The sequence below is a fragment of the Chenopodium album genome, chromosome 7 (assembly GCF_948465745.1).
Source record: "Chenopodium album chromosome 7, dcCheAlbu1.1, whole genome shotgun sequence".
Classification (NCBI taxonomy): Eukaryota; Viridiplantae; Streptophyta; class Magnoliopsida; order Caryophyllales; family Amaranthaceae; genus Chenopodium; species Chenopodium album.
In genome coordinates, this window is record NC_137840.1 from 55,467,794 (window position 1) to 55,539,882 (window position 72,089).

Genomic DNA, 72,089 nt, shown 5'->3' on the forward strand with positions numbered 1-72,089 from the left:
ATTATTGTTGCTTGATATTTATTGTTATTGCTTTATCATACCTTTATTGCATGTTTAAAGGGAATTTGTACTTGTCATCACGCTTAATAATATAATTAATAATCTTGTTAGGGTTAATATGATTATAATTCAAGTGATCGCCAATAATAGATTTATTTGTGCATTAAATTCAACCAACATAGATTAAACAGGTTTAGGGGTAATCCTATTGATTGCATGTTAATCAGAAAGCGCACATGAATACGAGCAGAATAAAGTAGAGGCCTATTATTAGGGCAGGTTCAATCTCTTTTAGGTTGGATTTGTACCATCATCCCCGAACCCTTATTTGGTTCATGACCTTATGGAGTTGACGATCTCTTGGATCGTTAAGGGGTGTAACCTTCACCTCGTGAATGGTTTACAAGTTCCTTAAAAAACTTGTTGGCGACTCTTTTGCTCTATCTTCTTCCCTTTTGGACGCCACCGTACTTTAGTGTATGATCACAGTGGGGTTCAAGCTAGTGGGATTAAAGCTTGAAATTATTCCCTACAGTTTTTGGCGACTCCACTTGGGAGGATTTCTATTTTAATTCCTGAATTTGTTTCGGCAATGATTTAGAATGAGTGGATGAGACTCGAAAAGTTCTAAGTATTTCTTGTGCGTAATTTTGATTAACATTATTGTCATATGCATAAAAAAGATCTCATTGGAAAGACCATCCGTAATGAGTTAAAAACATAGGATTTTACACGTAGGAAATTTGAGGAATGTCTTTCACAACTAGGACTGAAATAACACCGCGCGAAACTGGAAAACTTTATCGAGCACAAAAAGCTGCTGAGGCATGTGGGAAGTAGCGTCAGGGGCCAGAGCTTGGCGCCAGCAATTTAATCGTAGCGCTAGACGCCAGTATTGGCGCCAGGCGCTACAGTTAAAAGCTAGCGCCAGTCTCTGTTTGCTGGCGCCAATTTCCCCCAATACCGAGCCAGAAATATGCGTTCTAATTTTGACCGGTTTTTCGTATTGTTTGCTCGATCCTACTTCCTGATTGAATTTTTTCTCACTTTTCTGAAACCCATATGTGTTCTACATATGGACATAACCCTCTGGGAATTCATGCTCCATCTACCCGATTAAACGCTCCGTGCAACAAAGGGTACATCCGAGATGTTGAATTCACCAAACCATGGAAGCGAGTTTTTTCTAAATCTTGCGGTGTCCCATCCACTCGCGTTAACCCTTCACGGTTAGGCTTCTACGCGGTGCATCTGAACAATTAACCATGGACCCTGTTTGACTAAACCATACCCCGAACTTTAGAGAACTAGAGCCATGGTTAGGTTGTGAACGCATTGCATCATATTGTGCCTACTTGACTAATTGTGCATCGTTTGTTGTGCATATATATTATATGTTTCTCTTAACCGTTTGTTGATTTGTGTTAAGACTAAATAAATAAATTAATGACTTAAGGAACTTTGCCTAATTAATTATTTAATTTGAGTCAATAAAGTCTAATATTTTAATCGGAATTAACCTAGTACGACTTTAGGCATACCCCAGTTGACTAATAACACCGAAAACAGTCCCAGACCGAAGCTCCACTGTTGGCGCCAAAGTCTGAGCTGTAGCGCCACACTTTGGTGTGTAGCGCCTGACGACAGCTATGTTGTCTGGCGCCAAGCTCCACAGTGTGACGCCAGTCCTGTCGCTTGGCCGACAGTTCGGATTATTTGTCGAGTCATCACCTAGGGTCTAATTAATCAATTTTCTGTTTAATTCGGTTAATTTTGCTGTCAATAATATTTAATTGAATCAATGATCAAGTTTAGGCACTAAGTCCCATGGTCTTACACAAGAGTCCAAGCATGTCACTTACACTCAACGCACACACCAATACACATACTTTGACCATGATTAAGAGAGTCTTGTGTGCGCGTTTTTCCGTCATTTTTTTTAGGGGGGTAAGTCGGATATTAATCCTCCAATATAAAAATAATAATACTTAGTTCCCTAAAAATATGCACATTATTTTTGCCAAAAATATGCCCCTTTTTTCTTTTTTCTTAAAATAAACCATAAAGTCAAGTTGATTCGAGTCAAGTAATTAAAACGCAAAATGGTTTAATTTACAGCGCGTGGTCAAGAAAGGAAGGACGATTAATCAAAGATAACCTCTTCGTACAAGTCCAACTTTTCGACAAACCTATAGCTCGCAAGAGGAAAGCTAGGGTTATAATGGCAACTCAAGAAGAAGTCAATGATCTTAAGAACCAACTGGCTACTGTGACTGAGACACTGAAGCTTCTCGCACTTAGGATCGACGATCCCGTGAAGCAACAACAAATGGACCTCATGCAAGAGAGCCTAAGAAAGTTGTCTAGCGACTACAAGTTTCAAGAGCTTACATCACAAGGGGTCTCGGTGGACAAAGATCTTCTTCCGCAGAAGTTCAACGCCAACGACATCCCAAAATTCAGAGCAATTGACAACCCTTACTTCCATTTAAGAGCATTTGAAACAATAATGAGTATCAAGGGTATTGATAAGAAGGTCTTCCCTTCTCTGTTCTCGCTATCTCTCGAGACCGTTTGCCAACAATGCTTCTTTTCTCTCGAGAAAGAAAAGACCTCTACCAAGGAGTCTATAGCAAACGCTTTCGTTGATAGGTACAAGTGCAACATTCAAGTCGAGACTGACCATAGAGAACTTGAAATCCTCAAACAGAAAGAGAATGAAGGCTTCACCTTTTTCTTTAACAAGTGGAGAGAAACCTCAGCTAAGATGATTGAGGTGCCAAGCGAAAAAGAGTCTGTGAGACTGTTTATCAAGAATCTCCAAGAAAAATATTCCAAGCATCTTAAATATCAAAATAATCTCCATACCTTTAAGGCTGTTTATGACATTGGGATCAATATTGAAGATGACTTGGCTAAGTCAAAAGCTGCCAACACTAACTCCAACAGTGGCTAGAAAGGAAAGAAGAATGACAATCCTTCTTCTTCCAAAACCGCCCACTCAAATAATGTTAGCACCTTTAATTTAGGAGAAGTTCTTGCCATGAACAACCAAGGACAGAAGAAACCATTTAGGAGGAACTTCACTCCTATTGGCATGAGTTATGACACCGCATTTGATCGATTAAATGCAAAAGGTCTTATAACTCCCATTGGACCATTCGGGGACCCACCAGTTGAGAAGAGGTCGGTTAACTGGAACCTTAATGCACACTGCAAGTATCACCAAGGTAGGGGCCATTCCACTGAAAGCTGTTGGAAGCTTAAGGAAGCTATCCAAGACCTAATCGACAATAACAAACTGCCATTGTCCCCTACCAGTAAGAAGCCAAGCATCGACAATGCACCTCTAGCTCATACCCTAGCCATCGACAATGCACCTAAAATACTACGTGAAGCTCTCAAAGTTATGAACGAACTCCATAAGAAATATGATGAGCTTCCACTACCAAAATAAGAACCTAAAAGAGAATTCACACTAGTGAGAACGACTTATGACGCAAAGTATTTTCCCTTACAAGTCACTGAAAAACCCAAGAAGAGCAATAGAATCTACACTCCAATTGGGATCCCATATGCGCAAATGTTCGAAATGCTCTCCGAGAGTGGCGAGGTCAAACCTCTCGAACCGAGACCATTTGAGTCATTAAAAAGGACAGATAGATATTATTGCCAATATCATCAATCAGGGGGTCACACCATAGAAAACTGTTTCAAATTCAAGGATTTGGTACAGAAAATGATTGATGAAAAGAAACTAGTCCAAGTCCAACAAGAAAAGGACACAACATTAATGGAGTTTGGGACAGTGATGAAGAAGATGTCTATCTAAAGGACATATTAGGACCTTCACCTTCTGTGTCATACACCATGGATGACATTTGGGCTGATGAAGATTCATCAATAGATGTCCTCACAAGATCCGGGAGAATGCAACCTCCCGTTTCAACACAACCTATGCCCACCATACATCAAGTTCCCATACCTATCATCGAAGACAATGACATTGTTAAACATTTTAAGAAGACAAAAGTCGAGATGAATGTGTGGAAACTTCTGGCAACATCTGGCTGTAATGAATGCCTTGGATAAAATCGGGATAGATTCCGACACTACTCCTGAGGGACTAGCCAACTTCCTCACAAGTGACCTTCCTAGTCCGATTAATTTGATCACCTTTTCTGACAAAGATTTACCCCCAGAAGGTGACAAACATTACAAGGCATTAAACCTCACGGTAGTCTGCAAAAGGATGAATGTTCCCATGACTCTTGTAGACAATGGATCGGCTATCAATGTCTGCCCACTTAGAACTGCGAGGATGCTCGGCATAAGGGATGAAGACTTAACTCCATCCACACAAGGAATAAGAGCCTACGATAATACTCGTCGTCAAGCTCTTGGAAAAATAATCCTAAATCTGACGGCATGAGCAATAGAACATGCTACTACTTTTCAAGTAGTGGACATCAAAGCCTCCTTCTACTTGTTGTTGGGACGCCCTTGGCTTCATGATCTAAAGGTCGTCTCTTCGTCTCTCCACCAACAAGTAAAAGCCATAGTTGGAGGAATTCCAATCACTATAGATGCTTCGCCTATGAGAATCAAATCCATAGAGAATCCAATTATTAATGTGGAGCACGACGAAGATGACGAAGACCTATGGGGCTTTAATGAAGAAGTCTCCTTAATCCAGGAGGATGAAAGGACATCTCTTTACCATGACCCCCATTCCAACATGATTGTCAACACCATGCTGAAGAAACAAGGACACTTCCCTGGGATGACCCTAGGAAAGAAGAAAGGGATAGCAAAATCGCTGGAGTCACCTGGCCTCCCTAAGTTAGATACTTTCGGACTTGGTTTCGAACCGACTCGGAAAGATCTCAAGCGAGCCCAGGAAAAGTTGAAAGCACGTAGGGATGCTCGCATTCAAAAGAAAGAAATTCCAATGGATCAGTACCCTCTTACGCTTAATGGTCAGTTTATAAAAGAAGGAGAGGACTATCCATGCCATGAATTTCCCGAGCCATTTGTTGTAAACGGCATAAGACAACCAGGATTCGAGATTTTATTGGATTGCTACTTCACTGATGAAATCCCAACTCCCGTCCATAAGGAGAAAGCACCCCCATGCTTTGACTTTAACGTCATGGGATTACTGTTTGGGCGAGAAAAGAATGAGCCAACTTATGAAGAAGATAACTCCTCACTCATTCAAACGGTCCTACAAAGTTAAAGCTTCGACCCCTCGAAGCTAATTACTCCAGTTGAAGGATCACTACAGAGATGGCGCAAGACTGTCAAAGTGACTACTCTAAGCGGAAGGAAGATATCAATCACGACGGGGCAAGGACCGATGTTTGAAGAGTCGTCTGAGTTAGAGTCCGAGTCAGAGTCTTCCCCTTTAGAGTCTTCTAAGTCTTTAATAGTAACACCTCCCCCTCTTATTTCTTCTCCTAGGATAGTTAGTGATCCAGTCCCTGAAGACATATCACTCTTTGATGTAATGATCTCAGAGTATAATAATATTTCTCATTCTCCTTACTTCTCGTGTTCTTCTCTAACCCAAGATGACGAGCATTGCTTAGCTAACGATGAAAAAGACAAAGAAATTATTAAAGAAATGGAAACACTCGAAAAGAAAACACCGGTAATTGAAGAAATAGAAACAGTTGACATCTCGAATGATTCAACTCATAAAAAAGAAGTTAAAATCGGACTAACATTGAATAAACAAGAAAGAACCAATTTAATTAACTTACTTAAAGAATTTCTCGATGTATTTGCTTGGTCATATGAAGATATGCCAAGCATTAATATAGAGATAGCTCAACACACTATACCACTAATTCCAGGAATGAAACCTGTAAAACAAAAGTTGCGTCGAATGAAACCCGACGTAGCACTTAAAATAAAAGAAGAAGTTCAAAAACAAATAACTGCAGGTTTCATCAAGGTATCCAAATACCCCGAATGGGTCGCCAACGTCGTCCCAGTTCCAAAGAAAGACGGAAGGGTAAGGATGTGTGTCGACTATCGAGATCTAAATAAGGCAAGTCCAAAGGACGACTTCCCTTTGCCACACATCGATATTCTGGTAGATAACACGGCAAATCACGCGCTTCTCTCATTCATGGATGGATACGCAGGGTACAATCAGATTCTCATGGCAGAAGAAGACATGGAGAAAACAACCTTTATAATACCATGGGGCACTTACTGCTACACGGTAATGTCATTCGGGTTGAAAAACGCGGGTGCTACTTCCCAACGTGCAGCAACTACCTTACTCCATGACATGATGCACAAAGAAGTTGAGGTATATGTCGACGACATGATTGTGAAATCAAAATACCGTCCAGGCCATCAAGTAGCCTTAAGGAAATTTTTCGAAAGGCTAAGAAAATATAACATGAGGTTGAATCCATCAAAATGTGCTTTTGGAGTCACCTCAGGCAAGCTCTTGGGATATGTCATAAGCTCTAGAGGAATAGAGGTAGACCCAACCAAAATTAAAGCAATCATGTCAATGCCACCGCCCAAGACTGAGGAGCAGATTCGAGGATTTATTGGCCGGTTGCAATACATAAGTAGGTTCATATCAAAACTGACAACAATATGTGAACCAATCTTCAAGAAGCTCAAGAAAAATGTACCAGTAATATGGGATGACGAGTGTCAAAAAGCCTTTGAAAAGATCAAAGCCTATCTCGCAAATCCTCCCGTATTAGCGCCAGCACTTCCCGGAATACCTCTTAGGTTATATTTGACGGTTACCAAAGAGACAATGGGAGCCATGCTAGCACAAGAAGTAAAAGGCAAAGAGAACGCAATCTATTACCTAAGTAAAAAGATGCTCAAATAAGAAACACGCTATACACCGCTCGAGAAATTGTGTCTCGCCTTAGTGTGGGCCACAACTAAGTTAAGACATTACATGTTGGTGCACACCGTTTTTCGTAGTCTCCCGATTAGATCCACTCAAGTATCTGTTCGAGAAATCTACACTCAATGGACGCATATCAAGATGGATAGTCAATCTAGCCCAGTTTGATGTACGGTTTATGCCACAAAAAGCTATTAAAGGATCCGTGGTGTCAGACTTTCTAGCAGATTTTCCAATAGAGGACTCGACGCCAATACAGGACAATGAATTTCCAGATGAAGACCTAATGGTCACTGAAGACGATACTTGGACCTTGTATTTCGACGGAGCCTCAAACCAAAAGGGATGTGGCGTCGGAGTGCTACTAGTATCACCAAAAGAAGAGCACGTTCCAATCTCAATAAAGCTTGATTTCGACGTTACCAACAATGCTGCTGAATATGAAGCATGCGTGGTAGGCCTTGAAACAGCTTTGGCATTGGGAGTAAAGAAGTTAAGGATATTCGAAGACTCTTCTTTGATCATTAATCAAATATCTAAAAGGTGGAAAGTAAGGAGCGAAAGCCTAGCCCCTTACCAAACCTATCTGGAAACTCTTACCGATCAGTTAGAGAAGGTAGAATACACATATCTACCTAGAGAAGAAAACCAATTTGCTGATGCCTTGGCAAGATTAGCCTCAATGGTTAGGATTCCCACAGAGATCGAGCAAATGCCTCTAACTATCGAAAAAAGGCACAAACCAGCATATATCCAAGCTTTAGAAGACGACGACTTAGTCCAAGAAGAAGAAGAAGAAGAAGAAGAAGAAGAAGAAGAACCGTGGTACACGGACATACTCAATTATTTCACCAATGGAGAATACCCTCCTCATGCTGACAAAAGAGCAAAGCGAGCGTTGAGACTTTTGGCTTCTCAATATGTACTCATAGACAACGAGCTACATAAAAGGGTACCTAAAGGTCGAGCTCTCCTATGTGTAGGAAAGAAGGATGCACAAAGAGTAATGAGAATAGTTCACGAAGGGATCTGTGGCACTCATGTAAATGGCAAAATGTTAGTCCAGAAAATAATGCGAGAAGGATATTATTGGACTACAATGAATAGGGATTGCCATCAATACGTAAAAAGATGTCCTAAGTGCCAAATTTATGCCAATTTACAACATGTCCCTCCATCTTTGCTCTACACCTACACATCGCCATGGCCATTCTCTACATGGGGAATTGACATAATTGGCAAGATCACTCCCCCAGGAACAAAAGGCCACGAATTTATTCTAGTAGCAATTGATTACTTTACAAAGTGGGTCGAAGCGCAATCATACGCTAAACTCACTGCAAAACATGTAGCACTCTTTATCGAGAGAAATATTATTTGTCGATACGGAGTCCCACGTGAAATGATAAGTGACAATGGAACTCACTTTCAAACCGAATGTGAAGAATTGCTACAAAAATACGGCATTCAACATTATCATTCTTCCCCTTATAGACCTCAAGCAAACGGAGCAGTCGAGGCAGCTAATAAAAATCTAAAGACTATCATCGAGAAAATGACATAAAACTATAAGGGTTGGCCTGACAAGCTTCACTTTGCATTGTGGGGTTATCGCACGTCAATCCGTACATCAACAGGAAATACACCATTCTCCTTGGTATATGGAATGGATGTCGTACAACCTGTCGAATTAGAAATACCATCTCTACGCATTGCGCTAGAGAGTAAACTCGATGAAGTTGAATGGACTAGGGAAAGATATGAAGAATTGATTCTACTCGACGAAAAACGACTAGAAGCTCTACATCACACTCAGTGTTACCAAACTCGTATGGCTAGGCATTTTAATAAGAAGGTCGAGACAAGAAATATCAAAGTAGGAGATTTGGTATTAAAAGCACTAAGGAAAAATGTTTTAGACCCAAGGGGAAAATTTAGACCTAACTGGTCTGGTCCCTACATTGTCAAAACAATCCTGTCAGGAGGTGCAGCAAAACTAACTGACATGGATGGCAATGAATTCTCAAACATGACCAATCTTGACCAACTTAAAAAATACTACCCTTTATTACTTGAGTAGGATACTCAAGAGAGCTACGTTCGGCCTGATTCCTTAAGAAAGGATACGTAGGCAACCCTTTACGGGTGCGGCCACTTTATTTTTCGACATCTCCGCGTTCTAGAATTAATTAAAAATTCAACAGAAAATCGGCGAATTGTTGGCGTCGCAGAACAGAGCCTAGCGCCAGCCATAAGTCATCAGCGCCAGCCGATGGCATTGGCGCCTGGTGCCAGACTTCAATAGCTGGCGCCAAATGCCAATGACTGGCGCCAATTCAGGAATAAAATCTGGGCGAATTTCGGTGTTTTTCGGAAAATTTTCGACTTCCGTACTCGAAGAATTTCTGGAAAATTAATTTTTCGATTTTCATTGCTTTAATAAAATAAATTTAAAGTAAATAATTTAATTGAAAGCTAAAATTTCATTAATAAAATAAAATTACATTGTTGATGGAATTTAAATAAGGCTGAAATAAATTAACTTTAAATAAAAATAACAATCTAAGTCTAATAAATCTAAAGCTAAGCAATGCTCTTAATCTTTCTTTTCCTTTCTAGCTCTTTTCCAATTCTTGTCTGTCTCCTCCTCTTCATCCATAACTTTAGCTAGTAGGCATCCTTTAGAGGACCTACATTCAATTTTGGAGTAGATAGTCTCCCCTTCAGCTAGCACTCCATGCTTCTTTTCCACCCAAGCTTTTTTGTCTGTGGTGTTAGCTTTCCTTTTTCCTTTGTCCTTGGTAGTATTTTTCTTCCTAGGAATTATAGGTGTTTTGAATTCAATTCTTGCACCTAAGCGTTCTTTGGCAGGAGTCACCCTGTCACCTAGACGATTCTTCACATCGGATCTACCCTGATCAATCGAAGATTTCTTCAGCAACCACTTCTTTACATCATTAGGCAAAGAAGGAGGAACCTTTTGGGTAATCACTTCCCATAAAGGTCTAGCGCTCCAGTAAGCATCGAATCTATCTACTTCTTGAGATACAGGGTACTCATAGGGAGGACGAAGATCCCCGGAAGGAATATTCTGAAGCAAGTCGTATTGTCTTTTTACCCTGCAGGGATAATAATATGTTACACGAGACAAGCTTGGAAGACGGCAGAAAGGTTTCTTGTTAACACCAACCATCCTTTCTATTTTCCACCATGGGATGACCCACTTGATAGCAAAATCACGTGATTCAAAGACTTTTCTCCACCCATGGCGCCCAATTTTAGGGATGCGCTTCTTCCTTCTTACGAAGCAATTGGGAGTATATTTTTCAATGTCGTCCGGAGGGCTAATTAATCCTAGCCTCTCCATTAGCCACATCTGTAAAAAATTGCAATGAAATAAATTATTATTACAATACAAAAATATATTTTTTGATTTCTGCAATTAAAAATATTATTTTTCTACCTGTAATAAAATTGGAGAGCCGCGAAGAGGCGCTTTTGGGTCCCTTTTCCATTCATCTAGACTAATCATAGTCTCTCCAACTATTAATGGCATTGGATTCCTCCCTGATTCAATTTGTTCTAAAATAGTGGTTATAATTGATTGACCCTCGTTACTTTTACCACTACTAAGAAAAAATTGATTAAGCATGCAAAATAAGAACGCCCTTCTTCTATATATATGAAAAGATTCAGAAGGAGGTTTATCAAAATAATGGCGTGCGAATTCTTTCAAATTAACTATGTTGCCATCCACTATTTTTGATAAATCCCTTTCTTTTAAATTAAAGAAGCGCTCAAAATCCTTATAAGAGTATGCATCTACTCTAGGGATTACTACGAGGTCTATTGCAGGGAAGCCTAAGATAGCACCAAATTCCTCCGGCAAAGGGCTAATCTCATCATACCCTATTCTGAAACAATGAGTATCAACATTCCAAAATTCTAAAGCAGTATGTATGAAGTCTAGGTCTAGATCTACCCCTTTGATGCCATAAATTCCCCCCAGGTGAAATAAATCTAATTCTTTTCTCTCCCTCACATTAAGAGACCAACACCATTCATGAGTGTATTGGGTGAAGGTCTTGGTGACTAAAGACATGATTATTGTTTTTGTTTTTCTAAAGAAGAGAATTATTTTATTCGTTGGAATTATGAGAAGAATCGGCTGGGCAGGGGGCTATTTATACACAAATTGCGAAGAATTTTAATCAGAATGAAACATGGAGTCAGTTTGCGTTTTTAATATTAAACTCGAGTCGGTTAATGACTTTATGGCTCCGTTTAGTTTTCCTAAACATACTTTCTTATCATTTTTCTTAATTAATTAAATATAGCTATTATTTTTAATTTATATTATTCCTTTTGGACTTTATTTTAAATTCCAAACACCCGACATTTTATTCGATTTTTCCCTTTTTTTTATTTTTTCTTTTTGGGAGAGAGAGTCGGATACCCTCCATCAATAATAAAAAATGACGGAATTTGCGCAAAATTGTTTGTCACGTTTGTTCTTGCACACACTAACATACACATAACAGTAAATAAATTCATAATAGCATAAATATACAAAATGTGTCTATAAATAATGAGTCTAAGGCAAAGTTGTATAAAAAAAGTCAAAATAAAATATACACAGGAACAAACTACGGCGCCGGAGGACGTAGGCCCATCATGTTATAAAATTGCGTCGTACGAGGAGTCACCTCTCCACCGGCTCCAGCTTCAGCACTAGCTCCAGTCTCCGTAGGAGGAGGAAGACTCAATATAGGACCACTCCAGCCAGGATCAACCTGAGGTTGAGGCCGCAGAGGCTGCTGCGATGACGAGCCTACCTCGTACATCCCACCACCTCTGAAAGCCGAGGTAGCCTCTCCTACCGGTGCAGTGTGACCACCCTCAGAAGAAGATCCCGAGCCCTCAGCAACGTCGGCTCGAGCAGCCTCCGAGCGACCGCCTCTACCCCCTGACGAAGTGCGACGATGTCTCGAGCTAGACCTCGTTGGATCCCTCCGCCCCTCAGGTCTCGTGCGGGTGTGAGAATGCTGGCCCTGCAAAAAGAGTTAAATCAGAAACAAGGTAAAACTGAAGCAGCAATGCAAAAGAATAATGAGAAAAGCTACCTCTCGGACGACGTCATCCCGACGGCAAGTGGCCGCGTTCCTCATCCGGACGAGCTGGCTCCGGAAGGCATCTATGCATCGTGCCATAGCCGAAACCACCTCACGTGAAAACTGTCAGAAAAATAAGTCAGTAAATATACATGATATACATGAACACAAAAATTCTGAATTAAAACTAGGCTTACTCTAGTCTGGTGGCGAGGAATCGACCGCTCTACGAAGCGCTCGCCCTCGGGAGCCGGAGGAATCATCTCCTCGATCGGCCCGTACATCCCCTGGTAGTGGATGGACATACGGGGCGGCACGAACTCAGCAGCACCGTCCTGGTAGAACAGAAAAAATCAGTAAAGTATTACTTGGGGGCTACTTGGTGAAAAATAAAAGCTAAGAATCTTACCCTCACATCCTCAGCCGGAACAGGGGCTGGAGCTAATAAAGGCAGTAGCTCCTCAGCATAACACCGCCCGAGGATCACATGGGACCGCCAAGAGGTACCAGCTTCCTCAGACATGCTTGACAACCGCGCCTCGTCGAACATATGACGTGGTGGAGCGGCAGGAACGACGAAGACATCAAAAGAGTGCTGTCTCGCGACCCTCTCTCCTAAGTACGCGACCGCTCCATAAGTCCCCAGAAAATAGCGACGCTTAGTAGAGTACTGTGCAGCTAATCCAGGGATTGTCCAACCGCCCCACGGTCGGTATGCCACCTCAGGTCCCTATGAAAAGCATCAATCAGGCAAGAATATATCTAAAGCACCGCGAAAAGCAAGATAAACAATAAAAGTCGTACCGAGATAATCCAGTTCCGGACACGTGCAGTAGACATGTCCACGTGGTGGCCGCCCCAAGAGGCGCTCACTAGAAATCCCCTCGGCGATGGTCTCGCCGGCGTAACGGAAGGAAAGTACTCGTAGAACCAGATCTACAAGGAGTTAAAAGTGTGAGCAAATGCTAACTAATATGTGGGGCTAAACTTTATAGGGAGTAAATGTTTACCTCTACGACCTTCCAAAAAGCAGACAAAGCGACGTTCGCCCCAAAGGACCGGTGACGACACGAGTCCCTCAGCGCACGAACGAAGTCAGCATAGGCCAAGCTGGCCCAGTCATAAGTCCCGATCCGCTGGAGATCGCGAACAGTAGAGAGGTAGTAAAGCAATGCCCTACTACCCTTGTCAGGGGAGAATGTCCCTGACAACAACATCAGCACAAAGATGCGCACCCGCTGCTCTCGGGTGGTCGCATCGTCATCAAGAGGCGCTGCCAGTGTCGAGCGGCGAATTCCTCTAGCACTGAACTGAGTCGTCTCGACCTCAGCTCGGGCCCGAATAGTAATCGGCCCCAACAACTCCTCGACCTCCGAAGAGAAAACGTCGATTCCACTGTCGAACGGCAGTGGCACAGAGGTGAACTCCAGTCTTGTGATGAGACTGAAGTCCGTAGGGGTGACCATCATCTCGCCCCAAGGGAAATGGAAGGTGTTGGTGGTGTCCCAGAAGAACTCCACCAAAGCGCGCACTACGTGATGACCCCCGCTGGAGGCGACCATAGCCTCGGAGGTCTCGAACAAAGTAGCAAGCCCGCAAGACTCCCATAGGAGCCTCGTCTCAAGATCCCTGGCGATGTGCATCCTGTACAAATCGCCTAAACCGTCACAGCCAGAGCCGTGATGCCGTGTCCTCTCGGGCTCGGTGCCCTGCCTCACCCTCTCAGAAATGTGGTGGACAGGGGCGAAGAACAGAGTCCGCTCATCCCACTCCGGAAGCCGACCAAGCGAAGTGGACGGCGTGGCGTCGTCCTCCACGGGCTCATGCTCCCGTCTAGTGTTTCAGGACCGTGAACCCGAGCCTCGTTGTCTAGCCATGCTACATTGTGCAGAATCATCATAAATTAAGGTTCTATAGTATCTGAGGTTCGCCTAGCCGCATGATACTATGTTCGCAAAAACAGAGTACGTAGTACTAAAGCAGAGCACAAATTCAATTTGAGCATGACAGCATTTTTCAAGCAATCAAACAATTTCTTGCAACACTATAGTGATTATTGTGACAAATTGAACAAGGATTGCTAGCAAAAACATCAAGAACGAGCCACATTGTTCTTCACGACCTTAAGAGGTCCAACAATGGCAAATTGCTCATTTCTTTGCCAAATTGAGTCAAACAAGTCTCAAATTACTCCCAAGGCAATATACAAACATAATCAAGCAATTTCATGGCATAAAACTTGACAAACAAAGCAAATTGAGCATTATAAATTTCGAATTTTCATGAAATTCGTGAATAAACATGCCAAGAATTCATAAAAACCGATGTTAGTTTGAAGAAAACTTACATAGATCAGGAAAATAGATGAAAAGAGCTTTGATTTGCAACAAATTTGAGCGAATTCGGTTGAAAAACGAGCAAGCAATGAGCAATTGAAGTTTCGGACTTCTTTCGAGCAGTTCGCGACGAACAGAGCAGCAAAATGAAGAGAAAGGGGTATTTAAGGAAGTCCCCACGCTGGCGCCAGGCCCTATGCATTGGCGTCACAAATTAGGCTTGGCGCCTGGCGCTAACGCTAAATAGGTAGCGCTGATGGTTTTTCAGCGACGCCAAAGCACCCAGCCACCTGATGAGGTTGTGCTAGTCTTCTGCAACATATTTTCGGGTTCCTTGGTACGCCAGTTAGCCCCTCTAAGAAATTTGACATGATTTAGTAAACGGCTTGATTACATAAAGTGATCGACCTGATAAGAGATCGTCTCACTTAGCTTAAAGCGCCTAAGCATTGGCTCATTAGCAAAAAGGCACCGACATATAGGTTCAAAGAGCAAAAGAGCACCGACATACAGGTTCAAAGCAACAGAAGCGCCGACGTGCAGGCATAGTAGAAGCAAAGTTCAGGCAAAATTTTAAAGATCGACAGGCGTGGATCTTCGGTAATTTCTTTTGGAAAGTTATCGCATCAAATGAGGATGACTTCAAGAGAAGATATCTTCGACAACGTTCCCTAGCTTGCGGAGAGTTGTCACAAACAACTGGAGGTAATTTCGGGCAAAGTTATCTTCGATAGTATTCCCTAGGATGTGGAATATTATCAATGCGGATGAGGATTATTTCAAGAGAAATAATCTTCGATAGTATTCCCTAGGATGTGGAATATTATCATTGCGGGGAGGATCGTTTCAGGCGAAGCAATCTTCCAAATTGGAAGCAGTTACGGGCGTAGCGGTTTTCGAGCGGGATGGCATTCTCTAGCATGTAGGAGGTCATCAAAACAATCGGTTACTTTCAGAGACGTGTGCTCGACGGTGCAAGATACGCATTTCTTGACTCTTTTATCTGTTTAACTAACGCTAGTTTTGCAGGTATCGGCGTTACAAGATTGATTTAGGATCGCAGAACGTTCTGAATCATTCTCCGTCCCTATCGATACTTTGACTTTTGTTTTCGAAACTTTCGTTTCTCCAAACTCAGTCAAAGTGGGGCCTTCTGTAGACACCCATTTGTGTCTCCCCAAAACCAAACCCAGTGATCATTCATCTCTTTCTTACTTTGTGTTTTAATACAAAATTCCGCATTCACAAGATCTAGAAACACCTAGCCATATTCAAAGTTGCCTTCGCGCTAGACGTGAAAGGTTTAATTTCTGAGGGTTTGGTCCCAAATCTCTATTTCAATTATTTAATTTAATTGTTTTGATTATTATTTTCCTTGAAGTTACTAACGTGTGTATTTTGTTATTAGAAAGAGGTACGAGGCATCAAAGTAAGTGCTTTATTGATTTATTGATATTATGATGTAGAAATCATGTTTACATTGTTATTATGATATTCCTAGTATCATGTCTAGGGTATTTTTAATATTAAATATGATTGCTATGATGCTTCCTATGTTCTTCCTAATGTTTATGATTGTTAGTATCATGTTAGGGTTAAAGATTTGATTTTTATTGCTTAGTGACATGCTAGGATTTGTTATTAATCTTGTTAGTATCATGCCTAGGATCTTGCTTTTATTATACTTTAATATTAACATGAATATGATTATTATTATAACTGTTATAATTTATGATGATATTATTATCATTATTATTATTATTGTTGCTTGATATTTATTGTTATTGCTTGATCATACCTTTATTGCATGTTTAAAGGGAATTTGTACTTGTCATCACGCTTAATAATATAATTAATAATCTTGTTAGGGTTAATATGATTATAATTCAAGTGATCGCCAATAATAGATTTATTTGTGCATTAAATTCAACCAACATAGATTAAACAGGTTTAGGGGTAATCCTATTGATTGCATGTTAATCAGAAAGCGCACATGAATACGAGCAGAATAAAGTAGAGGCCTATTATTAGGGCAGGTTCAATCTCTTTTAGGTTGGATTTGTACCATCATCCCCGAACCCTTATTTGGTTCATGACCTTATGGAGTTGACGATCTCTTGGATCGTTAAGGGGTGTAACCTTCACCTCGTGAATGGTTTACAAGTTCCTTAAAAAACTTGGTGGCGACTCTTTTGCTCTATTTTCTTCCCTTTTGGACGCCATCGTACTTTAGTGTATGATCACAGTGGGGTTCAAGCTAGTGGGATTAAAGCTTGAAATTATTCCCTACAGTAGCCCAAGACCAATTTGTATCGGTGATTAAGGGCTTGGTTCATGAAATTGGTCTGAGCAATGGACCAAGAAGAGGTGTTGGGCCTCGATTTTTAAAGCCCAAAATGATTTAGAAAAGGAGCTCAAGGACAGCCAAGGCAAAGCCGGGCTCGATTGGGCAGCCATTGGTTCGATTGGGCGGCTACCCATAAAGCAGCATTCGAGGAAAAAGGCGGGCCCGATTGGGCGGCCCTTCGCCCGATCGGGCGTGAGTAAATTTAGGCAGTTTAGCAGTTTGTTTTGGCTAATCTTCGAGCTTAGTTTTAATATACTCTTTTTGTAATCTTTCTTAGTACGCTTTTCATTATTCTCTTTTCTCGTACTCAAACTTTTAGAGAGCTTTTAGTTGGAGATTATTGTAAAACTCAAGTTCTTCCCTTTTTAGTGCAATTCCATATTTTTCCTTCTTTCGATATTCCTTCTTCTCTCGTCCTTTATTGTTTATTTTCTTGTTTTAATCTTAATAATGTCTTTTTATATGCTTTGGTTTGTTTAGTATTATTATGTTTGAGTAGTTTAATTCTAAGGTTCTTGGGGACCATAATTAATATGAAGGGATAACTTGTTATTGTTGATTATTGATATTGCAATATAATTTCTTATTGAATTGTATAATTCTTTACAATTGGATTATGAATCGAGCAAATGTTATTTGATTGTAAAAGCATAGCAATATTAATTTGATAAATCAAGCAAATGTTAATTTGATATTAAAGGCTATTTTCAATAGAAACTTAGATCTAGTAAATTGCGAGAGCCTGTTAGACCTATGTTGATTAATAAATTGCGAGAGCCTGTTAATCATGTTATATGTGCAATGCTGATTGTTGATTGTCATGTTTTATCCCAGAATATTAATTATTGGTGAACCTATGACCCTAGGCTTCTTTATTATTGAATTCTCCCTACTCTTAATCTCCGTAGTTTAATTCCCCTTTCATGATAACAATTTTGGTTACTTAATAGTTTAGATTATATTAATTAATTAGGAATAAATTGACTTATTTTCCTGTAGTTCGACCCTACTTTCCTATCTACTTAGTTAGAGGACTTAGGAATTACTTTTGATGAGATGATACGACTTAAGCCTATCACAATAGCATGTGGTTCCCAAAAATTTGAACCACATTCTTACATGAGGTGTTGTACCCAAATAGCAAGCGACTTCATACGATATCAAGAAACACACTTTCACCTGAAATACAGGTTCATAAAGTCATCCCTAGCCTCCCCACCAACCCTCTCTGTTTCTAAACATGATAACAATGCTAAATCTAACAATTTTATAGGTTTGAAAAAGCAACTAACCCCATATAATGCTGCAGGACAAGGAAAATCATCAAATGCACCAACACCCACGAACGACCAACACCCATGAAATAGCTACCCGCGAACCACCAACACCCAAAAAATAGCCACCCATGAACCATCAACACTCACACACAAACCACAAAAACCACCCACAAAAAACAAAAACCAACAGATCTACCGAATAACCCACCTACAAACCACACCCCACAAACCACCAACAACCACCCACGAACCAAATGAGAGATGAGAAAGATAATCTAAAGAACAAATTAGGTCAAGGGATGAGAAACGAAGAAGGAGATGAAAGATGAAGAAGGAAGAAGATGATGATGTGAAAGGTGAGCAATGAAGATGGAAAAGAGAGATGGTATTGAGAGATGAATCGGATTCTTGGGGGGTTAAGCTTAGATAATTAAGTTACTATATTATTATATGTTAATAATTTTTAAATGAGAAAATTTTTGTCATTTTATCAGGAAAAAGTTACTATATTAGGCAAGAAATAGATTTGTTACAAATAAGAGTTAGCACCCCTTTTTTTAGTAAATGTTGCAAATAACTATTAACGGGGTAGTATATATTTTTCTATCTATTAACCCTTTCTCAGATGTTCGCCTTTCTAAGTCAAGTAATAGGGACCCGCCGAAGACTTACTTTTGAACTGAGGGTCCGGTTCGGTCACCCGGTGCCCCAAAAGCGTGTAACTGGCATTGACCTTAAATTCGACATTTGGAATTTTTATAGACTGAAAAAAGCGGTGAGGGAAGCTCATTCTGGCAGGTACTCCTAGTTCTATTCGGAAGAAATCCTACGAGAACTCGATAGTGTGAAATTTCACAATTTTTGGACATAATTTACTATTAATCTGGTCGTGTGAAATATAATATACTATTTTGTTCAATTAATACGAAATAGAGTATTCTTTGTAGTATTTTGTCAATTTGTGCAAAATAGAGCATTGATATTTGCTCAAATTGTGTGAAATATAGTATAATATATTATTTTGTTCAATTGGTGCGAAATAAAGTATAAGGAAAAAAAAGTAGACTTGATCAAAGTTGGCCCAACGTGAAAAAATGTCGGGTTTGGGGAGAAATTTAGCCCGGTCTATATTTTGTAAGGTTTTGGGCAGCCTGAAAGTATATTATGAGTTAAAAATTAGACCCGTTCGATTTTTCCAAAAAAATAAACACAATTTTTTTCGGCCCAAAAAAGTAGGTTAATGCACAATTTCTTTTGGCACTAGCCCAAAATGAGCCATTGTGGCCAACTTGCTTGACTCGTGAATTTGTGATTTCCCAAAAAAGAGATTACATCAAATAAACTTAGGTTGCATCACCTTATCAATGTTCTAACTATTCTGTTTTTTCCCTTTCTTTTAAGGGAAAGATAAAATTTCATTAATTGAAAGTCATACGATATCTACAATGAGCATTATAGAAAAGTAAAATACAATTTAAATTAATCAAGTAAAAATCCTCTTTAAAGTAACTATGATAATGAGAAACTAGATTTAACGGTGAAGCATAATCCCCGATTGTTCGCTAAATTGTGAAGCCTACTATGACTTTGTGAGGGAGTCCATCTTCTTGACATTTAGATCACAATATCACATCCTCAATTCCAATTAACGCCAATTGTAAAATTGTACGACTAACCACCCATGAATCCAATCTTTCAGATAAAACCCTAAAAATAAATTCCAATCTTCCATAAGGGAAGATAAGAAAGACACACACCAAACTCTCACAAAAGAAGAGAAGAAACCCACAAATTGGGATGAAAACTCTCATAAAACTCTCTCAAAAGAAGTTAAGGCTCTAACTATCAATAAACCTATCAATTTTATTATTAAAACTCAAGTGCAAGGAGTTATAATCCGCCACGTGTCAGTTTTTCCCCCAAATTAAGTCAAGTCAGCGAAATTACCACATCAACTGCCACATCATCGAACCCTATCACCTTATTCACTCCATTAAAATAGTAATATTTATATTAATTCATCCTATCATTAAAATAGCAATTGATAAATCCCAAATATGTGACACATAGGGTTTAGATTATGAGTAGTTCTAGAGCTCTCAAAAAAAAAAAAAAAATCTTTTAGAAGTACAGTATAATATTGTGAGATCAAATACAATTCTTTTAGTTTCCTAAAAAAAACAATTCTTTTAGAAGTACAGTATAATATTGTGAGATCAAAAACAATTCTTTTAGTTTCCTCAAAAAAAAAGAAAAAAAAACAATTCTTTTAGAAATACAGTATAATATTGTGAGATTAAATACAATTCTTTTAGTTTCCTAAAAAAAAAAAATTCTTTTAGAATAATGATACTATACGAGCTAATTATTAAGTGAGTAAGCGTGCCACAGTTGTTAATAAATAGCAATTTCTTTCTTAAAAAATATTAAAAATAAAATAAAAATCAATGTTGTCTTCTTCCTCTATCATTCCTTTGATGGTAAATACTCATAGTTTTTCACGAAACACAAACAATCCAAATAAAGTCCCAAATCTTTAATTTTGGTATCAAAACAATATGAAATCATCATGGCTCTACCTTAAAAAGCTCCAACAAATATCAGGAACCATGGTTTCGGACAATGGTGGTCGGCATACTAAAAGACGGGAAGGTCATGTCCATCATGGTGGAGGATGGGTCGTCGGCTGCCGACGCCGTCAATGTTTTCAATTGACGGTTTGCAACCCCTCAAAAAGAGGTAACCGATCTATGATTTTTAGAAGTATCCCGAGTGAAATTTGGGTTTTAATTGTCTAGATTGTGAAATAAAATCATTTAAATGCCTTGATTGTATAATCAATTTTATTAAATAGAATAATTGAGATGATTATAAATTAGTTGAATAAGTAATCGTTATGAAGATTGTGACTACAATATTATCAATTTTTGACTCACAAAAGTATTCAATCATTTAAAGAGTAGTAATTAGAATTGCCGAAAAAAAAAGAAATTAGACTAAACTATTGAATTGCCTCAATTATAACAGTTTACAGTTAAATTTTTTCTGGCTAAATTTGTGGAATAAATGAGTGACATTAGTACTACCACCCAACCTTTCACTATAAAACTAACCATATTATGTCGCAAAGTTGTCACAACGTTCTAAAGGTTTACATACTCGTATTTCATTGAATTTTGTTTGTACTTATTGCGGTCGAGTGATCAAACAAAGGTGTTTTTCTTTGAAAGTATCCTCATTTTATTGATTTGTGGTAGTATCTATTGTCGTGGAGTGATTAAAAAACCACCTAATATAATTTAGCACCTGAGAAGCGCCATCTTTCATAGCCACATGACCTTTCTCAGGGCATTTGATTAGTCAAGTTAGTATTGTGTTTTCAAGTGTCTAGAAATTGACTACCCGCAGCTGGTTGTTGAAGAATTGAAGTCTGCAAGTCTAATAAGAGCTATATTACTCTATTGTTATTACTCTTGATGACTTACATAATAGTCAAATTATTGATGTGATAAGTAGTTTCAAAATTATTGCATGTTAAACTTTGTATGAGGAATTTTTAGAGTTGTACTTAATGGGCATAATAGTCAAATTATTGATTTGATAAGTAGTCAAATTATTGCATGTTAAACTTTGTTCTATCATTTTCATTGATTTCATTTTTTAATGTTCGAATTTGCAGGGTCGTTTGAGGCTAATTTCAGTGATCGACACTTGACACTTCATTCCAATAGCCTAAGGTACTTTCTTCTTATTATACAAATCAATTTTTAAGAAATGTAATGCGTAATTCCTTTTGGGTGTTTGTGTATTATGAACAAAGCTCTGTTTACTCTGTATAGTTGGCTAATCTCTCATAATATTGTCACTTTTGATCAAGTGAAATTCTAGCTCAATTATCACCCTTTCATGTATGTGATTACATCAATTTATTTTTATAAAATCAATTTCTGAGGACTTTATAGAAGAACTTAATAATTCTAGCTCATAAGTTACAACTACATAATTCTAGCTCAACATGCGTTGTTTATGAGGACTTTATAGAAGGACTTTCTAAAAATAATTTCATTGCCATGATGGTTGACTAACAATGAGAGGGGAAATTGATTACAACTTTTTAAAGCAAGTCAAATTCTGATTTGATGGTTTAGTTCTGTAACCTTTTTATTAAGGATGTTACATTTTTTTTGGGAGGGGGGGGGGAAGGAAAGCTATGGGCTTCAGACCCTCATGTTAGTGAATAATTTCAAAGTTAACTGTTTTAGCTTAGTACAGAGGCCTTAAACAATGCAGTTTTGTAATTTAGATAGTGTGTTACATTTATTTCCTTAAAAAAGGAATATTAGTCATGGTAATTAGTTGGCATGTAGTTCAGACATTGCTCATAAGTTACAACTACAGGCACCCGGAAAAAGAATACCATAAGTTAGCTACATATAGTCATGGTAATTAGTTGGCATATGTTAGCTACATATTGTTGAACTTTATAAAAAAAATTTACCAACCTTTATAATTTTCAACATGTCACTGAAATTGAATATACCAGGATTCATCACTTATTGGGGGAAATTCTAATATCCTTCATGGAGAACCAAAAGAAAATCTTCAATATAAGTTTCACTGCCCTCTTATCAAACATCATCATGTATTATGGTCTCCCACAACCATTGTATAAACAATACCATAAGGACCTCCGTCAAAAGTATGTAGTTAAAATCAATTTCACTATGAATAGAAAGGCGAGACCAATCAGTATACGGTGCACATCATCAAAGGACTTGCAAACTATAACTGAAAATAAAGCAAGAAAGGCCATTGCAAAGCTTAAAGAGCTATACATGTTTGACATAGTAAATTTCAACTTAGAGGCCATTCGCCTTGAGAGAAAGAGACGACAGATTGCAGACATTAAACGAGCTGAAAAGAGATTGCATTAGAATCTATGAAGATCGAGTATATGGATGTTTGCAACAAAATGATAACCTTATAGAGATACTACGCAAGATCAAGAAGTTAGGCCACCCCATTAATTGGGCGAGCTTGCGGACATGGTGAAGAACCTAAACATGTTTTGGCTATGACTAACATATAAAGCCTAGAAGTTACATTATCTTTTTATTATTTGCAATCCATTATATCTCTCTTTATGGTTTCCCATTTTATTTTGTTGGATTAAATATTTTACAAAAATAAGACAATTAATGAGAAATAAATTTATTTTATTGGGATTTTCTGGGATTGCTATCATTATGTTGTTCTTATATTTAGTTGTGCACTACCTTTTTAAAAATTGTAGTTCTTTTATCATTTGCTAAAATCAATGTCAGTTAGCTAAGTTATCGTTCGTCCTACAACTATCAGAATAGATACTTTTGGGATGTTCCTTTTTTTCAGCTCTATTATTATCTACTTGGCAAACAGAAGTCCAATTTGGTTAAATGGATCCCTTGAATATATATATAAGCATAGTATTATTAAACCTGCCACCCAGATGTTTATATATATATTTTAACAGGTTAAAAATGCTGATGCAGCGATGGTAGACATAGAAAAGGCAAGACAAGGACGACTCTTACGCCAACACATTATTAGGCAAAGAAGGGAAAACCAAGTATGGACCAATACGAAATCAAGGAAATAACATACAAACTCAACAAATAGTAAGGACCATATTGAGTGAAGGTAAACAAACGAAAAATCTCATTATTCAAAATTTTATAGCATAAGAATCACTTAATATGTTCACATTTCATGTTTTTTTGAGATAGACAAGGCAAGGCAAGCAAGACACGCACGACTGTTACGTCGATACATTTTAAGGCAAAGGGAAAACCGAGTAAGGGCCACACTAGCCAGCGACATACCATCTCAACAAAGTGTATCAAGTACATTAAGTGAAGGTATGTACACAAACTAACAATACCAAAAAAAAAAAAATGAAACTGCACAAAGTTAATACACAATTAATGAGTTTGTATATATTGTGTTCTGACATCCAATATACCATCCTTGGTTCCAAAGGGTCCCCTCAAACTTATTGTCGAAAAAGGAGGATTGATAATGATGAATGTTCGAAGTCATCACGCCAAAAACAAAGAGTGGAGTTAGAAGTAAATGAAATGCATGACCAGACCAATTAAATTGACACCCATTTAACAACAGGTATAATCATAATTGGCATAAATCATGTTGTGAAAAGCTTATTAATAGGTATAAAAGAAATAAACCTTGAGTTTTAATATCATGCAGGTACAAAATCAATTGGATGTAGGAGCGAGATCAACATGCATGCACACGTTTCTGGAAGAAAAAAGCGACGAAGTAAGGCCATTATCTTTTAATGCTTTTACAACCATTTAGATGTACAATGCCATATGTAACTATAATCAATATCATGACAGGGAAGTACAAAGAAACATGGAATTTTGGGCAACCAACCAAAAAATGTGTTGACTGCAGTGCAAGGGTTTGGATTGAAGAAAGAGTGACGAGTGTTGGCTCAGTTAACAAACCTAAGCACAACATCTGTTGTCAAAAGGGGAAGATACAACTCCCAAAACTCAAGAATCCACCTTAATTCTTAAGAACCCTTTTAAATCCAGATGGAGGTACTCAAAATAAAAATTTCAAGGAGAACATCAGGCCGTATAACTCTATCTTTGCATTCATATCTATGGGAGGAAGGGTTGACTGAAGTGTTAATAGAGGTCCTGGGCCATATGTCTTCAGATTACACGGACAAAACTATCACAAGATAGGCTCATTACTCCCTCCTGTTGGTGAACAACCAAGATTCACCCAACTTTATATTTATGACACTCAAAATAAGGTAGCCAACAGAATCAAATCCCTCACAAGCAATGTCACCAGTGAGTTGGATCCCGAAATAGGTGTTGGTCTCGCAAACATGCTTTATGAAAACAACGAACTTGCTAAGGTGTTTAAAATGGCAAAGGAACGATTTGCTGTCACTGAAATGCCAAATGTTTGGGTACGCCTGATTGGTGTGCGGTCAAAAGATGGTAGGGAGTACAACCTACCAACTACAGAGGAGCTCGCAGCATTAATTTTTGGTACAGGTGATCCACAACAAAGTACTAGAGATGTCATCATAGAGGAAAGAAGCTATGGCCTTCGAAGGATCTCAAATAAGCACCCCAATTTTATGGCCTTACAATATCCATTGTTGTTTCCTTATGGAGAGGATGGTTACAAAATTGACATCCCCCATAAAGATGTTGAGACCACAACTAGAAAGGAAAAGAAAACAGTCACCATGAGAGAGTATTATGCTTATCAATTGTGCGAAGAAGCAATGACTTTCATATATTGTGGGAGGCTACGCCAACAATTCATAGTAGATGCACTGACATGCATTGAAGAAGTGAGGCTAGATTATGTATGGCTCAATCAATCCACAATAAGAAAGGAAATTTTGCGTGGGTTAACAAATGCAGTTTCTCGAGGGGATACAGCACCCGCCTCAATAGGGCAACGTGTAGTATTACCTTCATAATTCACTAATAGCCCCAGATTTCGAGTGCAGAACTACCACGATGCAATGTCCATATGTAGATGGGTCGGGCCACCAGACTTATTCATCACATTCACATGTAATCCAACATGGAGTGAGATTAGAGAATTTTTAGCATTAAATCCGGGGCAGCGGCCTGAAGATCACCCAATCGTGTGTTTAAACTAAAGCTTGATGAACTAATCAGAGACTTAACAACAAATGAACATTTTGGGAGGGTTCTTGCAGGAATGAAGAGAAATTAACGAGTTTCAAAAACTTTGATATTAATAATAAAACCAGAAATTAATTTTTTTTTTTTTTTTTTTTTTTTTTACAGTTATATACACCATTGAGTTCCAAAAGAGAGGTTTGCCACATGCACACATACTTCTTTTTCTACATCCGGAGGATAAGATTAATAACCTTGAAGACATTGACAGCATAATCTCAGCGGAACTTCCAGACAAAGAAGCCGACCCATATGCATACGAATTAGTTGTCCAGCTAATGGTACATGGGCCTTGTGGGATTATAAATCGAAGCTCCCCTTGCATGCAACATGGGAAATGCTCCAAATACTATCCTAAGGATTTCAATTCTGGAACAACTGTAACTGATGAGGGTTTCCCAATATACAGACGACGTGATGATGGTCGAACAGCTATAAAAAATGGCCACACAATAGATAACAGATTTATCATCCCTCACAATGTTGATTTGTTGGTCAAGTATGCAGCCCATATAAATGTAGAATGGTGTAATAGAGATAAGTCTTTAAAATACCTATTCAAATACATGAATAAAGGACCAGATATGGCTCTTGCAATGATTGAAGAAAGGTACACACCTACAATGGAGAATCAAGATAATGGGTCTAAACAAGTAGTTGATGAAATTGCTTCCTACCTAAACTGCAGGTATTATTCACAAATAGTTATTAGTAAATCAATAAACATCTTTTCCTATATATTTTTAAAATAAAATAACCACTTTAGTGGTGTTCATGAATTGTAGGTATGTCTCGGCCGCGGAAGCAAGCTGGCAAATATTTGGTTTTGAAATGCAATTCAAGGACCCCGCTGTTGAGAGGCTGACCTTCCATCTACAAGATGAACAAGAGGTCATTTTCCATGACCATGAAGCACTTGACACGGTCATTGAAAGAGTAGGGGCTCGAAAAACAAGCTTGACGGAATGGATGGAGATCAACAAGTTGTATCCAGATGCTCGAGAACTCACATATGCCGACTTCCCAACCGAGTGGGTGTGAAAAAAAGATCAAAAATATGGAAAAGGCGAGATAGAGGGTTTAAAATAGGAAGAATATATTTTTCTCATCCTAGCTCCAGTGAAAAATACTATTTGAGGATGCTACTCAACATTGTCAAAGGTCCAACTTGCTTCCAAGACATCCGCACAGTCGATGGAATCATTTGTGCCACATACAAGGAAACATGTTATGTCCTAGGATTACTTGACGGGGACAATGAGTGGAATGAGGTTCTAAAAGAAGCTGCTACATGGTCAAATGCACCACAACTGCGTGAGCTATATGTAACAATTCTACTCTTCTGTGAGGTGTCAGAACCAAAAACTTTATGGGAGGAGCATTGGCAAAACCTTTCCGATGATATACATTATAGACAACGACGTCGTCTCGGTATTGAAGGGTTGTGTCTAGCAGAAGATGTAATCCAAAATTACTCGCTCTATGAGTTTGAACAGATCTTACAAAGAGGAAATAGAAGCCTAAAAGAGTTCCTTGGAATCCCATTTCCTGATATGACCCGTCTTGAAGACATTGGAAATAGGATGATTATGGAGGGGCAAAATTATGACACATGCACATTGACTCGAGAATCAAATCACCTTCAAAGAGGTTTAACTGTTGAACAGAAACAAATTTACGACACTATAATCCAATCTGCTTATCGACAAGAAGGCGGGGTGTTCTTTGTCTATGGAAGTGGAGGCACAGGGAAAACTTATCTATGGAGAGCCTTAATACCAAAGTTAAGATCTGAAAATAGCATAGTCCTTGTGGTGGCATCATCGGGTATTGCATCATTACTTGTGCCAGGTGGACGAACAACACACTCGAGGTTTAAAATACCATTTTCACTAAATGAGTATTCCTGCTGCAACATTGACCAGGGATCTGATCTAGCCCACTTAATAAAAAAGGCAAGCCTCGTTATATGGGATGAGGCACTAATGGCACACACACATGCCTTTGAAGTAGTTGGCCGTACATTCCGAGATATCATGCAACTACGTGACCCATCCTCTATGGAAAAAGTATTTGGTGGCAAGTCAGTTGTCTTAGGTGGAGATTTTAGACAGGTTCTTCCTGTTGTTAAAAAGGTTAATCGAGCAGATGTCATTGATGCGTCCATTAACAAATCCTCAGAAATATGGCCACATTGTATAGTCTTTAAATTAGAGACAAACATGAGATTATTGCAGAGTAGTAATGAAGAAGAGAAGAGACAACTAACTGAGTTCAGCAACTGGGTATTACATGTAGGAGATGGAAAATTACCAGCAATTGCAAAAGAAAGGGAGGATGAACCAATGTGGATCAACATACCTGATGACCTGTTGATAAAGGCCGGAGAAGACTCAATTGATGAAATGGTGGAATGTGTCTACCTAGACCTTCTTCAAGAATACACCAACCCAACATACCTACAACAACGTGCCATACTTGCATCGAAAAATGACTTGGTTGATAAGATCAATGATCAAATACTCAAAATGATACCAGGAGTAGAAAAAGTCTATAAGAGTGCAAATAGAGTATGCCCATTGAGTAGGACGGGGGTGAATGTCGAAGCATTATACCCAACGGAATTCTTGAATACACTGCAGTTACCAGGAATACTAAATCATGAATTAAAACTTAAGGTGGGATGCCTTGTTATTTTGTTGCGGAACATTGACCACAGTCGTGGACTTTGCAATGGTACAAGACGAATTATTGTCACAATATTAGAGAAACGAGTAATCCAAGCCGAAGTTATAACTGGAACACATGTGGGCAAGAAGGTACCAATCAGTAGGGTGGAAATGTCACCATCTGATACAGAGTGGCCATTCACCTTAAAGCGGAGGCAATTTCCTCTAAAACCATGTTTTGCAATGACAATAAATAATAGTCAAGGACAGACATTCGAGCAAGTAGGGGTATACTTACCCGAGCCCGTATTTAGTCATGGCCAACTTTATGTAGCGGTATCACGAGTGACTACCTGTAAAGGCCTCAAAATATGTATCCCCACACCTACATCAACTATAGAGGAGAGCAAGTTCACAATGAATGTAGTGTACAAGGAAATATTCTCTAATGTATAATTATCTTTGGTTCTAAATTTAATATAATAAAATCAGCCATAGTGTTAAACATAGACGTGTTAATCTCAATATTGATAAGGTTTTACAATGTCTTTGCAAATAAGCAGGTTTGTATGCACTTCAAAATTTTAATCCAAACATAGCTTAAAAATGAGTTTTTATTTTTTATTTTTTTTAAAAAGTGAGATCTTAATGATTAGTTACCTTACTTCATAATTTTTAAAATACAAAATAAACAATTAGCTATCAATTTAATAGGAGCTCAGCTGTGACATATTCATACTTTATGAAAATTAGTATATATAAAAAAGGTATGCAAACGTCATAGTATAGAATTTAAATGCAAACCCCTTAAGGATGAAATATATACTCCATACAACCGTTATCTATTAATTTACCAAAGATCATATATATCTATGAATCTATTATACTACTAAATTATAAAATTAAAAAAAAAAAAAAGATCCTACCCCCAAAAAAACACTAATAACTGATGTATTCATACTTTATGAAAATTAGTATATATCACTAAAGGTATGCAAACGTCATAGTATAGAATTTAAATGCAAACCCCTTCAGGATGAAATATATACTCCATACAACCGTTATCTATTAATTTACCAAAGATCATATATATATATATATATATATATATATATATATATATATATATATATATATATATATATATATATATATATATATATATATATATATATATATATATATATATTAATCTATTATACTACTAACTTATATGATTTTTTAAAAAAATATCCTACCCCCAAAAAAACACTAATAACTTAAATAATAAGAAGTGGAGCATCCTATTCAAATATATTGTAGGTTACTAATTACATTAAAAACACACATTCTCAATTACTAAGAGTTAAATTCTATATTGATTATATAGAGTATATTAAAATAATTTAATAATTTAGTAACCTCTGTATAAATTTAAAATTCAAAACTATTAATTAGTAATTAACACACTAAGTATATTTCAAAATCGAAAACACTCCAACAGCAAGAAAAATGACATTGCATTAATGTGTGAAGAAATTTGAAACATATATATGACTATATAATATTGCATCCAAAGTAATCATTCACTCTATTACAAAAAGGAAGGAGAAAAAAAACCAACCACGTACTCCAATAGTTTTTCTTTTTATAAAAAAAAAAAGGATCACAAGTAGAGATGGCAATGGATCTGGACCCGACCCGGATCCGTGGATCCAGATCCGTTTTTCACGGATCTGGGTCTTCAAATTTTGGACCCGACGGATCCGGGTCGGATCTGGGTCCTGCTGATAAAAACGGATCTAGATCTGGGTCTGGGCCCTAGACCCGGATCCAGATCCGTGGACCCGTTTTTTTATTTTTCCTATTAAAAAAAACTAAAATTGTTTGTTTCTTTATTAATAATGTTAGTAATGATAAAGATTAACCCTTTCAAGAGATGAATTTTGGATGCTCATATTATACACATCATCGTTGTTTTTTCACTAGCTCATTTGTAACATCGTATTTTTTTGTTGTTTTTAATTTTAATTCAAAATATGAGTGTATACGTTGGTTAATTTGGGGTTGAACTTAATAACCAACAACGTAAGTTTGAAATAAATTTTTTGACTCGAAAATTACATTTTTTGCAAACAAATAGGCAAAATATATTGGACCCGTTTTTGGACCCGAATCCAGACCCGGATCCGTTGGACCCGACGGATCCGGATCTTCATTTTCTAGACCCGACGGATCCGGGTCGGATCTAGATCCTACATACAAAAACGGATCTGGATCCTACATACAAAAACGGATCTGGATCTGGGTCCATCCGGACCCGGTCCAGATCTGACCCGTTGCCATCCCTAGTCACAAGTTTATTTTGAAGTACCAACAAAGGAGTTCCAATCTAAGAGTCAACATCTGAAATATATAGGTAAGTACCTCTCACAAAAAGATATATACAATTATCAACTACACAAAGTAATTGACTCCATCAACACAACTAACATCTCTATTCATATTGCAGGGCAAAAAAAATGCTGATATCTGACTTGAAGCAAATAAAAAGCGGCAGCCATCTAATAGTTCGAGTATCGAGAATATGGAATGTGATCTATAACACAAGTGCGGAACCAACATCGTTGGATATGATCTTCATAGACAAACAGGTTTGACATTTAATACAAACAATAGTAATGTATGAATGAAAAAATTACAAAGACTAATAATATTTTTCCTTTTAAAAAAAATAGGGAACCTCCATCCAAGCAATAATACGAAAGGCATTGATAAAGGATTTTAAAGGCGATATCATAGAAGGAAAACTGTACACAATCAACAATTACGAAGTTGGTAAACATGACAAGCATTATCGTGCTGTTCGTAGTGATCTCATTATTAGATTCACACACTTGACAACAATAGTTGAAGAATGAGAGAGCGTTGCCGATATTCCAATGCAAAAATTTAACTTGCTAGCCTTACATCGATTGGAAGAAAGAAACAACAAAAAAGACTACCGCATAGGTAACTTTTTCCCTTTTTTTTTTGGAAGGAATATTGCATAGGTAACTTAATTAAACAAAAAACATTTTTTAGAAAAAAAAGAAAACAAAACAAGTAAGATTAATATTGTTTCCTAAATTTGTATAAACAGATGTCATTACTTTTATAACGGGCGTGGAAGATAAAGGCATTGTCAAGGTCAAGGGAGAAGATACACCAATAAGTAGACTACACATTGAAGACCTACAGTAAGAAACCTAACTAATGAATAACATTAGCTTTTGAAATCATATTAAGTGTAAAGAAATCAATGGCATTAACAAATTATCATCAGGTTTAATAAGATCGTGGTGACACTATGGGGATTGGCCACAGACCTCATCACTACATATATTACCAACGACGAAATGAATTCAAAAGTGGCAGTAATCACCTCATTAAAAGTCACACAATACAGAGGTAAGTACTAAACAAAACCAACTACACCTACACAATATATGCATTATAGTTCGATACAAAATAATAAAAAGGCCCAAATCTTATTAAATAGATAAGTATCAATGGGGATCGTCAAGTGCTACAAAGATATACTTGAACCCGGAAATTCCAGAAGCAAAAGACTTCTATCATAGGTAACAACAGTTCACCCTATACACTAATAAATAACTTTCAAAATGATAGATGAATAATTAAAAAATATATGCAGGTCAAAAGAAGAAACTGTATGATACTTGGAGGCAAGGAAACAACAACCAATTGAGGAACAAATGTTCACAAATAGGGAAAAACTGGGGAGGTAATGTACTAAACAAAAAACATAAAAAACACCATACATTATACAAGTTCAAACAAAACACAAGAAGCACCATTATTGTACATTTTCAGATCAATCTAATCAATTAATAACTACACACCCAAAAAAGGGAATATTCACTTGCAGGGGAATAATAATGGATCTTCGCACTGACGGACAATGGAAATATTTATCATGTGACACATGCAAGTGAAAAATAAATGACGATCGGTTTTGTAGGGTTTGTCAACTATGAGTGAAAAGGTAAGAAATTATTTTTTTTTAAAAAATAACACTTACAACAATTTACAAATACAACCCATAAACAGGTACTTACTGAAGGTGGAATTAGACGATGAGAGTAGAAGCTGCCAAATGACATTATTTGATAAAGAAGTTGAGAAGATTGTCGGAATTGAAGTAGAAGAAATGGTTGACCTCTACAATAAGGTAAACACAAAACTCACAAAAAAATAAACCAAAAGAAAAAAAATTGGCAAGACAAAAGAAATTGAAAATCAATTTATATATTCTACTGCATTCATTTAATACTATTATTCAAATAATATGCACAAATTGCAGGCTAACGGGGAGGACAAAGTTATGAGTCGTCTAAAAGAATGCATCGAAAAACAATTTGTATTCCGTGTGAAAGTGAACACAAGAAGTGACACAGTGGAGTTGAATTGTCACAAGACATTTAACATAAACTATAACTTAGAAACAAAATATTTGCTGCAAAAGATTCATGGCATGATGAAAACATCAAAAAAGAACAACAACCAAGGTACACAAGAAGATCTGCAGATGTTGCACAACACAAGTTCCCCAAATGCAAGTGACACAACATCAACTAAATAAGAGGAGAATGAACAGAAAAGAAAAAGAACCACACAGTAAGCATATATTGATACCCCTACCCCCAACCCTCCTTTTCCCAACAAAAAATAACCCAAAGCACTGACATCATCATATGACTTTGTACAGGGAAACTGAACAAACAAAGCTTCTCAACTCTGGAAAGCACCTTATGCAAGGAGAAGATGTAGAAGAAAAACAACTCCGCGCAAATAATCAAGATGCATCACAAAATGAAAAAAAATGAGACAGAGATAGAGTCGATAAATGATTTACTTAATAAATAATATATCCTACTAAATGTAAAAACAAGCAATCAAGTACGATATTGTTAATTACTCTAACTATTACTTATGCATTTACGGGATTCTATTATTTCTATTTAATTTTCAAAATATATCCTATTTTAAAATGAACAAATTTCAAATTATAGGTACAAAATTCTAGCAAGACAACATAGTGCGTGGAATTAAATAAAATAGTCACACACAACAATTGATTAACTAACTTTGTGGAATATGGAGTAATATTTTAACAAAACTATAAGCTTGAAATATCACAATATCTACAAACAATAAAGAAACAAAAAATCCGAGGCATCGCCTGGGTCGCTAACTAGTTCTAAAGGCGAATCTTAAACGACACTTGTTATCGTGAGATTTAAAAACTAAAAAACTTGCCAAAAATAAAATTGGTACACCTTATACAAATAAAAGTTTATCTCAGAGATTAACTTTCCATGTTAGGCCATGTTCACTTCACATTATAAAAATAATATTTAGCAAAAATATAATTACAGTTTAGTAAAATTAATTTTAGTTCAGTAAAAATAATTTAATTTCAGTAAAATTCATTAAACTTAAAGAAGAAATATAATAGAAAATCAGTAAAAATAATTTTAATTTAGCAAAAATAATTTCAGTTCAGTAAAAATACTTTAATTTCAATAAATATAATTTAAATTTAGTAAAAATAATTTCAATTTAACAAAAATAAAGTAGAGTAAACAAGGCCTCGAAAACCAAAACCAGTTAACCAAAAACTGAAAAACTTTCCAAAAAAAAAAAACAAAAAAAAATTAGTTTCCCTTTGCCAAAAATAAAATCGATACACCGCTAGAACCACCTAGCGATTTGGTTTCTGGCACTGAATATTCCTTCCCGGAATTCCACGCTGCTCAATCTCATTCATCTTTTCCCACTTTCTCTCTCCTCTTCACTCCTTTCTTTCTCTTACTTCTACCCTTCTCCCTTATCAATCTTGGGTTTTTCTCCAAATTACTCAATTTCAACTGGGTACTTTTAGTTTCTTCGGAATTCATTCGTCGTATTCATTTTGGAGGCAATTGGATGATGGGTGATGATGGGGTTGCTAAAATTGAACGAAAAGAGTCAATATCAGATGCTAGTGTTGTTGAAGAAGAAGCTGAGACTGATCCTGCTTTGCTCAAGAATACGCCCTCGAATATTCGAAGATTAGCTGATGAAATCGAGCAATTTGAAGGTCGAAGGAAGTATCTTGCCCAAACTAGGAGCCCTTCTGATGGGGGTGATGTTAGGTGGTACTTTTGCAAGGTTCCTTTGGGTCTCAATCGTGAGTATCTACTTTGATCATTTTTATTACAAGTTGTTATTAATCATGTTTTAAGCCTTAATTGTTGTTATTATAAATATAGGATGTGTTGTAGTGTCAAATGATCATATAATTGTTTATATTATGAGAACATATGGTATATCATGTTCATAATCTATTATTCTATTAACTATATGATCAATTTTGTTGCCCAAGTAGTAAACATATTTGTTATTTTAATAATATGTGAAGTGAATGTACATAATGTTATAATGTTTGTAACATATGGATTGATGTTGATGATTTTAAACTTTATGTTCATTAATGGTGATCCCGGGTGTAGAATATGAATTTTACATACCTAAGATCGTGTTATTTTCCATTTTGGTGTAAACTTTTAGACTGGCACATTCTCCCCTGTGTCAAGTTCATGTGGGGAGCGGATGGAGAGGAGAATGTGAGAGGGTGTAATTTTTACACCAGGGTGTCGGATGGACACAATATGATGTGTATAAGATCATAATTTAGTGGTGTTATGTTGTTGTTTGGTAGTTGTGTATGTATTTATGAAATGTATTAGATTCTTAGTTATCGATCACATTATTTCTGTTAAAGCTAGAACTAGTGACTTCGTGTTTAGATTCCAGTTAGCATTTGTATGCTTTTTAAATCCAAGGTTTTGCTCCGGTGACATTGCTTCTGATGGGTAGTGGTTGGACAGAGTTGGCTGCCTCGATTCCACGTGCGGAGGTTGTTGGTAAAGGAGAGTATTTTCGCTTTGGTATGAGAGATTCACTAGCGATAGAGGCTGCTTTCTTGCAGGTAAGGTGCCTGTTAACTTGAGTAGATGATCAAATGCCTTTAAATTATTATCTGATGTCAAATATCAACCTTTTATGTTTGTCAATTGTATTTGATATCATGCATCCCAGGAGCCTTAACTTCTTTTGGGACTCAGGTGAGAAATCCTTTGTGTTAGCAATAATTGTACTTGTGACAGAATGTCAATGAAGGTAGAAAGGCCCATGTGTTGTTAGTTTGTTGTATGGAGTATCGATCGTGATTAGTTGATTACTCCCATCAGTGTTAACTATGAAGATTAGGAGGCATGAATTCACATTTCAGAGTCTTAGGCCAAATAGTCTATAAATTCAAGGAAAAGAAAAGACTATCTCATTATATTTCATGTGGCTCCAATAGCACAGCAACCTTTGAGAGTGAATTTTCTTTCCTGATGTCACAAATCTTTTCATTCAAACTTCTGCTGGGTTACAATGCTGTTTGCATTGCCATACCCTGATGCCATGGTTGCCTTTTCTCTTTTGGCTCTTAACTTTTGCATACAAACTGCTTTTCTAGAATATATCCTTTTTTGTTTTTTTGGCAACAGAGAGAAGAAGAGTTGCTGTCTTATTGGTGGAGGGAATATGCAGAATGCAGTGAAGGCCCGAAAGGACAGACTGGTTCAACTACTGTAGCAGATCTACATAAAAACCCTCTAACATCGGAATTATATGTTGTGGAGGAAGAGAGAGTTGGAGTCCCTGTGAAAGGTGGTCTTTATGAGGTATTAGCTTCTTCAGTTCTATGTGCATAAATGAATCAACTGCAAAGTATACTGTCTGCTATGTAGCTGGTTCTGTGATTTAGGTATTTGATAAGAGTATAATATCTTGAGTTATAAGTCTTATAACCTAAGTATGTTTCATTCTGTTTCCCCATCCAGTGTGTTCTCTACAGCATAGAGGAATTAATAAGTAGTGGCTAATTCTCATAACAAAAAGGTGGAGAAACAGACCTACATGAATTGTTATTAAAGTCTTGCTTGTGGTCGACTTTGTTTGTCACTTTTTCATTATCGACACTAGTTCACCTGGTACAGTGCTTATTTGTTTACTGGTGTATTTCATTGATTGCACTTCTTGTGTTCCCTTGAGATTCTTTATTCTTTATGTTCCCTTGAGATTTTCTATTTCTTATGTCCTTGAGATTCTCTCTCTCTATCTACATCCACATTACTTGTTACCTTGGCATGTCATCTACTAGTAGTTAAGTGTTCATATTCCTGATGAGCTTTTGTAGTTGAACCAAGCAGCTGAGATGGTTTTGGGGTCACATGTGGAGATGGTAATGATCTCTGATATGAATGAAGTGTTACAAATTCTATGGAGCTTTGGAGTTTGGATTGTTTTTTGGGAAGTATCAAGCTGGTCACCTATTATTGACTACCTAATTTGTGTAACAAAGATGCCATAAGGAGATTTTATAGCTTATGAGTGATGGATACAAGAATTATCTAGCTAATTAGTTGTCCTTGAAGTGCAATTCAAAATTTAAGGGGAGGAGAGATTGGGACAGTATTGACGATATTAGATTAATTTTGTTATAAGCCTGTGCCTTGTGGGTTTAAGTTTTTCGAGGGGGCAGTCCACTGGATTTTATCTTTCCGAAAAAAGACCATATATATACACACACGTAGTGAGGTGTGTGTCTGTGTTTTTCTGATATTAACAGGATTAAGGAGTTTTTCATGAAATCTTATCAAATTCCTGTCAGTTTTTGATGAATATTGAGGGATTTCTTTGTGATTGCACACTTTGATTCTTTGGTTATTAAATTTGATTCTTGGTCACCCTTGGATGTGCTAATTACCTCAGGTAGATCTGGTGAAACGGCATAGCTTTCCAGTGTACTGGAATGGTGAGAATCGGCGTGTTCTAAGAGGTCATTGGTTTGCACAAAGTGGAGGACTTGATTGGCTTCCTCTTCGGGAAGATGTTGCTGAACAGTTGGAATTTGCATATCGTAGACAGGTAATCTGCCTGTTCTGGCTATACCTGTTTATTTTATTATCTTCTTAAAAGGTTTCTGATTCTTTGACATCCTCTGTTTGCTGTCTTCTAGCTTTGGTAGTAATTTGGAATATAATTTCCTGTCCAGTGATAGATTATTTATCTGAGCAAATTCTGCAATTGGTTGCCAGTTGAAAGTGCATGAAACTTTAAATATTTGGGGAGGACATACATAATATCTAAGTAATATTCATTGCTTACTTGGGTATTTAGATTTATGTCGTACATCAATGCTTACCCTTGTGCTTTATTCTATTTGATGAATGAATTGAATATTTGACACATCCTCCTGCTTTTAGAAAAGTGTTAGGCTGGAGCTGTTTCTTGGAAGTATTTCTGTAGATAACACATAAAATATATTTAAATAGCTATCAGGGCAGTTTAGCATGTCTCATGACCAGTTTCTTGTTTAAAGCTCATAGCTTATTGGTTTATTAAGGCAGATTGCTGATCCTACCAGTATGGAGAAGTCACAAGTTACCAATATAATTTCTGTTTTACAAATTGGCACATTAGGATATGAGTGCATTTTGTTTTAGATAGTGTATTAATGGTTTATTTTTTTTTTTTTTTTTTTTTTTTTTTTTTTTTTTTTTTTGGTTGTTGTTGTTGTTGTTGTTGGAGATTTAACACTATTCACACCTACTCCTTTGACCGTCTTTTGTGTTGTATACGTTAGGAATTACATAGTCAAGTGGAGTATTGTTAGATTCGTCTTGATTTATACTTTCAAAAGAATAACTTTTTTTATAATTTTTTCAAAAGTATAGTTACAGATATTAAAGGTATAAATTGTGTATCACCAAGTGTGAAAACCCCAACGTTGCAATAAAAAAAAGAACTGAGGAAGTATACATATTATTTGTTTCTTTGAAGATTTACTCTTCAATATGTTTATGTCAATAGCTATATTGCTATAAGCATCATGCAAAAGAATAGGTCCACCTGAACCAATCTTCATTAAACAATATAAGCTAGTCAAATCATAACTCAGGGCTAAAGCTATTTTTTTTTTCTCTTCTTCTTTATCTACTCTTTTTTCTTTGGACACTGCCCTCTCTTTATAGAGGTAGGTAGCTTAGTTTTGTTATAAATTTTATTACTGAAATGAGTTGCTTTCTTTCTGAGCTATTGAGGAAATTTCTAGTGATTTCTATTTCTGTGGATATAAAAGGGTGGTATCAAAACCTTTTCTTTTTATTTTATTTTCTTTTATTTTTTATTTTTACATCATCATTCTTTAATACATTTTCAAAAATTCTCTTCAAGATTGGAATGATTGATTGAATTTGTTGTCCTAGTGTTTGGTTAAGTATAGTGATTTGACAATTTTGATATGGTTGATTTTCCTATCTAGGTTTGGCATCGGAGAACATTTCAACCATCTGGACTTTTTGCAGCTCGTGTTGAATTACAAGGCTATACCCCAGTATGATATTGTCATGAGTGGAGAATTGTTTCAAACATCTGAACTCAATTGTAATTATTTCTTGTTGATATGCAGGGACTGCATGCCCTCTTTACTGGAGAGGATGACACTTGGGAGGCGTGGCTGAATGTCGATGCTTCAGGCTTTTCCACTATCATCAATTTTGGAGGAAATGGTGTGAAGCTAAGACGAGGATATGCTGCATCTCCATCTCCAAAACCAACACAGGTTCCATTTTATAGACCCCCACCCCCCCACTGCGTGTTTTATCGTTTAATTTTAGAAAAACCTTATGCTTAGAGTTATCAAAACTCCCTTAACCTAATTATCAATTCACTAGAATCTGGTATGGAGTAATGTAGACAATTGCTGACTTGCATATTGATTTTTGAAACTGTCTTAATCAAATTGCTGAAAATAATGATTATGTAGTCAGGCTTATAACCTAATGTTGGTGATGGAGTGATAACAAATGATTGATGTGTGTATATCAGCTTTGTAAAGGTTTTTTGATCTTACTGTGACTGTTATACTAGGCTACGAGCTGCAAGTCATCTGCATTGCCTGCCAAAGTGGTTTTGATTTTAACTGCTCATTACTGCAATCGTGATCACACCCAAGATATTAAAACCCTAGTTTTGTTTTATGTGTTATTGGGAAGTTGAGTTCAGCTCTCTGTATATGATTATATCAACCTCTTGTTTTTTAAGATTTCATTTTTTTGTAGGATGAGCTGCGTCAGCAAAAAGAGGAAGAGATGGACGACTATTGTTCTGAGGTACATGCTGTTACCCCCCCCCCCCCCCCCCCCAAACCATGAAACAAAAGACAATGTAGAAAGGAGGTCTAACTTGTACTCTATCTTAGAGATGGTACTCTATTATATGGATGCCTTAATGGAGTGTGATGTTTATAATACTATAGCAAGGTAGCAAATGAAGGCTTTATTTGGGGGTGCTCTACAAAAGGCCTGATTGCTTAAGTTTTTCTCTGACTTACAATGTACAAGTTGTTAGATAATTAGATCTTGTAAGGAAATCATTAATGAGTATACAAATTTCTGACACCATCAAAATTCCCCTGCCATTGGGTTACTTTATCTTCTGAATGTAGACTGCCAAGCGGATAGTGCCTCTATCCTCAAACAATGCACTTCTGCTGTCATATTTTCTTTTGTGTCTTATGTAACCTAGGAACAGTTGCTGCCATGTTCTACTCTGTGCCTTTAAAATTAAGCTTATAGGCCATCGTGACTATATTCTGGAATTTTTTTTAGAGTATCTTGTTCTCTTGACCTGGGAAAGCAAGTTTATGCTCTTGCATGTCCAGTAGCCAAGTACTTCTGTTATAGCAGCTATGGAATTAGAAGAAAAAAGGGGTGTAGAGAGGTGAGAGATTGATGTCTTGATCAAGGGTGAAAATTTGTAAGTTGTTTGTGAAAATGAAATTAGAGGGATATGCATGGCCGCGCTACATGATTCATACACGCCATTCATCTTTATTGGGAATACTTATTTATTCATCTGAACATTGTTTCACTACAGTAATTATTTTGAACAGTTTTCCACTCGGTTCTTGATCATTTTTTACTTCCTCCTCCCTCTTTTCTCGCAGCTTGGTGACATGTGGTTTTGGGTATATGGATTTATTTATTTATTTTATTATTATTATTATTAATGTCATTTTTGTATTTTTAGGTTCCGGTTCGCCATCTAGTTTTTATGGTTCATGGCATTGGCCAAAGACTGGAGAAATCTAATCTGGTTGACGATGTGGCAACTTATCGCCATATCACCTCAAGTTTAGCTGAAAAACACCTGACGTCATATCAGCGTGACATTCAGAGAGTCCTTTTTATTCCATGCCAAGTAAGTTTAATCAGCAGGTGTTTGTATGTTCTTATTATGTCTTTCTCATTGTACTTCTCTCTGTTAATCTTTAGTTTTGATTTTTTTGTTATGGACTTGGGGTGGGGAGGATGGCAAGTGATTGAATTATACTTTCTGGAATCGATCTAGGAATTTTCTGGGATGACCTTGTATTTTAGCACTTTAGAAAAAGCCAAGTTATTGTAAGTTTTGCAAGATAATTATTGAGACGGTATCATATATATGTATATATATAGGATGGCAAGTGATTGAATTATACTTTCTGGAATCAATCTAGGAATTTTCTGGGATGACCTTGTATTTTAGCACTTTAGAAAAAGCCAAGTTATTGTAAGTTTTGCAAGATAATTATTGAGACGGTATCATATATATATATATATATATATATATATATATATATATATATATATATATATAATGTCATATGTCACATTAAACAACTCAACTGCCCGTGTAGTTGCCTCTATCTTTCTCGGCCTCTCCCCTCCTCTTTCTATCTTACTCATGGCTGTAGGTCTGAGTCATTCCTCCCCATTCAGGTGGCCTTCCCTTGAATTAGGGCAGAATTGGATCTACAGTGTTTTGCTGATGATCTGCATGTGCATACCCTAAATATTGTTTTTTCCATACCCTAATTTTTCTTTTTTTGTAAGTGTTTTTTTCCTAAATGCAGTTAGAAACTATGCAAATGGCTTTAGCTTCTTAGCAAATGGCTTGTGTTTTGCGTTCAGGTTTTTTTGAACGTATATATCCTTTATTTGTTTGGCTTTTTTCCTCTTGACATCATTTTTTTTTATCATTTATCTTCCCTTTATTGTTTCATTTTCCATCTTCTGCAACTACTCTCTGTCCTTGCTGTCGCAGCACTCATCTGCCCCTATTGCTTCTGGTGCTCCTGCTGGTGTTGCATTTTATGCTGTCGTCACCTGCTGCTCGTTGTTTCTTGCTGTTGTGATGTGGCAGTGACCGCTTGTATTTCCAATTTCTATCTGCTTCTCTTGTCTCTCTCTCCTGTTGTTTGGAACCCAATCAAATAAGTTTTGTGAAGTTTTTTCCGTGAGATTTTCAAAAGCAGTGGCAAGAAGGGAGGCTCAATTAATTACTCCTCCTTTTAAGCAAAACAGTAAGATCTATATATAAAATTTTATAATATTATATAAAAGTTAGTAGGGCAAAAGTACCCCTTAAAAGTTAAATCATACCCTTTTACATTTTTTAGTGCACCATGGTTGTCACAAGCTTTGATGGTTCATGAGTTTGTATCTATAACTCTCATTAACAACTTACCACTGTTTTTGCGTCTAACTCCCCATAAGCTTCAATCCTCTTGTCAAATTTTGACATAAGTTATTTTTGGCCCTAGTTTTTCTCATTTCTCTTCAGTGTCGCAACACAGAAGTGTCAAAATATTGTTTCAACTAGACTAGGAATACATGTAAAAAGAGTATACTTGCAGCTTTGGTTTTTTGGGGATGGAATCAAATTGCTTCTCTTTGTTCAAATAATATCTTGTAGGAAGACCATGGGATGGAATAGTCGAATTACTTCTCTCTTATTATTTGTGATGCAAGCAGCTGTGGTTTCTAATGGGATTTCCTTGTGAGACTTGTGACAAAAACAGCTTAAGCTTTTTAGCTGTGCTCTGTAGTTGCATTGTTTGTTACTTGCATGTTAGTTAGAATACTTTTCTTGCCTGCAAAGATTATAATTTTGATAAGTGAATCTTAGCTAAATGAAATTTGCATACTTGGCTTTTGTCTATTTCAGTGGAGAAAGGGTTTGAAGCTCAGCGGAGAATCTGCTGTGGAGAAAATTACATTAGATGGTGTACGAGGCTTGCGCACTACACTAAGTGCGACTGTTCATGATGTGTTGTACTACATGAGCCCCATCTATTGCCAGGAGATTATTGACTCGGTATTATAGCATTATTCTTTGAGCTCTTTATTGATTCTATGCTTCTTTGGCCAGGGTATTATGATTCACAAGTCAATAAATAAATGTTTGCTCTTGTAAGGAAGAGTATATGTTTAGCATGCGGTTTTCATGTCACAAATGCACTGCCTCCATTTCTTTTGGGATTGTGATAATACATATCCATATTTCAAGTACTTGGTCATGTTGTAAACAAATTTTTAGATACCAATCCAAGTGTTTAGTACTCCATTTCTTGATGTCTCTCTTGTTAATCAGCTACCTCCCAGAAAATAGCAGAGAGGTTAGAGAACTATAGCTATTGTCAAATGTATGTCCTTGTTTTATAAAGGTAATTGAATGATGAGATTGGTAACCAAATGTTATTTTTTAAATTTATTTTTATTTTCCATATTTGAAGTTTGGAGTTGTGCTGCTTTGTAAAATCTGTCTATTATAGCTGACATTATTTTTGTTTTCATGATGGTCTATTCTATAATAATTAGATTTGAATTCCTTGTTGCTGGCTAGTGTATGCTTATAAGTTATACATATTTACAATGCTGCATTGAACTTGCTTTTTGTTTTTTCCTCCTGGAATCAATGTCTCTGTGACCTTATTCCTAACTGTGGGTCTAACTTAGATTAAAGTGGAGTCAGTTTGATGGATTATATAGATGATCTCATAAAGATGGTCCATTGTCCTTTCACAGGTTTCAAACCAACTGAATCGTTTATATCTGAAGTTTCTGAAGAGGAATCCAGGGTACGACGGAAAGGTAGAATTCTGTGAACTTTACTTTCTTTCTCTGGCCTGACTTTGCACTACTTTCCAAAATCAACTTGTTTTGCAAAACGTTTTGCTAAAAATTCATGATAAATTTTGTAGGTTTCCTTGTATGGTCATTCCTTGGGAAGTGTTCTCTCATATGATATTCTCTGCCACCAAGAGAATTTGTCTTCCCCATTTCCAATGGAATTTATGTATACAAAGCGTGATAAAGAAGACGAGACATCGGAAAATATTTCTAAATCACCCACTGAAGTCAACTCAATGAATGATGGTACTAGAACTTTTCAGGAAACTTCAAATGAAGACAAGTCAGGAGGACATCATGTTTCATCTTTGCCTGAAAATGTTAACTCTGAAGACCATCTAGTTGAGGATATTAGTCCAACTTCCTTTTCTATTAGCGATGAAAGTTCTATACTGAAAGTGAGTGAAATGCAAGCTGGCAATAAATCTTCAGCAGAAGATGGTCAGGATCACCTTTGCAGTCCTAGCGATGTGTGTCCTGAAGAAATTGGAACCTCGAGTGAAGCCTGTGATATCAATTGTGACGCCACTGAAAATTTGGAGGAAAATATCAATTTGAATAGTCTTGTGAACCCTGATGCTTCAGAAAATGCAGCCGAACCTCTGCAAACGTCAGATACTAGTGATGAACACAAAAATATTCAAGATCTCAAGTCAGAGGTGTGAGGGAATCTATCTTCTGCCTGAACTTTTCATAATTCATCTTCCATTGTTTATTTTATTTTATTTTAAATTTTTTTAACCTTTTCTCTCTATCACTACAGGTTGAGTTTCTAAAAGCACGTGTTGCACAATTGGAAGCTCAACTTGGTTGTAATACCAGTAGCAGGTCTTTTGAAGGTGATCAGTGATCTTTCTTCATTTCCACCTTATTCAGTCCTCTTCTTATTATACTTCCTCTGCATTGATGTGTCCTAGACTGTTTATTTTATATTATGTTATGCATTATCTCTTTTGCAGGGAGTCACGAAGTTCATTCAGGCATTTCAAATCAAGATGAATCCGAAAAGATTTTGGCTAGTCAAAACGATTTATCCACAAGTTATAAACCTTTTATCAAGTACACCAAGCTTGAATTCAAGGTAATTAAAACTGTTAATACTATTGGTCTATTATATTCTCGTATTCCCATCTGTAAGATCTTTAGTGCAGTCCTTATAAATTAAAATCTGTTTGCTATGCAACAGGTACATACATTCTTTGCAGCTGGATCCCCTCTTGGTGTCTTTCTTTCCATTCGAAATGTCCGCATTGGAATTGGTAAGTCCTAAAAGTCTTTGGATTATTCAGATTTTGTCCTTGTAAACTTATGCTGATGGTGTTTTTTTTTCCATTCATCAGAGAATAGTATTTCCTTTGTTGTTTATCTAGTAGTTGATGCTGTATAGAGTTTGTTGATCTTCTCCCTTATTGTCAACCTTTTCTTTTACTTCTTCATTTTACTATTACAAACTTTTAAAAAGTAGGTAATGGATGCGAATCCTGTCTGATACAGCAATGATTATAGAAATTCCTCTTCGACCAAAAGATTCTTTTAGCTGATTCATGAACACTAAAGACCTATATATTTTGAAAAACAAAGCAATTTTCTATATATTTTGGGTTGCTGTTTAGTTAATGCTATGTTGCACTCCTGTATTTGATTTTCAGTGTGACTTTTTTAGCTAATGTTAATTTAGGACCATTGAGATTGTCTCATGCTATTGTTTTAGAAATTTCTAAGTCAGAATTCTGTACTGTGCAAGTTAAGAATCGTAAAGGCCTTATCGTTCATGTAAGATGAGATAAGGGCTAACAAATAAGTTTAGATAAGATTTAATAAGCTCAAATAAGATAAGGATTGATAACATAAGATATGGGTCAATCATTCCAATAAGGTCTAACAAGACTTAATAATAAGGTCAAATGATAATAAGGTCCAGTAAGATACAGGCTGATTTGTTATGATGGTAAGATAAATGAAGTGATTACTAACCTAACTACACAAAATTTCAACTATCGTATCTTTTTATCCAGTGCTTATTTTGGGTTATTTTATGCTTGACTTTGGGGAGCATCAGCGTTTGTTGTATAGGATAGGGTTGCATACATTTTTATCCTCCTTGGACCTGCAATTGCTTTGAATTACTCTTTCTGTTTTCATTGCATTTGTAGGGTTTCACAGTTTTATGTATGGTGATTTCTGCTCTTGTAGGTGAAGGGAAAGAATACTGGGGGGAAGAGAATATAAATGAAGAGATGCCTGCTTGTCAGCAGATGTTCAACATCTTTCACCCTTTTGATCCTGTGGCATATAGGTAATCTCTACCTTCTTATTATACTTTTAAAATTAGACTGCTACTCAGATATGGTGAAATTCATTGTTTACTGGTTTTGACAAAACACTAATTCGCAGCAAAATCTATTTCAATTCTGGATGCTGCATGATTACCCACTGTAAAAAGGGTTATGGCTTGAATGTGAAAAGGGGGGCAAAGGGACGGGAGAGACAAAAAGAAGGCATAGAGGGGTTGGACTATTGTTTGGATAGGATGTTTATTGTAAGATATTTGTAACCATCGTATGATCTGGTTAGAAATCTGTTGATGTCCATATGTGGCTTTAGGCTGAAAATTCTGTATAGTTCAGTTGTTCATTTTGTGGATGATTCAATTCAGGAAAACTTCTTTGCTTTGTGTCTTATTACATGCCCATCTAAATGGTTCTACTGAAATATAATCTGATCTTTTTAAAGATAACCCTTGTGAAATCGTACATGTACGCCGCACAAATCTCTAATTTTGAGGTCATACTCGTATTTGCCACCTGACATTGAGCTGGTAAGAGTGAGTAAAACTGTTCATTGAAGTGTCTCAGAAAAGCTCATTTTCTTTGAGAGAAAGGAGGGACAAGGCTGATTGTTGTTTACTTATATTTTAATATTGTTAGATTCTAGGAAGAGCCAATATATCTACTAGTAATAGTAGTCAGAATTTCCTTGCCAGCTGATCAAAATTTTATTTTGAGATTATAGATCAGGATTTGACCATGAGGTAGGATCAGAATTGAGGTTATTCGCTAGAAAGTGGATGTGGCAGGCATTGCAGACAAACTAAGGGAAGCGCCTGCGTTGGTTCGGGCATGTAAGACGGAGACCTGAAGGTGCACCGGTACGAAGAGTGGAAGAGTAGGACCATGGAGGGGTTAAAAGAGGGAGAGGGAGGCTGAAAATGACTTGGTTGGAAGGAGTTAGGAAGGATATGAAACATATGGATTAGCATGAGAATGAGGCATTTGATCGTAACTCGTAAGGGATGGAGGAGGAAGATATTTGTGGATGACTATGCGGAATAATCACTTTTGGTTCATGTAGCCGACCCCACTTATAGGATTAAGGCTTTGATTGATTGATTGATAGATTTGAAACAGGATTGAGAGCAAATTAAGCAACTTTATGTTTGACAGCTTAACTTCACCTCTATGTGTAAAATTGTCTAGATCCACAATTCTAATGGTATTCCATTCACTGCCATGGATAATTCTCATTTTTATTTTCTTTGTATGCTGGAACCTTCCACCCCACAAAAGGCAGAGAACCAGAAGATGCTCACTTGATTTAGCTCATTGGTTATGTTTTAAGAACCACTATCTTTTCATGGTAAGCGAAAATAGGTGATAAGAGAGTCAAAGAGGTTTCCTCTTATTTCTTTGGAGAAAAGGACCAATGGTCAGAGTGCCAGACTGACTTGAGTGCTATAGCTTGTACTTTGACCATTGCTTTCTTGCTTATTGACCAGAATAATCTCTGACCAATTTGTGGCTTTGTAAAAGCTGCTTTGAAAATTATTAGTTATTTAGTTAAAACTTGCATTTATTCTGCATGTAATGCTTGTAATGCTCATTTGTTTATATGATGTATAAACTATTTTTTTTTTTTGGTTGGTCTTATCTCAGAATAGAACCTCTAGTATGTAAAGAATATATCAGCAAACGCCCTGTCATAATTCCCTATCACAAAGGAGGCAAGCGATTGCATATTGGACTTCAGGTGTGACTTTCAGAAAGCATCATTACCTGTTCAATTGCCATTCCTTTTCCCAGTTCTCTCACTCATTGTTCTATTTCTGGATTATGCTATGAATTGCAGGAATTTGCTGAAGATTTTGCCGCAAGATCTGAGTCATTTGTGAAACATCTAAATTCTGTCAAGGTGAGTTCTACTGTAGCATTGCCTTGTGCTCTTATCTTTGTGTTACCACCTATTCTAGTTTCTATGATCACTAGATGAATGGTAATTGGTAAATTACATGCTGACTGAGATCAAATTCAAGATGAATGCTCTATCCTGTTGTATTGCACTAATGCTCTGCTATGAAATTCTCACATTTTAGAGGTGCGCACTTATCGATGCTTTTGCTCATAATTTTGATATTTATTTTCTATAAGCACCCCTCCAATTTTGCAACCTGATAAAAGAAAGGAAGATCAAGGTCCATTGCTAATGTACAGAAGTACAGAGCTGATGGAAAATTACCTGAGGGAAACCTGAACTGAATTCGCACATAGTCTGTTTTCCCCCTTGTCTAAATCCCTTTGAAAATAGCTTTGGGTTTGTGTCAAGGTTGAGATTTTTTCTTTTGAATAGAGGTTGAGATTGGTTGATCAGTACATCAGTTGGACAATAATATTAAATTAAAGAATGGAATTTCAAGGAAGACAATTTAAAAAGGAGAAATTCCTCAAATGAAATTGATATCCACATATATGTATAAATCAATGACATGCTTATAAAATAGTAGGAACTTTCAGTTTCAGTTTTTTTACAGCATTGGCGTCAAAAGTTAAACATTTGTTTATAAACATTGGTTTCAAAAATGCTAAATCTACTCTTAAATGTTCAACCATTTTTTTACCAGCTTTCCCTGGGACTAGTGGTAAGAGTGTGAACATCTAAACTATAGGTCCAGGGATCAAGCATTGGTACCATCCTCTCTTTCTCTATTCTCAAAAAAAATGTTCAACCATTTCTTTGCTCTTAATGAATTTCCCAATATGGCCTTACAAAGAGAAGATATTGCGTCAGCATGATATATCCTCTATTAGTTGATTGATATTCTCTAATGGTTGGATAATATCCTCTATTAGTAGAATGATATCCATCCTCTATTAGTTGGATGATATCATGTACTGGATATATGATATATATAGCCAATAGAGGATATCATCCTTCCAATAAAGGATATCATCCAGCCAGTAAGGATATCATTCAGCCAATAGAGGATATCATTCAGTCATGATATCATATGGCCAATAAAGAATATCATCCAGTCATGATATCATATAGCCAATAGAGGATATCATCCGGCCAATAGAGGATATCATCCGGCCAATAAAAGATATCATAGATACAATAATAAATGATAGTATCATATAGCCAATAGAGGATACCATTTATCCATAATATCATATATCCAATAGAGGATATCATTTAAACAATAGATGATACCATCCATCTTATAGATGATATCAACTAGGCAATAAAAAAAGTAACACAAATACATCTACCAATTCATCTTATATCCTTGTTTATCACGTCGTATCATCTTTATTTCTCCTCCCTCCAACCTACTATTTGCTCCAAAAGAGAAATCTGAATCCTCCATTTTCTCATATCTCTGCAACAAAAAAAATCACAATTGGTCAATTATTATCACCAATGAAATTCACACCAATTTTTTTACTTAATTTTCAAAGTTCTAGCAAACTATCTTATAGAGATCTAAGAAAATGGTGTTACGAGACTCTTGAGTTTGCTTCGAACGGCGATGCCATGGAAGGTGGCTTCCGACTAATCGCCATCGCCATTACTGAATGACCAAAGCTTTAGAGATTTAAGAGAAGGAGAAGGTATCGCCGTCGTCGTCGTCATATCGCAATACCTTCGCTGCCGGGTACGGCTTGCCGTACCCAATACTTTGTGTTGTCAAAATACCGCATTATATACGTTTATTTGTATATGATTGATATGTACCTAGATGCCCTCTTTTAAAAGAACTGTAAATGGTTTAGAGCCCTCCTGATTGCTAAATCATGCCCAATTAGCAAGATGTTGCTTCAGAAGCGCCACAACCACAACTGCAATTAGATTTCTCGTGATCTTTTTCCTCTCGATCTCTCCAGTCAGAGACCTTCAGTATTTTTGTCTATTCAGAAGCATAAGAATTTTTCTCCATTTCCCAGCAGCAAATTTACACTGAAAGAATAGGTCCTCCAATTATCATGTTTTATTTTTTTATTTTTATTTTTTTGGGAGGAAAAGAGAGGTTCTAAATTCTGAGTATTTATGTAGTGACTAAGCTATGAGTTTGATGATTTGGTATTTGTGAACATTATTATAGCAATACAAATTGGATTTAATAATGGATTATATCTATAAAAGATATTGTGGTATGCTTTGAAACACATGTGACAAATTGAATTTTGCGGAAAGTTAGTAGAAAATCAATCAAAGCCTTAATTCCACAAGTGGGTCAGCTACATGAACTAACGCTAGTAGAAAATATTTATCATAAATGTTACAGGAAGGCTTTGAGTTAACTCGTGATGATGTTCCCTTTACCTAAGCTGTCTTTTAGAAATAGAGAAAAGGGGAAGTCATTCTGCTAGCAATCCCTAGTAATTCTGGTATTTAATCGTATTTTTTGTATTTTTGTTTAAGCTAAGATGAACACTGAATATAGGCAGGCGATAGTTCGTATTAGCTAATCAGTGTAATTTACAAACTTTCCATATTCAAGAGGTGGACATTGCTCCCAATGAGTTTCTCTTACAACAAAATTCTGTCTCCCTTTCTTACTACCTTTCTCTTTTTATGATTACAAAGAGGCTAACAAAAAGCATTACTACATAACACACTGCATAATAAATAAATCTCCTGAAATTCAGCAAACTTCCTTTTTTTTTTTTTTTTTGCATAAGCTGATAATTGCCTCTTCATTAGTAATTATCAGTGATGCCCTTCTACTTCCTTCTATAATAATTCATCAAATCAGGATCATTGAGTTGATCCTTGCATATTTCCTGTTTATGAATAGCCCCAGTTCTCATATTAATTTTGTTAATGTTGCTGAGCCCCAATTTCAGTTGAAAAGGCGATCAGTTTAGTCCTTGCAATCTTTCTGTCTGCTGAATATTTTATTGCAATATCCAAATCGTTTGTTTTCTGGAGGAATTCACTTACCCTTCATTTGTTAAACCGTTTTATGTGATCGAGTTATTTGATTGTATGCATCCTTGTATCCGAGTGCTGTTCTGGATGAGAAGTATGGGTTTTACAGAAGTATCATTGTTTTGGCAGGTTCAGGTGCTTACGGTTTGTCAGTCAAAGAAGGACAGACTCGAAGGTAACTGCAGATTTTCTATATTCTTAATATAGGCCTTCCTTGCCGGTTGGACGAGGATATACATCGTACAACCAGTAAGGTACCACCAAGTATTTTTTTTTTTTTTTCCACATTAGTTTACAATGTGCACCACATGGTCAAAGATTTAGCCTTGGTTGAGTTGGTTCTACCATGCACATTGTACTAGCAGTTGCACATGTAAATTTCCCTGGTTGGACTATTAAACAAAGGAGCCTCATAATTTATTTTAATTGTTCCTCCAATTGCTACTTTTCTTTCTGTAATTATTGGATATATTGCAGAAGAGGAGGAGGATGTCAATGAAGAAGTTCGATCTTATGGTTCTTATATGATGGAGAGATTAACTGGGAGTGAAGATGGACGAATCGATCATGTTCTTCAGGTCTGCGTACTGAATTTTTTAGCTCCCCCCCCCCCCCCCTCCTCTCCCAAAAAAAAAAAAAAAAAAAAAAGATGTGTTCTCCGTAGTTTTAGTAAACTTAAGTATTAACGTAGTTTTATGGATGATATAACTCTGAAATTTCAGGGAGGTATTTTTCATTTGGGAATTTTTTTTTACTAGTATTCCCAAGTAGTGAATAGTAGTATAAGTGATTATTTTGCACATGTTGGTTATAGTTGGGAACCTTGGGATTGTTTTTAACCAAACTTCCTTCTTGGTCATAAATATTGTTTTTCTTTACTGTAATTAACCCCTTTGGACTGCTTCTTGCATTTCTTACTTTTGATATGGATTTTCTTATGAATCTTGCAGGATAAAACTTTTCAGCATTCATATATATCAGCTATTGGAGCACACACGTATGTTTCCAATCACTAGTATTAAATGCAGCATGTTTTGAGATTTGTGCATGTTATGTTTATCACTTCAAATGCCTTACATGTATTCTGTTATATGTGCAGAAACTATTGGCGTGACCATGATACTGCACTCTTTGTGTTGAATCATTTATACCGAGACATTCCTGAATACCCTGATCAACCAAAACATCAGAAAAGCAAAACAAAAAATGACAGTGTCTCTAATAGATTGCCAGATACAAAAGACATTGCTGAAGAAGAATTGCCATTAACATTCTCTAGCAGCAATCTGATAAAAAAATCGCCCAAGAAAACCAAGACATCGCGGTAGAGTTAGCTATGTAGAACTGAAGACTCTGACCAAGTTTCCATTAGGAGTATAGATACTGCCTCTGTGTGATAACTATAGGGTTTGAACGCTATAACTGGACATAGAAGGAAGGCACAAACTACTTGGGAGTATTCTAGTGTTGTTCCTGTTGGTAAATGCTGTGTGCTCGAGTATCCATTGTACATAAAACAAGTTTTTGTAGCCGATAGATGTATTATGTCCAGAATTTCAGAACGATAAATTAACACATCTTGTATATTCCATGTACAGCCACATAAATACATAATTATGCTTGTATTCTATGTATGGTCTATGTATGGCTGAAAATTTTCTGATCAATAATCAACAGCTGATACATTTGTGTTGTGATTCTCTACATTGATCACCACTCTCCCTCATCCACCAAATGGTTCCTTTTTTTTTTATTTTTTAATATCATCGTCTTCAAGTCACATTGAAGTCTGCAATTCTACCGCGGTAATTTGCATTGAAGTTTTCTTACCAGCAATGAATAAGCTTACCTTCCCTAAAAGTTCTATGTGAAATTAAATTTTGTAAAAACTCTTCAAATGCTTTAAAACTTGTTCTTGGTTTTTTTTCCCTTGGAATCTGATTATTCATTGTTTTGGGATAAAAAATATTATACTATAATAAAAATTTTACTAATTCATTACTATAATTTTTTTTTTTTTTTTTTATTTATTTTTTTTTTTGAAAAATACTGTAATATCTAATGTTCTCTAAATAGAAAAAAAAAAGAAGCAGGCATCATTTATATATATATATATATATATATATATTTTTTTTTTTTTTTTTGAAGAAATTGAGTTCTGGATTTTGAATTTTCAATATTTTAACGAACAATAACTTTGGATCTGAATTTCAACATTTCAATTCTCACTTTTGAAATCAATTAAAAATCAAACAATAATGTGAACTTATGTATACAACTTTACTATGATTATTGTATAGAAATTCATACAAATTTCCACCAGTTATTATGGCCTATAGAACGAGCCAATGTATGTGCAACAAGTCCCTTCTCAAGGCTCAAAAGAAGGATGTGTTCCATCTAGCCACTGCAATAGCCAGAGCAACCCTGAGGGAGTAAACCTGAAAATTTTCATCCCACATGAAATCAAAATATAATGATATGAATCCTCCCAAATGCTCTGTCTAACCACCCGTGTTTGTTGATGCAAGAACTGGTGCACACAAATTTTATAGGATTTCCTATTGACATAGAAACCATTCCTGCTTTCTTAAATTACAATAAGATTCTTTGTCAGACAATTGCTCGATTACGAGAAAATTTATCAAGATGTCACAAAACTTATTGTACTCAACTAGTTTCCTACCATAACTGATGGCATCGGCTGCTGACCTACGTATCTTTATTCTCAGCCCCACCAACTTTCATGGATGACAAGCTGACAATATCACTATTCTTGATCTGATCAAGTTGTTTTTTACCACGTCGAAGCAAGTATTCTATGTAAACAAAATTCTTGCGATCAATTTGCTTGGAATTGCGACGAAACTCTTCAGATACAATCAATTCAACCTGACGACGACCTTCAGGTGGTTTGGTACGGGCTGCTCGCAGAAAACCTCGGTAAAGATTTAGGACATGCTTCTGCAACCCTGAAAGCTTTTGTCCACCAGTGCTTCCCATAGCATAAACCAAGACTCGATGTTAAATCGCTTAAGTCCACTCAAAAAAATGCTGCTTCAGAGAAAAAGATGGCATTAGTCCTTTATATTAATTTTGACCTCACGCCAATATCATGTATAGCATCATAAAGACTATTCTTGCCCCACAGACTTCAGGTTCAAAGTATCCACCAATCACAAAAACAGGAAAAATGAACAGCAGCTAAAATTCAATCAAAATTAATTAATGTCTCAACAAAGAATGAATCCCAACAAAGTAATCAAAGATAGTTGTTTTTCTTGACAAATACCCAGAAGAACTCAGTTATTTCTATCATTGAAGGCCCGTGCTTTGGCCATTTTGGCACTGAATGGCCAAGCTTCTAGAAAACAACTTCTGTTTCCAAGTAGTTTTCTTAATACAGTTTTCTAGGAGTTTTCAGATTCAGTTTTTGAAAAAACACTTTTAAGAAACAAGAGTATTTGGCTTCAAAATTTTTGAGCTTCTGAAAATATAAATAGTTTTACACTATTTGGTTGGCACTAATATTACAGCTTCACTCCCATTGCATAATCTGAAATTTAACCCATCATTTACTATTTAAATACTTTGGTGGGCAATGTTGAAGAAAGGTATCCCACGAAGGTATGTAGACCTAGTTAAGGATATGTATCGGGATGTGTCAACAAATGTGAGGACATGCGGAGGGTTGACAAAAGATTTCCCTATTACAATCGGATTGCATCAAGGGTCTGCATTAAGCCCTTTTCTTTTTGCAACGGTTCTAGACGAATTAACTAGACCAATTCAAGATGAGGTTCCATGGTGTATGCTGTTCGCAGATGATATCGTTTTGGTGGATGAGACTAAGGATGGGGTTAATGTCAAGTTGGAGCAATGGAGGCAAAGGTTGGAATCTAGAGGGTTTAAGCTAAGTCGGAGTAAGACTGAATATTTGGTATGTCGTTTTGGCACTCAGAGGGGGACAAGCAATGAAGTGGTGAGTTTGGATGGAAAGGATTTGACCATGAGTGAATGTTTTAAGTACCTAGGGTCGATCATCCAGAAGAATGGTGACATTGATCAAGACGTGACCCACAGGATTAAGTCAGGGTGGCTTAAATGGAGAGCGGCCACGGGAGTGCTATGCGACCGCAGCATTCCCTTAAAGTTGAAGGGAAAATTCTACAGGACTGCCATAAGACCAGTGTTGCTCTATGGTACAGAATGTTGGGCTTCTAAGAAAGAGCATATTAAAAAGATGGAGGTTACGGAAATGCGCATGTTAAGGTGGATGTGTGGAAACACTTTAAGAGATAGAATCAGAAATGAGGTTATTCGCAAGAAAGTAGGTGTGGCGGGCATTGTAGATAAATTAAGGGAAAATCGTCTGCGTTGGTTTGGACATGTAAGACGGAGACCCGAGGGTGCACCGGTGCGAAGAGTGGAAGAGTGGGACCATGGAGGGATTAAACGAGGAAGAGGGAGACCAAAGATGACTTGGTTGGAAGGAGTGAGGAAGGATATGAAGTGCATGGATTTACGTGAGGATGAAGTTTTGGATCGTAAGGGATGGAGGAGAAAGATTTATGTGGATGACTACACGGAATAATCAAATTTGGTTCATGTTAGCCGACCCCACTTTTGGGATTAAGGCTTTGATTGATTGATTGATTGATTGATTTACTATTTAAATATCAAATAATCAAAATCCTTATACTAAGATCATAGAGCAAGAGAAGGAAAAGGGCTCTACTTAGTGGAAAAGCTACTCCGAAGCAATAAATCAATACCACTTGATACATGACATAATTAAACTTTTAAGTCTAAGAGACTCTTTGTCAATACACTATAACTTCTTCATTCTATTTTTTACAGTATGAGGACAAATTCCCTAATATAAAAAGCAGGGATCTTCCTCTGGTTATACGCTTTCATAATGTAGCAAACAAAGGTGATTTTCCAAAAAAAAAAAAAAAAAAAAAAAAAAAAAGAAGTTTTTGATTGCTTAAGAAATTTTGGACAATATTATCAGACCAAAGTATGTCCCATAAGTATCCGACGTATAATTAACCAACAGATAGTAGTCAGTTGAAATAGTCAAGTCATTCATACATAATTATCAGAAAGCATGGGCAACAGGCTTTATTTTCTCATATGATGCTTCTATGCCTTCTCCTAGGAATGTGACTTCCTTTAAAAGGATGTATAAGATTAGTTTCAGAATTTGTGGAAACTTTGTCCTTATTATCAAGCTCAGCCTCAGCCTCTTCAGAAAAGAGTAGATTATAGTAATGAGCCCACAACTTATCTTAGGGCTATAGTTCTCGAGGATAAAACTTCTAGGCTACTAGACTCCCCATACTTACATTGCATGAAGCTGATTGAAGAGACAATCGGCACTCTTTGAACATTGTCAATGACCTAGAGTCCATGAAGCAATTCCATACAAAATTACAGAAAAAGTGTATCTTTTTGAGCTGTATGTTAAGAAAAGGGCTTTTATTGATTCAAAGGGAACCTATAATTAGCGAATAAAGTTAATTAATTAGACAGAAAGAGGGAGGGTGAAGAAAAAAGCTCCCCCTCCAAAATGCCGGAATCAGAATAAACCAAAACAAAGCAACTCTATACAACTCATAAAAACTTGTTTCATAACCCAAATTGACTATCCATCCAATGATGAGGTCTCTTCAAAAATGAGTAACAACAGCCCATGACTTCATAAATATCAATTCTAGGAGGATTACAAAGTCAAGCAACACTGAATAACATATTCTGAGTAATGTTCGTAGAAAATTTCTTCCTGCTCTCTTCCAAGTTCCAACAAATCGAATTCCCTTCTTTGCTCTCTCTAAGCCCTTTGAAAAGGTAAAGGGGCATATAGTTTCCCTCCTAACTTTCGGTTTTATAACATTTACAAGTGAAAGTTTCGTCACTACATTGAATTCTCTCCAACTTTTTAGCACTCAAGTGAGAGGATCAAAAGTCGTGTAAACTAATTAGAATGTCCAAAAAAAATTGTCACACATCCAACTAAGAAACTAAAAAAATTGTTACATTTCCAAACATATCCCCACTTACATACTACAAAAGCGAAATCTTGACAACTTATTTACTATTATTTACTAATACAATGTGAAAATTAGCACTGATAATTGAATTGATCCACAAAATTTCTAGAATTAATAGCATATTTTGGGACTTGGGAACCTCACCCTCATAATCATATAACAATGAAAAACCAATTACATTACAATTATTTTCATTCTCATGCTTTATATTATCACTAGCCATAATCAAATGAGTATAAAATCAATCAAATTAAACCACCAAAAAAAGGGTTAATTAGGTTGCAATAGTAAAACAAATCAATTTCAATATTCAACAAAAAAACTGAATGTAAAAGTTAAAATGTAATTCATAATCAGTATACAATTTCCATAATAATTGATCAATTAAAATCAAACAAGATAATAATTGCTTAAAATTGAAAAAATCATTCATAAAACAACAAATTGTAGAAAAAGAGAGATTGGAGAAGTAGGGAAAGAAATGCTTACAAAAGTGGCCATAAACAAAATTGAAGTTGAGCAGATTTGTGAAAGAATGGCAATACAAAGAATTCGGAGTCAGAAAGTTTGTTGGAAGTAAGTATTAATGGCCACTCAATTAAACGGGTATTATTAAGCCAAGCTAACTCCAAAAGAACGAGACGAGTCGACGATGGAGAAAAAGAATTCAACTTCGATTTAACTCGACTTCTAAAATATACGAAAAATTATTAGATTAGAGAGCCACATCAACGGGTGATTAAAAAGCCACATCAACGGGTGATAAAAATTGATCAAAAGATTTCTTGAAATTGGGAGGAGTGCTCTAACGACTTAAACTTTACCTCACTTTAAAAAAAAAAATTGTTTATTTCTTCAAAAAAAAAAAAAAAAAAAAATTGTTTATGGGTAGTCGAGAAAAATTATTACGAAGTACTGGTTTTTATGTCCTATTTTATTTTATTTTATTTATTTATTTTTTTTAAGAAATGTTTACATGATATTTTATTAAAGGAAAATTTGTTAAAAAATAAAAAAAATATTATAAAATAAGGGGAAAGGGAGAATATTAGAGAGAGAGATATATAGATGGTAATTGTGTTGTATCTTCTTTGATTTGCCTTTATATATATATATATATATATATATATATATATATATATATATATATATATATATATATATATATATATATATATATATATATATATATATATATATATATATATATAGCTAAATTTTTAACTACACGACGAAACAGCGACACTTGGCGTTCCAACTTTTTGCCAAGTGTCGTGCCATGTAGGATGGAGTTATATAGAATTCAATTTGTAGGATACAAAAGTTAGTTTAGAATTTTATTTCGATCAAATTTGGATAGAATTTTAGGATAAAATTGTTAATTTTGAGTTTTATTTTCGATAAAGTACCAATATTTACAAATTGAATTATAATTTTATTCAAAAAATAATTACATTATAACTCTCATAAATTATCATATAATTTTATTTTTTGTATCATAATATTTTTTTGGAGCGAAGAAATTAGTTCAAAATGTACCAAATCTATTATTTATAAAATATTCTAATCATTTAAAATAATAATACTTCAAAATCTAATATACTACCTCCGTTAGCGGTTATTTGCAACATATACTATAAATGGATGCTAACTATTATGTGCAACAAATGTTTTTTTTTCCTTTTTAGGTAATCATTTCTCTCTATCTCTCTCCTCATCATATCACATGCACCGAACTTTTTCTCTCTCCATTTTACTCTCACAAATAAATTTTGCCTAGGAGTCCGCAAACACCCCCTTTGTTGCAAATAATAGTTAACGGAGGAAGTAATTTTATTAATGTGTGTAAACCTACCTCTCAAACGAGTCGGATTACGAGTCATTTCGGACGGGGTCATTATTTCAGGTTACGGGTCAAGAAATATTTTCACCAATATTATTATTATTAATCATTACATGCCTACTACATAGTTTAAATTGTCACGACAAAATTAAAACACATAATTTCCTAACTAAATTTGTATCAATGATATGTTTTAAAATTTGACATATAGATTAAAAATTAATCTTAAAATTCAATAAATAACCCGGGCATCGCACGGGCACAAAAGTATATATATATATATATATATATATATATATATATATATATATATATATATATATATATATATAATGTAAGTATGTAACTTTCATGGAAATTAAGATTCCATTTAAGTAGGGGTTACAATGGGTGGCATAATACTAAATTACTAGGGAGCTAAAAATGATAATGAACATCCACATTGAATATGTTTTATAACACTCCCCCTTGGATGGGCATTATCTAAAACAGATTTAATGCGCATATATGCTGCCTCATTAAAACATTTCCAGGAAAAACCCTGTGGGAAAAAACCATGGATAAGGGAAAAAGAGTGCAGCGCGCAATTACCCCCCTCATTATTATATCACTGAGATCTTTGAGACGACGCAATCCAATATGATAAACTAAATTTATTAAAATGTTGCGGTCGAAAGAGCCTTAGTAAATAAGTATGCTAAATTCTCACTTGAACAAATCTGCAATACATTTATATCTCCATTCTTCTAAAGATCATGAGTGAAGAAAAATTAGGGTAAGATGTGCTTTGTTCCGTCACCTTTGATGTATCCTTCCTTAAGTTGAGTAATACACGGTGCATTATCCTCATATAAAGTTGTCGGTGCCTCTTGCCCAGATGATAAACCACAAACTTCTTTTATATGTTGAATTACCGACCTTAACCATACACATTCACGACTAGCCTCGTGAATTGCTAAAATATCAGAATGATTGGAAGAAGTAGCTGCAATGGTTTATTTCATGGAACATTAAGAAATGGCAGTACCACCATATGTGAACACATATTTAGTTAGTGATCGACCATTATGAGGATTAGATAAATAACTTGCATCTACAATACCAATCAAATTTTCTTTGGACAACTTTGGGAAAAATAAACCCATATCCTTCGTACTTTGAAGATAACAAAGTAAATGTTTAATCTCATCCCAATGCCTTCGGGTTGGACATGCACTAAACCTTGCTAATAAATTAACCGAAAATGATATGTCGGGTTGTGTATGACTTGCAAGGTACATTAGTGCTCCAATTTCACTAAGATATGGTACTTCAGGACCAAGAACTTCTTCATCATTTTCCCGAGGCCGGAACGAATCTTTCTCTACATCAAGTGATCTTACAACCATAGGGTTGCTCAAAGGATGTGTTGTATCCATAGAAAATCTTTTAAGAATTTTTCCTATGTATGTTGATTGATGCACAAGGATTCCATTCTCTAGGTTCTCTAATTGTAACCCCAAGCAAAATTTTGTCTTTCCAAGATCTTTCATTTCGAACTCTTTCTGTAAATAATTGACAATCACTGAAATCTCTTCAGGAGTTCCAATGATATTCAAATCATCAACATACACCGCAATTATAACAAATCTTGATCTAAATTTCTTTATAAAAATACATGGGCTGATAGGATCATTCTTATAACCTTCTTTTAACAAATACTCACTTAGATGGTTATACCACATAGGCCCAGATTGTTTCAATCCATAAAGAGATTTGTTCAAATTATTACAGAAATGTTCTCGAGAACTAGATTTTGTTGCTTTTGGCAACTTGAATCCTTCTGGGAGCTTCATGTAAATGTCATTATCTAGTGGGCCATATAAATAAGCTGTGAGCCTGTGACTACATCCATCAAACGTAAGCCAAGTCCTTCTCTTATTGCCAGACTAATAAAAAAATCTAAAAGTAGCTGCATCCACCACAGGAGAGTATGTCTCCTCATAATCAATACCAGGTCTTTGTGAGAATCCTTGTGCAACTAATCGTGCCTTATATCTTACAAGTTCACCCTTTTCATTTCTCTTTCGCATAAAGACCCATTTATATCCCACTGGCTTTACACCTTCAGGTGTACAAACTACATGTTCGAATACTTCTCTTTTTTCAAGAGATTTTAATTCTGCTTCAATTGCTTCTTTCCATTTTGACCAATCATTTCTTTGTCTACATTCTTCTATGGATTTTGGTTCATGATCCTCATTATTATCTATAACATCTAATGCTACATTGCATGCAAAAACATCATTGATTTCGATTTGATTTTGGTTCCATGTAATTCCAGACATGATATAATTTGTTGAAATTTCTTCATTATCAGGTACCTGAATTTCTTCTTGTATCATGTCTAAATTCTCTTCTGGAGATCCTTCAAAAATTGTTTCTTTAATTTAACCATCATCAATCAATGCTCCTTTTCTTTTCCGAGGATTCTTATCTTTGGAACCTATTGGTCTTCCATGTTTCTGGCGTGATTTAGACTCATTAGCAAATTTATTTTGTCCTTCTTGGACATCTATTTTAAATGGAGCATTTACAGCTGGAATATGTGACTTGGTCACTCTTTTTGGGTCAGCAAACGAGTCTGGCAATTGATTCGCTAAACTTTGTAAATAAATCAAAATCACCTTCACCATCTTCACATCTTGTATGAACATGTGCTACAGGATGTTCAACATTTATCCCAATGGACATGCAATAATCATTGAAAGCTTGAGATGTAAATTTACCAGCATTATCAAGCCGAATAGTCTTAATAGAAGTATCTGGAAAATGTGTCCGTAACTTAATCAATTGGGCAAGTAATCTCGCAAACGCCAGGTTACAAGTTGATAACAAGCCACATGTGACCATCTAGTTGATGCATTAATTAAAATTATAAAATATCTAAATGGTCCACATGGAGGGTGTATGGGCCCACAAACGTCTCCTTGTATGTGTTCTAGAAAACTAATTGATTCAAAATTAATTTTAGCTGGTGATGGACAAATTATTAACTTGCCTTCTGAGCAAGCAGCACATGCAAAATTATTATGAAGAATCTGCTGGCTCTTCAAAGAATGTCCATATGAATTCGTAATTATTTTTCGCATCATTATTGAACCGGGATGGCCTAACCGGTCATGCCAAACAACAAAATTATCAGTTGACTTCTGGTTTACTATAGCATGAGTTTCAATAGTATTGATTTTTGTGTAGTACAAACTACCGGAGAATGTAGGGAGTTTCTCCAAAACATGTTATGTGCCTTGAGTTATATTCGTGATTTGAAGGAATTTGTTATTTTCTTCATTGATTGTCTCAATATGATAACCATTGTTGCGAATATCCTTAAAACTTAATAAATTTCTCTGAGACAATGAGGAGTATAAATCATCAATTATTTTAATTTTAGTTCCCCAAGGCATTATTTTAATTTTAGTTCCCCAAGGCAATTTTATAGTGACTCTTCCGGAGCCTTAAATGATATTTGTACTACCCGATATGGTACTCACATTAATCCTTTTCATCATCAAATGAGAGAAATACTTTTTATTTTTAAGTATTGTATGAGTAGTTGCACTATCAAGACATAATTCTTCACCATTCATAGCAAATTGTACTTGAGTTGTATCCATGTTCTTCATGAAATAAAATACATGTCAAAATATTAAGCATAAAAATAAAGATGATAAATAAATAAATCAATATAAAAAACTAAAATTCATAAAGAAAAAGTCCTTATTACAACAATCGAAATTAACTTAAGTAAATCACTAAAATAAGTAAACATAAGTCTAATACTTAAAACTGACACAAAATAATATAATTTTAATTATTTCTTTCTGGGGCAGTGAAGAAATCAGCAACTTCTAGGTGAGTTGTACTACCAAAATCAAAATTATTCCGTTCCGGGGAAGTAAGGAAATCAGCAACATCGAATTGATTTGCATTGCCAAAATCAAAATCACCTTCACCATCTTCAAAACAAGGTTTGCCTCAACTTTCTTTCTTTTCTTCAATGATTCTTGGTAAAGTTTAAAAAGATGCTTTGGAGTTCTACAAACCCGAGACCAATGGCATTTTCCTCCACAACGGTAACATATATTGGTCTCACTTTTCTCTTTATCATCTCTATGTTCCCACTTCAGGTGAGAATGTGAGTTTGTGAAATGACCTCCACGACCTCTACCATATCCACTAAAACTATAACACCCTAGAAATTCCTTTATTTTAAAATACATGTTTTGCCATGTACAAAACTTTAAATAGGAACATCTAAGACATTACCGCCACCGTGGAAACGGTTAAGGCAAACATCAAAGATACACAGCAGAAGATTTATTTTTAAAACTTCTCCAAAACAAACCAACTTGAAAGGTTAATCAAACGAAGGTAAAGTTAAAACCAAAATAAACGAAGTAAAATGAAAATCAACCTACAACTTGGAACCATTAAGGCCCTTATTAAAACCAAACCAAATCCAACCTTGATGTTAGCTCCACATATAAATAATAGCATAAATAATTAAAGCAGAAACACAATGTAAACTAATAGAAACTAGCATGATTCGCTCTTCACTCATGCCCCGTCATGAATATGCTTCAATACCTGAAAATCTTATCTCTACTTGTCTCTATTACTCTCCATTAAAAATGGGTCATCATAGGGACAAGATAAAGACATGGCCAAAACACACAAACACACACAATCAACAAAGCTGAGTACATAAGCGTAAATAAACACACTAACATGCTTTCACCTATCACCACACACTTACCTCAATGCACCTGTTAACAAGCACACACAACATTCCACAAGACTTTTCAACTAGACCACTAAATAATTAATTTAGTGTTGATCACGCATCGAACGAGTTTCCAACTCTACCTTCCCCAAATAAATTGAGGTTAACTGACACGGGAGCTAACCGTGCCAGCACAAAACCACACATAGGTGGCGGAATTCCAGTGTATAATTATAAATAAAAAGGAATGTGCAGCGTCCTGTACTCCATTAGAAGTTATGGTTAAATATAAAACCCCATAACTCCCCCCATATGTTCATACTCAAGGTATATACGTTACAAGAGTTTTGGTGCGTAATCTCTTTCACTTTACGTTATTTACATATTATTAGACTTGGTGATGACTCTCAAATCATAATAATTCAATCAACAATAATTTTCAATCCAACAACATACCAATTTAATTCTTGAATAATTAGTGACCACTAATATTTAATGTTGAACCATTTTTAATTCTACCTCAGTGTCAAAGACACCTTAAATGCATAAAGCGCCAAAAACCCTATCCCTCGGTGTTAAAAACACCTTAAGTGCACTAACGCACCAACATACAATTTATTCCTCATGTACATAGACACTTATATAGCTCCTTTCCCATGCTTTAAGCATCAATAAAAATTATATATATGAACCAAAATAAAATTCCTTTTCAATATTCCAAGCCAAATTAAACATGTAGTTTAATTAAACGTGCATTCTAACTTGCCATAAATAAAAGTATAGTCCATATAATCATGCCAAATATAATTTTCCAATCCATAAACCCTCACAAATAAAATCATGCTTCACAATTCAATCACCAACACCAATAATTCATAATTCCAAATATAAACCTTAGTATGATACTCCTTGTAATTGATTTAAATAAAACCTAACATGATACTACAACACCAAAATATGCTAAGTACGCGAACGTACCTTGAGTACGATCTTAAAATCGCCATGACTAATAAAAATCGCTTACTTGAAAGTCTCCTACACATTAAAATCATAGTAGAGTATTAAAATCCATTCTAAACAAATTTCCAGCAATATATACTATTATAAAACCCCTCAGAACTTAATTAAAATAAGCTGAAATTATGTTAAAACATCATACTTAAGTCCCAATTAATGGGTAATTGAAATTTCTTAAAAAACTTAGTTTTAAATACTCTACTAAAAATTCCAGCACTTTATTTTAATTAAAACTTGCTATAATTAAGCCTTAAAACACTTTAATCAAAGATCTAAACCATAATACATCATAATCCTTCAATTATTCATAAATCAAGAGCCTATGGTTTCAAAAATTGGGGCTTTTTAATAAAAAAACATAAACTGAAAATTATTCAACATATTACTTATACCCAAACATCAAAATCAAGTCTCAAAACTCATAATTTGCAATTAGATTTAAACATAGGTTGAATTAGAGCAATAAAGATTAATTTTTTTTTAAACAAGGGGTTGACGACAGTAGGGGCGCCACTGCCGGCTGCTGCCGGTGCTGGTGGTTGCCGCTGCTGCCGGCTGGGTGGCTGGTGGTCGGCGGCCCACCGGTTGGTGGTGGTCCGAAAATAAAAGTGGAAGGGGAAGAAGAAAGGAAAAAAAAAAGAAGAAGAAAAATAAGGAGAAAAGGGAGAGAAGTTTACCTTGGGTTTTCTCCACTTTGGGCAAAGTTGATTTGCCTCATAAGAGGGATATTTATACCCCTTCTCTACAAACCCTTTTTCCCAAACTTTCCTCTTCTAACTTAACCTAATCCCTTCCCTAATAAAATTTCTAAAATCATACTTTCCTAAAATAAACTCCAACTTTTATAAAATACTTTAATAAAATAAACTTTCCTTTTATAAAATATTTCCAAACTTACATAGAATAAATAATTAAAATATAATAATTAATATTAAAATTATTTAAATACCTTTACAGAATACATATTTTAAATAAAATACGTATAAAAATACGGTGTATTACAAAAACCACGCCCATGACCGCGACCACGCCATTGGCCACGACCGCGACCGTGAACTCTACCTCGACCACTACTTCTGGAGTGGTCTCTGTTTTTAGTTTCTTTCCCGTTATGGGTTGTCACATTCGCTTCAGGGAATGGAGTAGAGCCAGTAGGACGTGATTCATAATTTTTCATTAACAACTCGTTATTTTGCTCAGCCACAAGAAAACAAGATATTAATTCAGAATATTTTTGGAAGCCTTTTTCTCTATATTTGTTTGAATGTGTTTGACTTTCATTTGAAAAATATTTTTAAATCTGTAGACACCCATTTGTGTCTCCCCAAAACCAAATCCAGTGATGAGTACCTTTCACGTCGAATCACAATCGAATGAAGTGAAGGTGTGGAAAGTCTAGTAGTGTTGCGGATAGTTTTAATTTCTTTTCTCTTCTCTCTGTTTTTGAAAACTTATTTTAAGAAAACAGTCAATCCAGTTTGGTTGGTCCATGATATGGGTCCAATAGTGGTGTAGTTGGATGGGGCTTGATAAGACCTTTCCAATGATATATTATAAGCCCAATTCCGATGAATATTGAGGAAGTTATGGCCAATTTACTAAACTGGGCCCGGTTTGAGCTTTATGTACGGCCCAATGATCTAGGGGAGGGCCTAATATGATTTATCATTCCTAATGCAATTAGGAATGGTTTTAGTCTTCTAGAAGGTTCTTTTCATTCCTAATTCAATTAGCATTGATAAATTGACTTTTGTTGACTTTTCAGAGTTTTAATGAAAATCAAATAGCATATTTGAGGAAATTATATGATTCTATCCTCCAGTACGGCAAACTTATCTGATTTTCGAAAACGCGTTAAAAACAGGCTTGGCGCCTGACTCCAGGCATTAGCGCCTGGAACCAGGCCTGGCGCCTGGCGCTAGTGTTGGTGCCTGGCGCTAGTTAGCCAGGGTTGGCGCCAGCTCTGTTTTTTGTGCGTCAGACTCTGTTTTGTTTATTTTATCTTTTTGGCTGATTTTCTCTATAAATAACGTGTTAAAAACTCCGTTTTCATTCACCAATTCTCATCAACAATCAGTTTTAATTAATATTCACCTACAATCAGTTTTCAATGAATTAATTCTCTCATTCTCTTCTTTAATCATTCACCATCAATTCTTTCTTTTTCTTTTCTAAATTGCTTTTTACATACAAAATTCCGCATTCGCAAGATCTAGAAACACCTAGCCATATTCGAAGTTGCCTTCACCCTAGACGTGAAAGGTTTAATTTCTGAGGGTTTGGTCCCAAATCTCTCTTTCAATTATTTAATTTAATTGTTTGTTTTATTATTTTCCTTGAAGTTACTAACGTGTGTATTTTGTTATTAGAAAGAGGTACGAGGCATCAAAGTAAGTGCTTTAATGGTTTTAATTGTTATTATGATGTAGAAATCATGTTTTGATTGTTATTATGATATTCCTAGTATCATGTCTAGGTTAACTTTAATATTAAATATGATTGTTACAATGCTTCCTATGTTCTTCCTAATATTTATGATTGTTAGTATCATGTTAGGGTTAAAGATTTGATTTTTATTTCTTAGTGACATGCTAGGGTTTGTTATTAATCTTGTTAGTATCATGCCTAGGATCTTGCTATTTCTATTATGCTTTAACATGATTTATGATTATTTTATAATTGTTTTGATTATGATCATAATTTTATTATTGCTATAATTATTATGATTAATATGATTATTATTATGATTATGATTATGATTATTGATTGTTATTATCATGATTATTTCAATTATAATTGATTATTTATTGTGTTGCTTGATATTTATTTTTTATTGCTTGATCTTACCTTTTATGCATGTTTAAAGGGAATTTTGTACTTGTAATCACGCTTAATAAGATAATTAATAATCTTGTTTAGGGTTAATGTGATTATAATTTCAAGTGATCGCCAATAATAGTTTTATTTGTGCATTAATATTCAACCAATATAGATAAACAGGTTTAGGGTTAATCCTATTGATTGCATGTTAGTCAGAAAGCGCACATGAATACGATCAGAATAAAGTAGAGGCCTATTATTAGGGCAGGTTCAATCTCTTTTAGGTTGGATTTGTACCATCATCCTCGAACCCTTATTTGGTTCTAGACCTTATGGAGTTGACGATCTCTTGGATCGTTAAGGGGTGTAACGTTCACCTCGTGAACGGTTTACAAGTTCCTAAAACTTGTTGGTGACTCTTTTGCTCTATCTTCTTCCCTTTTGGACGTCACCGTACTTTAGTGTATGATCACAGTGGGGTTCAAGCTAGGGGGTTAACGCTTGAAATTTATTCCCTACAGTTTTTGGCGACTCCACTGGGGAGGATTTCTATTTTAATTCCTTAATTTGTTTCGGCAATGATTTAGAATGAGTGGATGAGACTCGAAAAGTTCTAAGTATTTCATGTGCGTAATTTTGATTAACATTATTGTCATATGCATAAAAATGATCTCATTGGAAAGACCATCCGTAATGAGTTAAAACATAGGATTTTACACGTAGGAAACTTGAGAAATATCTTTCACAACTAGGACCGAAATAACACCGCGCGAAACTGGAAAATTTTATCGAACACAGACAGCTGCTGAGGCATGTGGGAAGTAGCGCCAGGGGCCAGAGCTTGGCGCCAGACTTTTAGCCGTAGCGCCATACGCCAGTATTGGCGCCAGGCGCTACAGTTAAAAACTGGCGCCAGTCTCTGATTGCTGGCGCCAACTTCCCCCAATACCGAGCCAGAAATATGTGTACTAATTTCGACCGGTTTTTCGTATTGTTTGCTCGATCCTACTTCCGGATTGAAATTTTTTCTCACTTTTCCGAAACCCATATGTGTTCTACATATGGACATAACCCTCTAGGAATTCATGCTCCATATACCCGATTGAACGCTCCGTGCAACAAAGGGTACATCCGAGAATGTTGAATTCACCAAACCATGGAAGCGAGTTTTTCTAAACTTGCGGTGTCCCATCCACTCGCGCCAACCCTTCACGGTTAGGCTTCCGCGCGGTGCATCCGGACAATTAACCATGGACCCTCTATTGACTAAACCATATCCCGAACTTTAGAAAACTAGAGCCATGGTTAGGTTGCAAACTCATTGCATCATATTGTGCCTACTTGACTAATTGTGCATTATTTGTTGTGCATACTCTATGTGATTTTTCCTAACCATTTGTTTGACTTGTGTTAAGACTAAATAAACTGATTAACGACTAAAGGACTTTGTTAATTAATTAATTAATTAATTTGAGCTAATAAATAAATATAAAATCAAGTCATAGTTCCTTTAAGTCAACCCGGATTTTTATTCCCGTATACTGCACAAATGTCAACTTGTTTTGGTCATAGCCGGAGTTCTAGGAAGAACTACGAGTTGTACAACCTATGGATCTGTAGCCCCGAGTTTTATCTTTAATTTGGTGTTGGTTTCATCAGAGTCACAGATAAAAAGTTATGACTAAAATACCACAGTCTGTCTAGTTTAATGCATATACGTGAAGTCTTAACTTAGTCTTTGCTTGAGTCTAAGTCACTTAGTCTAGCCACATGGTCATGACACGAGTCTTAACATGTCACCTACACTCACTAGTCTTAGCAAACACTTTGAGTATATGTCACCATGACCATGTCTTAGGTTCACGCATGAGTTGGTCTTTTCCGTCATTTGAGTTGGGGGGTACCTTCTATTCCTAATTCTCCATATCCCTTCATCTACATCTAAATATTCTTCACATTCTATTCCAATCTTTCTTCATTTCTCCATCCATTGCATGTTGAATAAAGTTTGAGTCAAATAATTAACAATGAATATCCCCAAATTCCTTTTCCACAGTACTTGGTCGAGGAGAGAAGGGCGATTAATTAAGGACAACCTCTTTATTCAAGTCTCAGTTTTTGATAAACCGATTCGTCAAAAGAGGAAGACTAAGAAGATAATGGCAACACAAGAAGAAGTCAATGAGCTTAGGAACCAATTAGTTACCGTGACTGAGACACTGAAGTCACTCACACTCAAGATCGATGATCCCGTGAAGCAACAACAAATGACCCTCATGCAAGAAAGTTTGAGCAAGCTATCTAGTGACTATAAATTTCAGGGCATGAGTTCACAAGGGGTCTCGCTGGACAAGGAACTTCTTCCGCATAAGTTCAACGCCACTGACATCCCTAAATTCAAGGCAACTGATAACCCTTATTTTCATCTAAGAGCTTTTGAAACTATAATAAACATTAAGGGTATCGATAAGAAGGTTTTCCCCTCTCTGTTCCCACTATCACTCGAAACCGTTTGCCAACAATGGTTCTTCTCCCTTGACAAAGAGAAAACCTCTACCTGGGAATCGATAGTAAACGCTTTCATTGATAGATACAAGTGCAATATTCAGGTTGAAACCGATCATAGACAACTTAAGATCCTAAGACAAAAAGAGAATGAAGGCTTTACTTCTTTCTTTAATAAGTGGAGAGAAACTTCCGCTAAGATGATTGAGGTCCCCACCGAAAAGGAGTCTGTGAGGATGTTTATCAAGAATTCCAAGAAAAGTATTCAAAGCACTTAAAATATCAACACAACTTGAATACTTTCAAAGCTGTTTATGACATCGGAATTGAAATCGAAGATGACCTCGCAAAGCAAATAGCTACTAACAATAGTAACCACGGTGGCTGGAAAGGAAAGAAGAGCGACAATCCTTCTTCTTCCGAAAACGCCCACTCTAGTAATAATGTTAGTACCTTCGACCATAATGGTGTCTTAGCCATGGACAATCAAGGATCTAAAAGGAAACCCAGGCGAGAGTTCACACCCATTGGAATGACCTACGATGCTGCTTTCGATCGTCTCTATGATCGAGGATTAATCAACCCTATTGGCCCTACCGAGGATCCAACACCAGAAAATCGATCTTTGAGGTGGAATCCAAACTCCTATTGCAAGTACCATCGAGGGCGCGGTCATACTACTGATGAATGCTACAGGTTTCAAAACCTCATTCAAGATCTCATAGAGGCAAATAAGATCCCATTGCCTCTAGCTAGCGAGAAGACTGGATGATGTCGGATCAAACAACACAAGACAAAGGCGAGCTTCAACGACAAGATTTCATGACCTCTTTTTCTATTTCTTTTTCATTTTTCCTTTCCCCAATAAGTCTAGCATAGGCACCTTTCTTTCCCTTAGATTTTTTTTGTAGATTATTTATTTCTTTTCCTTTAATAAAATGAGCATTTATTTCCTTATATATGATCATTTCATTATAATGCATTAAATAAACAAAAAAAAAAAAAAAACGAAAACAAACAAAAAAAAAAAAAAATCCATGTCCAATTAAGCACAAGGTATACCAATGATTTGAGGCACCCCTTTGTAGCCACGTCATATCTCCTTTCATCTTTCAAATATGCAATCCTTTCTTCATAAACCACTTTGAGCCTCATCTAACGATAGACCCTTCTTTTTTCAACCTACATCTACCTAACCTTGGGATGGGATGGTGTGCACACTAGTGGAAAAATTGTCATTTGTAACACCCTATTTGTAACGGACATGATAAAATCCGTTACAAAAAGAGTAATTGTAACGGGCAAAATATTTGATCGTTGCGGAAAAACTTATTTGTAACGGGCAAAAAAATGTCTGTTACGAATAATTAATAGTTGTAACGGGCAAATTAATGTCCGTTACGAATAGTTATTAATTGTAACGGACAAATATAAAGCCCGTTACAACTAAAAAACTCTCTAGGGTTAAAGATCGGTTCCTACATACTTCCCCAGCCGCATTTCTTCCTCACTCCTCTTCTCTTTCTCTCTCCTCAAATCACTCTCTCTTTCTGCATTCTCTTCTTCCTCACTCATCCTCTCTTTCTCTCTCCTCAAATCACTGTCAACACTGCTCATTTCTCTTCCCGCATTTCTCTTCTTCCTCACTCATCTTCTCTCTCTTCCTGTTCTTCAAGCTCAACAACAATGGCGGCGACTCCATTGTCAGTCGAGAAGACCACCTATGGTAAACTCGAAATCGAGCTTGATGAAGTCGAAATGCCTGGACTTATGTTTTGCCGTACTGAATTTGGTCTTTATCAACCTTTTAAAGGTGCTAAGATGACTGGATCTCTTCATATGACTATTCAAACTGTTGTTCTTATTGAGACTCATACTGCTCTTGTTGCCGAAGTTCGTTGGTGTTCTTGCTACATCTTCTCTACCCAGGTATAATTTCATTTATCTCGTCATTTTTCGATTTAATCCCCTTTTTCTTATCTGTGATTTGCCCTTGATTTTGGAAATTTCCAGATCTTAAATGGGGTTTTATTGTTTTTGTGGATTGGATGTTGTTGGGTTTGATTCATGTTGTGATGATTTTAATGAAATAAGTAAATGATTGATTTGTAGAATTTTTTATTTGAAATGGATTGTTTTTTCTAGGGTTCAAGATCTCAGATCTTGTGATTTTTGATTTTAAGAATTGTGGGTTAATTGATTATTTCACTGTACAAGAATGCGATTTGTTATCTTTAAAGAAATTTCCACAGTATTCATATGTATGTAATACTTAAACCTTCACAAACCTTCTCAATGATCAACTCATCACTAACCTCTCTCACTCTTAGCTTAACATGAACTCACTTCTATGGCACGAATGTAAACTTATATGCATGAATGTCTGAACCCATAATGTTAATGATCTTGAC

General features: G+C 36.0%; 3 protein-coding genes and 1 long non-coding RNA gene across 7 annotated transcripts; all 4 read left to right on the top strand.

The window, feature by feature from the left end:
* The first annotated feature begins 23,547 nt into the window (after window positions 1–23,547).
* LOC145637943 (uncharacterized) lies at window positions 23,548–24,090 on the top strand. The gene is made up of 3 exons (XR_014114552.1): window positions 23,548–23,639; window positions 23,726–23,857; window positions 23,979–24,090. It is a non-coding gene; the product is annotated as an uncharacterized LOC145637943 (long non-coding RNA).
* Window positions 24,091–24,903: 813 nt separating this feature from the next.
* LOC145640335 (uncharacterized) lies at window positions 24,904–25,473 on the top strand. The gene has a single exon (XM_081691630.1). It carries the CDS (start codon window positions 24,904–24,906, stop codon window positions 25,471–25,473), a length of 570 nt encoding a protein of 189 aa, XP_081547756.1.
* A 1,368-nt stretch (window positions 25,474–26,841) lies between these two features.
* LOC145640336 (uncharacterized) lies at window positions 26,842–32,995 on the top strand. Its single transcript, XM_081691631.1, has 3 exons — window positions 26,842–28,586; window positions 32,464–32,584; window positions 32,717–32,995. Exons 1-3 carry the CDS (start codon window positions 26,842–26,844, stop codon window positions 32,993–32,995), a joined length of 2,145 nt encoding a protein of 714 aa, XP_081547757.1.
* Window positions 32,996–34,069: 1,074 nt separating this feature from the next.
* Window positions 34,070–52,684, top strand: LOC145639074 (phospholipase SGR2-like). Of its 4 annotated transcripts, none has more exons than XM_081690206.1 (21): window positions 34,070–34,585; window positions 35,286–35,386; window positions 35,955–36,131; window positions 37,222–37,377; window positions 38,774–38,845; window positions 38,921–39,073; window positions 39,573–39,623; window positions 40,543–40,713; window positions 42,502–42,651; window positions 43,362–43,427; window positions 43,538–44,125; window positions 44,230–44,305; window positions 44,426–44,547; window positions 44,653–44,725; window positions 45,660–45,762; window positions 47,399–47,492; window positions 47,592–47,654; window positions 50,802–50,847; window positions 51,150–51,250; window positions 51,623–51,669; window positions 51,772–52,684. In XM_081690206.1, the coding sequence occupies exons 1-21, from the start codon at window positions 34,342–34,344 to the stop codon at window positions 51,998–52,000; spliced, it is 2,883 nt and encodes a 960-aa protein (XP_081546332.1). In that variant the 5' UTR covers window positions 34,070–34,341; the 3' UTR covers window positions 52,001–52,684. The 4 variants fall into 4 exon arrangements, 3 of the variants coding, with proteins under 3 accessions (XP_081546332.1, XP_081546334.1, XP_081546333.1); XM_081690207.1 differs by having other exon boundaries at window positions 34,464–34,585; window positions 35,275–35,386; window positions 51,772–52,683; XM_081690208.1 differs by lacking the exons at window positions 51,623–51,669; window positions 51,772–52,684 and having other exon boundaries at window positions 50,802–50,926.
* Window positions 52,685–72,089: the final 19,405 nt, after the last annotated feature.

Coding starts and splice junctions, on each gene's coding strand:
- LOC145640335 (XM_081691630.1), top strand. CDS start 24,904: ATGGCAAAGGAACGATTTGCTGTCACTGAAATGCCAAATGTTTGGGTA.
- LOC145640336 (XM_081691631.1), top strand. CDS start 26,842: ATGCTACTCAACATTGTCAAAGGTCCAACTTGCTTCCAAGACATCCGC. Junction 28,587..32,463: donor CCATTCACCTTAAAGCGGAG/GCAATTTCCTCT, acceptor ACCCATAAACAG/GTACTTACTGAAGGTGGAAT. Junction 32,585..32,716: donor TGGTTGACCTCTACAATAAG/GTAAACACAAAA, acceptor CACAAATTGCAG/GCTAACGGGGAGGACAAAGT.
- LOC145639074 (XM_081690206.1), top strand. CDS start 34,342: ATGATGGGTGATGATGGGGTTGCTAAAATTGAACGAAAAGAGTCAATA. Junction 42,652..43,361: donor GCCAGGAGATTATTGACTCG/GTATTATAGCAT, acceptor GTCCTTTCACAG/GTTTCAAACCAACTGAATCG. Junction 44,126..44,229: donor TTCAAGATCTCAAGTCAGAG/GTGTGAGGGAAT, acceptor CTATCACTACAG/GTTGAGTTTCTAAAAGCACG.